General features: G+C 41.1%; 1 protein-coding gene across 4 annotated transcripts; it reads right to left on the reverse strand.

Annotated features, from left to right (window-relative positions):
• Positions 1 to 1,255: 1,255 nt before the first annotated feature.
• On the reverse strand, positions 1,256 to 60,498 carry slc51a-like.1 (organic solute transporter subunit alpha). Of its 4 annotated transcripts, none has more exons than XM_031895658.1 (15): positions 60,224 to 60,497; positions 47,243 to 47,394; positions 46,818 to 46,891; positions 45,547 to 45,705; positions 44,744 to 44,855; positions 42,415 to 42,561; positions 39,491 to 39,596; positions 37,816 to 37,962; positions 9,054 to 9,205; positions 8,261 to 8,334; positions 7,729 to 7,887; positions 7,057 to 7,168; positions 5,227 to 5,373; positions 4,208 to 4,313; positions 1,256 to 2,513 (listed from the first exon to the last, which is right to left on the reverse strand). In XM_031895658.1, exons 2-15 carry the CDS (start codon positions 47,360 to 47,362, stop codon positions 2,332 to 2,334), a joined length of 1,797 nt encoding a protein of 598 aa, XP_031751518.1. In that variant the 5' UTR covers positions 47,363 to 47,394; positions 60,224 to 60,497; the 3' UTR covers positions 1,256 to 2,331.
• Positions 60,499 to 72,089: the final 11,591 nt, after the last annotated feature.

The raw sequence follows: 72,089 nt of genomic DNA on the forward strand, positions 1-72,089 counted from the left end.
GGTAGTTTGGATTCCATTTAATTACTTGGGGGGGGGGGAATAACATTGATCCCCGCTTTCTCACCCTATGGTGGTCCTGGAAAAATCCCTCATACCAAACCAGTGTCTTTCAAATACAACAATCACTAGAATTCCTAAAAGGGTTACTATCATTTGTTAAAAAAAAAAAAAAAAAAACACTAAAATGTCCCAGGGACAGTGCATGGAAAGATTTTAAGCGCCTGGGGAGGCTGATCCTCCCAAAGAAACACCAATGAATTTTCTTACAACAAGCAGGATGGAGGAGTTATATTTGTGCCCCTCTGTGCTCTGCACTGAGCTGCATTAAAAGGTGCAGGTAGCCCTATCCATACTGCCTGCCAGAAGGTCAGGGCCCCAATGCAGTCTGTACCTGCCTGAATGACGCACAAGGTGTGAGGGGGGTGCATCCGCCTGGCGTTTGTTGGCAGATATCAGCTTGCGTACCTGCACCCAGGCAGGTTCAGTGCTTCCGGGTACAGCGCACAATTAGAAGAATGCACAAAATATCTTATATATGTTAATATATTGATACTGAGAGAGTGCAGGGGCCCTCTTGCCGCAAGACCCTTGTCTTACCTGTGTGAGGGGTCTGGGTAGTATGGGGGTAAGTCTTCTCACTTCTTCATGCAGCCATCTTGGGTTACAGCCCAGTGTCCTAGCTCTGGGACATTTGTTGAAAATGACCCTATGGGTGTGCCATAATATTGCTGTGTGCACTGGGAGACAACAGTAGAAACTGTTTCTACCTTTCTGGGGGAGAGATGCTTATAGAAAATTGCTTGATTTAGACATATCTACAGGCAGCTACAATAAAAAGAAAGGCACACCTTTGTGTACAACTGCTTAACAATCAAAAAAAAATAAACAGGGTCCATAGTACAAAGGAAATTCCTCTCCAAAATGACACCACTTAAGTGCAATCAAATGTAAAGCCATTACTCCTGATAAATAACCCAAGAAATGGCTGTAATACAGGCGGCAGGCTCGCTTCAGCCTCCAGTACTAGTATCTTTGCAGTACTGTGGCGATGAAATGATTAATCCCATGTTTATTTGTGGCTACTATATAGTCATAACCACATACAAGCTATTAAACTGCCTCTGCTGCTGAATCCCCCATGGGTGGGTATCTTAGAGGGGGTACAGCTCCAGCTGAGTATCCAGTGAGCAACATAACAGCAGCAAAGAAAAAAGGGGGGTTTGATGAATGCATTTTGATTAACTGGACAAAGATCTTACATATTAGGTTTATTGGTTTTATATGATTTCCTGTAGAATCACAGCATTTATTTAGGCATGACAGGAGCACTCAAACAGTAATAACACCACAATAAAAAGTCAGCGAGCTGCAGATATTGCCATTAATGTGCTCGGCATACATAACAACTATGATTATTTTGACAGCTCCTCTAACTGAACCATCATTCTTAATCCAGTTGGTAGTATGGCTTAATTATTCTGGAATCTTTGGCTCTGTAAGTAACAGTAGGGTTTCCCATAATACATAGTTATTTCACTGTGGCATCATAGCAAGCACAGCAAGCACAGCGAGTCTAAAAACATAATTTACACTCGTATAATCTGAAGCTGTTTGAGCAACTAAAAACAAGGTGCTTTCTAAGCAACTATACAATTGGTTGCTGTGAATGTTTAATTATTTGCCATTCTGTTCTGCATCTGTCTGTGACAATGATGTTTAACTGCCCCTTTGCTGAGGTGGAAGACAAAGGGAGTCCAAAGCAGACAGGAGGCCTCCGCTCAGAAGCACGTGTGTTTGGAAGTAAATAGATGGATTGAAACCCAGGCGAACAGTATTATGGCATAGGCATACTCACTCCCATACAATAACATTTATTAGCAATATAAATACATTATCATTTATCAAGAACTCATAAGGTTTCTCCAAATACTTAACAAGTATGCTCAAATTGTATACATACAAGATATATATGATAACTCTATAGCCCCCACCCAAAAAAAGTGAAATGTCCAAGTTCAATGCAGTGTTTGTTGTTGTTACCCAGCTACATATGTACAAAGTAGAGCGGCAGCCCACCCCCTTAGTGCGCCAGTATGGTTGCCACTGCTCCTGGAGGTCACTGTGCTTGAAGTTATCACTTCACTACTGTGACTACTCGGCAGTTTAGCATTAGAATGTCCAGCAGCTGCACTGTACATTCTGGTTGGGCATTGGCAGAGGCACAAGGTCACAATTTCACTGCACATTTTGTCAGACCAGGGGTAGCATTTCTGGAGATGCCACTACACCTTGCAGTTGGTACACTGAGATTATAATGTGTCTTGGTGCCCTTTAAACACTTTGGGGTCCATCTTCCAAAGCTTTGCCATTCAGATGCATCATGCTGTTTCGTAAATTATCATTGGTCTCTTGGTTTTCCAAAAGATTTTTATCATCATATCTCCTCCGGTACAGCACTCGGCAGATGACTGTGACCAGGAACATTTCCATAATGAGAAGCTGCTGGTTCATGTCTGGCAAACAAACAGAAGATATTTATATACAGAGAGTCAGTCAATGGGCAAGAATGCTCACTCATCCTCCTTTGTCTGTTCAGTGGGTTTGGGAGTTGCAGTTCAAGTACCCTAGCATCAAATAGTTGGGCTGCAGGCCAAATCAAATTGTTTATATATATTTACACCTAGTAAAACATGGCTCTTAGTCACACCTGATTTTGAAGTGATATTCTTATTTTGTTTCTCCTGTTCAGAAAACCTGCTGTTCATGTAACATGCAAACAACTTCTTAGTTGCTCGGCAATAATAATAGCAATATGTGGGTATAAACCAAGTTTAGGCTGTTGAAGCATTACAGGTATGGGATCCCTTATCCATAAAGCTCTGAATTACAGAAAGGCCATATCCCATAGACTCAACTTTGATTAAATAATTTCATTTTTTTTTAACTGATTTCCTTTTTTTCTGTAATAAAACAGTGCCTTGTACTTAATATGATGTAATCAATAATTATTGGAGGCAAAAAATCCTATTGGGTTTTAACATTTAAATAAATATTTTTGTAGTAGACAAAGTATGGAGATCCAAATTACAAAAAGATTCCTTATCCGGAAAACCCCCGGTCCCATGTATTCTTGTGAGCAAGTTACTGCTTTCAGATACCCTATTGTTTCTCCTACTCTATGTACTTTCAATACGACCCAAGTCCCATAATAGCAAATCAGGATTTCTCCTTGGTGCTATGCTCATGAGAGCATCTTTAGCAAAGCAAACAATTTCCTGACTTTGCTTTCATTTCTATAATGCAGAAATCTTCTCCAGCTTTCAGGATGCCTGCTTTTTGGAAGGGTAAAAAGTTCCCACTGCTTCTCAATGTATTTAATGTATTTTAGGTGCCACTACCCTCTGTTTCTCAATGTATTTAATGTATTTTAGGTGCCACTACCCTCTGTCTCTCAATGTATTTAATGTATTTTAGGTGCCACTACCCTCTATCTCTCAATGTATTTTAGGTGCCACTACCCTCTGTCTCTCAGTGTATAATGTATTTACAATCTGGAGTCATTGTTCATAGATGTCAGTGTACCATTATTTACATGTGCACACACAGACACTGAATCCACTATTTTAGGATCTGGCCAAACCCCAAATCCTTTGTGAAAGATTCAGACGAATACTAAATCAAATCCAACTAAACTAGAAAAACTTCTATAGTTTATATAAAAAGCTGCTGAGTAGCCACGGGGGCTGCCATTCAAGCTGGAAAAGAGGAGAAAAGGCACAGGTTACATAGCAGATAACAGATAAAACACCATTGTATTGTATAGAACTTATCTGTTATCTGCTATGTAACCTGTGCCTTTTCTCTTTTAAATGGCTGCCCCCATGGCTACACAGCAGCTTCATTTACTAAACTATAGTAATGTTTCTAAAGCAAATACACCAGTTGTACCAGTGCAGGGCAGCACATTATACTGTAGTTCCTTTTATACACTTTGATTTTTTGGTGTTACCGTTCCTTTAACAAATGCCTCCTTAAAGTGTAACTAGAAGAGTATTTTGTGACTGGAAGGTTTCAGGTTAAGTAACATATAAGAGTGAATTGAAGGGAATCTAAATTTGTTCAGTTTCCAATCTCACAATATCACATTACTATGCCATGGCAAACATAACATGAAATGATTTGATGTAGGAAAAAGGATAGTACTTACAGGAAGCCCGTGATGGCCCCGGGAGAGGAGGAACACAAGAGATGACACCGGTTGTACCAAGAATATTAATGATTGAGGTTTGCAGTTGGCTCAAAATGACTGTAAACTGTAATAAACAAAAAGCAGAATATACAGTTAAAAATAGCAAATAAAAATGGGTGACAGCAATAGCTGGGGGTCCATTCTTCTAAATTTGTAAATGGTGATCATCAGCCCAGGGGCGTATTTAGGTCCATTGCTGCCCTAGGCACCGCACCTAAACACGCACCAACGTTGTGGGACTGACTGCACTGCAGCGTGTGTGTGTGTGTGTGTCGGCACTTCCACTAAACCCGCAGCCCTCCCAAAATAATAAAGATAAAATACTCAATAGTTAAAATGGTAAGTAACAGTGTTCTGTCCAGATGCAGCGCAATTTTAAGTGCACATTGCTAAAAGGTGTGGATGTGCCAGCCCATGCTAAAGATTCATATTGGATGCAGTGATGTATATATACTAATGAGCGAATCAGGAAATAATCAGGAAAATAATTGCTCTTTTCATTTTTTTATGGGATTTTAGCAGCATATTAATCAATGGGTGAAAGCGAGAGTTTGGCCTTAAACAAACCCCTACAAATGAACAGAGCTAGGAGACTCCTGGGACTGTGCGCAGCTTTATTCCTCTCTTTAATAAATATGCCCCCAGCCGCCAAAATAGAATCTCAAAATTGCTGATGGTGCAGAGATTGTGCAGGCGTCAGGGCCACCGCTGTATAGAAAAATGAAAATTTCCTAATAACAATAATTTATTTTGTTACAGATCCTGAGGGATGGATATACATTTGTGCTCAAAATGTTGGATTTTTTGTAACTTTTTTCTGTATAGTAAATCGCGGTGAGTGCGGTACTGAGTGCGGTCTCTCTCTCTCTCTCTCTCTCTATCTCTCTCTCTATATATATATATATATGTATACTTGTAATGATCTGCACAGGGTATTTTAAATAGTCATTTACAGAGTGATGTAAATCTGAGCTCACCTGATAGACTGCAAATTTGCCAATGATATTTTTCTCCTTTAAGTTGTCCTTTACTAGATTAAACATAATTCCCACTGCCCAAAGGGCTGTTATTGTGGTAATACCAACTCCAATATTAATCCAGATAGTAGCTTTTTCTGCAGATGACTGGAAGAAAGGAAGATGGTACAACATTTTATCAGTCAGCTGTTGTTAAAGGGGATGTTTACCTTCAGATAATACTCGGAATTTAAAAAGCCCCTGTCAGAAAAAATGAAAATGTGTAGTTTTGAAGCTACATACAAGGATCAGTACTGCTCTCCTCTCTCTTTGGAAGGGATCACAGACACCAACTTGCATTCAGCCCTAACAGGAAGTTGACACTGAACTGGTTACCACACATGCCTTCTTGCCAGCCAATGGTATGAAAGGTATGCAAATAAAGCAGGAGAGGGCAGAACCAATGCAGAGTGAACTTTTTTTTTTGGTTGCCTGGTCTGGGAAATCCCCTACAGAGAGATCAGAGAGCAGTTCAGAGAGAATTTTAGCGGCGCTGATCCAAAGCTTATATGGTCTGTAGCTTCAAAACTAGACATTTAAAATAATAAAGATGATTTAAAAAAATGTTTTTCATCACAAGGGCCTCTCATATTACATTATGCTTACAGCAGTTTGGGACCCTAGTCCTCGAGAAGGAGATTAATGAGCTGGAGAAAGGGCAGAGACATACTAGTAAACTGGTAAGAGGGATGGAAGAACTAAACTATGATTGTAGACTGTCATGGTGTTTTTTAATTTTCTCTGGAGAAAAGGTGCTTCCATTAAAAGATCAAAACACCAGAGCCCCCTCCCTTTAGATTAGAGGAATGGAGCTTCAATTTGAAGCAGCGTAGGTGGTTTTTCACGGTGAGGGCAGTGAGGTTATGGGAATGCCCTTCCTAGTGATGTGGTAATGGCAGATTCTGTTAATGCCTTTAAGAGGGGCCTGGATGAATACAAGGATCTAGAAATCATCCAAGCCACATATCTAAGGCTACTGTGATCTTAAAAGTCACAGTTATTTTAGTGAAGGTATGTAGGTTTATATATATATCTAAATATACAGGTATGTACTGGGGTTCATATTAATGGGTTGATCCTCTATCTTTTCAACCCAAATTAACTATGTAACTATATTTAGATTATGAAATTCTGACCATTAACCTTCCATCTCAATGAAATAAATCCCTTTCAAGCAGCTTTTAAACTGAGTTCATTTTTTTATATTACACAGTAAAACACACTGCATAGAAACATATTCTAACTTCATTTATTTTTGTTTATGTGAGTAGCAGCCGCCATGATTATTATGACAAGATGACTTTTATATACTGTTAAGAACCCTATTTTTAAAACGTCTGACTAAAGTTGTTAACTACTTGATTGCTGCCTGTTTACTTTAAAAGTCAAAGTTGTTCTTGAAATGCTAAAATGATACAAGAATGCCATTAATTCAAGGTATTTTAGAGACTTTAAATGGGATTTAAGCCGCTCCTGGCAACTTTAAGAGCCAGTTATGGTATTTAAAAGAGAAATTTGGCTCTGCTAGTGCAGATAGTGCTTTCTACACTAGCGATGTGCCCCCCCTTCCGGACCCCCTCTGGTGCTGTAAAGGTAAGTGTAGAGGTCCGAGATGGGGCGGCATTGCTGCTGGAGGAGGGTGAGGGGTGGGGCGAGGGTTTCATTCTTTAAGGCTTCAGCACACAGGAACATCTACCTAGATCCAAGGGAAGCGCCAGGCAGTGCAGAATGTGGGTTATATTTTGGTATAAAACCCGTCATAATTACACAGTCACATACAGAAGTACTTACATTACCAATCATATAAGTTCCATTTGTCCAAAGAACCACAGCCAGAAACATAAGCACCGGCCGTAGGAAGGCAAACTGAAATGTACCCAGCTTCAGGATGAATAAAGTCTTTCTACAAATGGGACAGAGAGCACAGTTGTGTAAGGAAATGACTTTTTAATTATTTTATTCTACTTTTGTGCCTTTCCTCCATTATTCCATAATCATCCTCAATTATTGAACAAAGCATCAAGTTCCAATGTTTTGCTCTCAGGCCATTATTATTATTTTTCTGTGAGACTGAAGTAGAATCTCATGCCTGGGAAGGATATGCATGCGTGCTGTATGTGTACCAGGAAATCTCCATACACAAATAGGGGCTATAGCACTCAAAACTCAGATTTCCATTCAAATCAGGGCTCATTTACTAACATGTACTAGGTGTGTTCTTGGGTACACAATAGCATCCTTTAAAACGTTATTCACCTAGTTGTCTTCTAGCATGTTGGAAAGAATGATGCATTGTGGGTAAAAAAAAAAAATCTCATTTGTACCATATGTTTGCCTGCCTGTTTTTCATTTTCCATTCTTTAGTAAAAAAAAGTGACATGTTACTTAATTTCTTATAACACAAGATCATTATTTGGTGCGTAACTCCAGGTTTCTAAGCCGCTGAGATTCCTTAAAACTGACCTGTTGATGTCTTTGTGTGGCAGGCACAGGCAACAGCAGCAGAAGGGGCCAGTGCTAATCTTCAGCTTCGTATCACCAAATGTTGAGAGAAATTCTCTTCTTCCCCCACATTCATTTACCAGCATGAGCTGAAACTTGTGTATTAACACTGCAAGGAACCTTTAATAGAAAGCAGGTTAGAATGCATGAATCCATGCACATGATACTAATGGTACTATTACTCCCTTTAGCGTTTACCCGCTGCAAACTGGAAATGGCCACCCACATTACGTTAAATATTAAATGATATTGAATGATAATATGTGTCAGAGGAGAAGCACAGACAATGGGAGGATGACTACAAGTGGCTACAGTGTTATATATTTCCACATATGGTTGTCCATCTCCAACCTCCAAGCACCTGGTCTGAACTAGTTTCTTCATCACACAACCCATATATATACTATATGTAAATTATTAAAAAATATACTATATAAAATATTATTTTATATAGTATATAATATACTTATATATAATTATATAAAATACTTACACAGAAGCAGTGAAGTCAGTAAACATGGTGCTACGTGGAATCCACATTCCAAAGCAGGATGTTGTTGCAATCATCTAAAAAAACAAGAGTTTAAATAAGTAAAGCTGACCTTACAATGATAGTTTAAACATATGGGGTAATGTCTTGATGTTTGCACCAGGTCTAGTAGCTCATAGCAACCAATCAGACTATTTTACAAGCTGGTAACCAGGAAGTGCTACTTGTTGACTGATTGCTATGTGTTACACATTTGTGAAACTTGTTATTACATTACCCTGTGTTAATATGCAAGCTTTGTTATAGACTGTATTTAGTTCCTATAGATTACTACATCCTTTATTACATCAGCTAAGTCAGTGAACCCAATGACAAGCTTATCTGGCACATCACTATGTAGTCCTCAAGCAATGCAACCATTTGACTCTGGGTCAAGTGAGCAGTTCCAATGCAACGTGGCCACATATAAATAGCAATGTACTACCTTCTTTTGGCTGAAATGAGTGATAATCACCTGACTGACAAGTCCAATGATAGGGTCCTGCCATTGCATTCAAAGCAATAGAGGGGCAATTCCAAGCATTTTGCCAAAATGCCGATAATAGCCTTGTGTGCCATTGCCCTTAAAGTGGATTAAGAACGTTATAGACTTACATCTAAGCAAGTTTTCAGTTAGTCTCCATTATTTATTTTGTTTGTTTATTTTGCTATGTTTTGCATGTATGGGCTCCAACTGATTATATGGCTAAAACAATAAAGGCAACTTTTCATGGATGTAACTTGCTAATAGACTTACCATGGCTCCTGCATTTATCCAAATGATTATGGAATTTTTGGGGTTTGGAATTTTTCTGTACATATAGTAAGCTTCTTCCAAGAACACCAACAGTGATACCAGAGTCATAAATGTTAAAATAGCAAAGAGCAATATCCCAGTTATATCAAGATCTAGAAGAAGAAACAGAACAATTGTCATTTATAGTTTATTCACCCTTACGTACATATTTATAATCTGATAGACAAGTTGAAGACTACAGGACTTGTTTACATAGTTACATGCATAATTAATTTGGGTGGAAAACAAGCAATAGCCCATCAAGTTCAAACCCTCCAAAATACCCCCAGTGCATATTTATATCCATACAGACCTAGCGATACACTCATATATATATTAAGCTATATATATATATACAAATACCTATACTGAACTAGCTATACATCTTAAATAACTAAAGCCTTGGATACTATGCTTATCCAAAAAGTCAGTCAAGCCACTCTTAAAGGCATTATTAGAATTTGCAATCAGAATTTCTCCCTAAGGGGCCTATTTATTATGCTGCGTAAAACGAAACAGTGTAGAAATCTGTGTAAAATAAATGTCAATTTAAATTTACCATCTGAAACACCAGATCTTATGTCGTTATTTAGGTAAGTTCCAATTTAGTTGCAGTCTCTGCACTCCCTCCAGCTCATTAATATCCTTCTTAAGGACTGGAGCCCAAAACTGCACCGCATACTCAAGGTGAGGCCTTACCAGGGCTAGATGTATAGACAACATTATGCTTTGATCCCTTCAATAAACGCGCAGGGTAAGTGCGAGCACTTATATATTATCACCTATCATTGCATTCATGCTATTTAAACTGTCTCACAAGGTTAATTTAAGATTATCGCCAGAATTGTTGCCAATTTTTACTGCCACCTGGAGAGTTATGTGAAATAAAGCATATAGTGGGAGGGATATAAAGTCAATTTTGTTTTTTTTCAATATAATGTAAAAATAATTCCTGAAATTACTTTTTTGGTCAAATGTATTTATTAATACATTTATACATTGCTAATAAATACTATTTTATATAAACTATTAATTAATGTGGCCAATTGCAGTGGCGGAAAAAAAAATCTGCAAAATTTCTAGCAGAGTATGCAGATAACCTAAATAAGCGGCATAAAGTCCCACTAGAAATAACACAGAAACTAACTGCTACGCTTGCTTAAATATTGCCACTTACTGCGACACAACTCTGGATCATTGCACTTTGGTAAACATGGGAGTGGCTTTCATTTTGTCGCAAGAATATTCACAGCAACAATAGGCGTTAATTTATAGACAATTTTTACAAACTTTAGTAAACAGACGCATAAGTCAATTTTTGGCCAACTGCAGTTCCGGACACAAATAAGCCCTCATCAAAAGGACAAATATTTCAGTGAACGCATAAATAGAGGATATTTAGGAGGGGTTTACTAAAACTTGTTTTTTGTAGTTTTTGTAGTTTTTCGGTTTTACCACAAAAAAACTCATTATGAATCATGAATGGCAGTCAACTGAAAAGCACAAACAAAAGAAAAAGTTCCAGAAAAGTAATGAAAACAGACTTTTTCGACTTATTTTAGATATGTCCCTGTATCTTTATCAGAATTCCTGAAGTCTCTTGCTTTCCCCAGCAGTTTATTTTATAGAAAATACACTTATTTGACTATTTCCTGCTTTGGAGCAGCACAGAACCTTGTATGAAAATGGCCCAAATCACAGTCTAGCTTGACAAGTCGAGGTGATGAGAGAGTATAAGTAAACCAGTACAGGTATGAGATCCATTATCCTGAAACCCGTCATGCAGAAAGTTCCATATTATAGGAAGGCCGTCTCCCAAAGACCCCATTATTTGCGATTAATTAAACTTTTTATAAATAAGCAAACCCAAACACAGGTTAATACAAAGTGCAGGCCTGGCATTTCCATAATAGTCTCTGGCATTCCAAGTACACAGAAGCCCAAACAGCCCCTGTAGCCCAATAAATAGTGACTGCCTATGGCATCTAACAGCAGCCCCTCTGGCATTTGGCAGAATCCACAGATTGCCAATCTGGGCCTGAAAAATGGTCATGCTAAACCCACACTTGGGTTCTAAACAGATGAATGGCCAGGGACCCGGTGTAGGAAAGAGTGTGTGCACTTCAAGTATTTAATTATGACCTGAAGAAGCTGACGGAGCCTAAGGGACCTCATTTACTGCACATGGGAACATGAATGGGATTATTTATTATAGTGGATTTCTAATCTCGGCATGATACTGCTTGGTACAAATGACTGGATACGTAATCTTCTTATGGCTGTGCTCCAAAACTTGCATCACACTGAAATTTCCTCGTGTCACTAACCTTCTGTAATCACAAAGAACAACCATAAAGCTGTAAAAATGTGGGTGTGGCTTTCACTGGTACCGTACCTATAGGTTATTCACCTTGTACCCTAACTGCCCTTAAAATGCAGTAAAGGACCTGTGTGCCAATGGCCTTAAAGGACAAAAGCCATAAACAAGAAAGCTTTTATATAGGAGGAAGAAAAGTGAAATAGCAATTTTCAAGGCAAAACTAAATAGACCAATCAGAGCATCACCTGAGGCCTAATATCTATGAACTGATCTAAAAGAGGGTCATGCATAAAGATTCATTTGCAGATTAACTGAAGTGGCAGAAACTCAGTGGCATAAAATTGCAAAATCTAGGTGTGGTAAGTTGGTAGAGTCCTATTCAAACAGACATAGTGTTGTTATAAAAGCCAAAGCCAATACAATAAAATTGTAGCTTTTTAGCTGCTCCGGTCAGTGACCATAAAACAGATTGCTGTAAACAGGCTTAGGGCTGGATTCAAGTCTCTGGATCAATAGGCCTTTTGGAAAGGCCGAACATCATGGAGATATGACTCAATGAGTAGCAATATCATATACATTTCTGTTTGCTGTCAAACACCAACCTTCATTCCTATGAATTCATTTCACATTCTTAGCATTTCTTTTCCAGAACATTTTAACCCGTATCATTCTATATGGAGTCTAGGGGGTTTCTGATATGACTCTAGGACTGTGCGGTTAACATGAATCAGCACAGCAGCCTGTGCAACTGCAAGATAAATAATTTCTTTTTCATTTTCTGCAATATGGCTAGAAAAAATCTGGCTTGTTGGGTCGCCAAGACAGACATCAGCCTGAAGTACAATTTAGTCTTCTAGTTCCAGGTACCATGTCTATAGTATCAATCAAATTATGTGTCTTGACATATCTTAAAGGAGAACTTAACTAAAGCAGTAGGGTAGAAATGCGGCACCTTATGTTTAGAGCTTCTGTACCAGCCCAAGGCAACCTCAGCCCTTTAGCAGGGAAGATCTGTGCCTCCAAAATGCCCCCAGTAGCTCCCCATCTTCTTTTCTGCTGATTCCCTGCACATGCTCTGTGCTGCGGTCTCTTACCTGAGCTTAGTGACCCACTCACAATATACTGTATATATAGAATATAAAAGTCACAATATAAGGCTGATTAGTAAATAACTTCTCATTACATGAATCCAGTGCAATTAATACCAGAATTTATTAGCCCTGTAGCATCAACTTATATAACAGCCAAACCTCATTTTCTACTTGATGTTTTGCAATGGCCTGTAAGCTTAGCTTTTAAAAACAAGCCGGAGCACAATGAGCATGTGCAGTGCCACTGACACTTATAATTAACATACATAGTAACATAGTAAATTGGGTTGAAAAAAGACACATGTCCATCAAGTTCAACCTTTTATTTCTATCTAACCTGCCTAAATGCTATTTGATCCAGAGGAAGGCAAAAAAAACCCTTCTGAAATCTTTCCAATTTGGCACAGAGGGGGGAAAAATCCTTCCTTACCAAGATGGCAATCTTCCATAACCCTGTATTGCCTCACTTGCTAAAATGCCATCCAACCCCTTCATGAAGCTATATAATGTATCAGCCAGGGAGAGAATTCCACAACTTCACAGCTCTCACAGTAAAAAAAACCCTTTAGAATATTTAGATGGAACCTCCTTTCTTCTAACTGGAATGGGCGCCCTTTTGTCTGCTGGAAGGAGCTACTGGTAAATAAAGCATTAGAAAGATTGCCAGGTGATCCCCTTATATATTTATACATAGTTATCATATTACCTCTTGAGCGCCTCTCCAATGTAAACAACCCTAACTTGGCCAGTCTTTCCCCATAACTGAGACTTTCCATACCCTTTACCAGCTTAGTTGCCCTTCTCTGGACCCTCTCTAACTCAATAAATGTCCCGTTTGAGCACTGGAGACCAAAACTGAACAGCATATTCTACATAGGGCTTTACCAGCTCTCTGTAAAGTGGAAGAATCTATACCCCTTTTATTACAGCTCAAAACCTTGTTTGCCCTTGCAGCTGCTGCCTGGCATTACTTGCTACAGCCAAGTTTATTACCTACAAGGACTCCAAGGTCCTTCTCCATTATGGATTTGCCTAGTGCAGTCCCGTTAGGGGTATAAGTGGCTGCATATTTTTACATCCCAGGTGCATGACCTTATCATCATCCAAGATGGTGAGCCCTTGTCATAACTTTGAAGGCCTGGATCATTACTACTATAGAAATGATAAATCTTTGGGTTGGTGCAATAAGTTCAATATATAAAATATGTAATTTCTAGCCATATTCATTTTTAGGATTTAGGATTAGGGTTCTCCATTGAACATTGAGAGCGGTAGTCCATTCGCAAGAGCCTCTAATTCCTTACCTGGAAATTGCCCCTTCCAGATGCTTTATTTTTTTATTTTTTTTGAAAGGTGTATTTTATTAATTTTAATACAAACAAAAACATAAAATAACACATTTAACATTACAATAAAAAAAAAAGCTGGTCTTTCTTATTCAGGTCTATCTTTAAGGTTTGTTACAGACATTAAAGGGGTAGGTGCAACATTACAAAGTGTGAGCGTGAATCTGGCAGCAGTTACAGGATATTGGGTTCGTCAGCCTACTGAACTGAGTGTTCAGGATGTGATAGAGAAGAGTGGGGAGACACCGGGGGTTTTACAGTGTAAATGGGAGTGAAGTCCTTTAGTTTCCCTCTAGGTCGCACCAAGGGCCCCAAACTTTGTCAAATTTGTCGGGTGCGCCCCTATTCTCGTATGTGAGTTTATAGAGAGGAGCAACGGTATTCACTAGATTCTTCCAGGCTGTAACGGTGGGGAGGGTAGGGCCCATCCAGTGCATTGCAACAGTTTTTTTTAGCATAGAACAGTAATATTCTGTAGCGTATCCGGGAGCTATTTTGAGCAATTATACTGTCTAGGACTCCTAGCAAGCAGGTTTCAGGAGCAGTCACAGTAGGGAAGGCTAAGTTATTTGACAAATATTTAGTTACTGCTGACCAGAATTTAGCGATGTGGGGACATGACCAGATCATATGAAAGAAGTTAGCAGAGCTTGCTGCACATCTCGGGCAGTGATCTGTTGGGGTACGGCCCATCTGGTGCCACCTTAGTGGTGTGATATACAGGTGATGGAAGGTTTTATACTGTATTAACCTGTCTCTGGCAGATAAAAGATAGTTGTACATTGTGTCTGTTGCCTCTTCCCAATCGTCTTGGGTGAGTGCTGGTATTTGGGAAGTCCACCATATTTGTGCGGAGTGACAGGGTTTGGGGCCTGTTGAAAGTAGGTTTTGATATAGATTTGAGGTAACCTTTACTGGGTTGCTAGATTGTAGAGTAGCCTCCTAGATGCTTTATTTTTAAAGAGATAGGCCTAGGATGTGCCTCACTAACTTTTTTCAGCAAGCTTCACTGGGCCTCACAAACCAGTCAAACACCCCTGAGACACTCACTAAGAAATTGTGGATTCTCCGATATGCAGGAATAATTGATGGTTTTCCATGGTGGCAAACAGACTCCAAAGAAAACTCAACAGCTATACTAATAGCCAAAGTTATGGGAAGAAATAAGGGTCTTACTGGACTCGGATACAACCTGTAGTAACAGAGCTACTCACTGATTCCAGTAGTTGTTAAGGTCTGGAATGTAACACCACACCGCACAGAACACAAGTTCTCACCTTGTGTTACTATCTCTCCCTCATTCACATTTAGTTCTTGACCCACACCTTTAGACATCTTTTAAAATAAAACAACTGGGCCATGTCCATACTAATAATGCCCTTTTGTTTTATCTGATCCTGATTTAACTAACTTGCCACAGAGAAGATCACCAGAAAAGCAGATTGGACCAAACCTTTCACCAGATACCTGCACAGTGTGCCTCTTTCCAATAGGCTTCATTTCACATCAACTGAATTATTCCAGATATTTTCCCAAGATGCATCCCCTCCTTGGTAGACTGTTCCACTGGTGTCTCTGCACACCTCCTCTTGTGGCTCTATTGGGCTGCCTTCATTAACTATTTAGTAGTTAATGATCACTAATATACATTACATTTATTGTGCTGGCAGAGGCTACTGACCCCAAATTATCAAGTTTGGAAAGAAATTTAATGAGCATATTGCGATTAAGCACCAATATTCTGCAAGGGGGTGCAGTAAGCCAACTTCATAATTAGTGAGTTATACCCCACTCTCTCCTCTACCACAAACCAATTCCTAACCTGCAATATCCTATGTATTACAATGCCTAAATTGTCAGCGGTTTTTACAAAACAACATTGCAATACAGAATTGCTTCAGTATGAGCTTTAGTCTAATGGCATAATAAACTGCTGGTCTGGAGGAGGTGAGTTAGCAGCTTATACTGGTCTGTGTATGGCCAACTAAATCATAGCTATGCTTAGTAAATCAGTCCTAGAGATTATTAGAACAGTATAAATTAGTCCAGACTTAAGATATACACAGGTCACCAAATAAGTGGATCTTTGCCCTATTTGGTCACCTACATTTTTGGCCATATTTGGCTGATTCAAATGTTTGGCACCTAGGCCAATACCCTATGCAGGCCAGTCATGCTCTGGTGCACCCCCCCACCCAATGGGATTTTCAAATCTATCTAAAAGACATCCCATATATTTTTGCCCACTTATCTATTGTGGAGGCAATCAGAGAGGTGCCAGCTTTTCAGTTTACACCTGGTGTTTAAGAATTCCTAATCTGAAATAAAAAAATACTGTACTTTATCCTTCACTGCAAATTCACTAAAGCACAACAAAATGTTCTCTGTTTTCTTCTTTCCTATTCCTGAAACAATATCCCTTAGCGAGTGGGGAGTTACTGGAAACCAGAGAGTTGCATTTGTTGCTTCACAAAACTGTGCCAAAAAAGTTTTATTTGCACTTTCCATGCAGTAACAGGTTGGTAACAAGTGTTAGAAATGCTCTGCTTCTCTACAACGCACCATAGTGTACAATGTTTCAGGATTATTTACTAGGTGTATCATATTAATCGGTTTGGTGTCTGAGTAAAGGACAGATTCTTGCTACCCATTAGGGATAAGCCAGTCGGTCAGTGGTGGGGCCCCAGCATTCCTCATCCCACATTTCAGTGCAGACACATTTGGGCACTTCTGCCTGCATCCTGCTACTTGCAGCCGCTGGAAATAGGACTTATTGTTTTCTGAGAGGGTATAATAGACCACTTCCCCCAAAGGAAACTATTAAACCTATTTCTTACCACTTACAAGTAGCAGCTCCTAAGTCCTAGAGAGTTTGCCCAAGAATTGATAATTTTTCTGCTTAATAAAGAACCATAAATGCATGAGATCACCTCCTACTGCAAGTTATCAGCTGTGTAGTAATAGTAGGTGCAAAGTTTACTCCTGTTCTACAAACCCATAGCAACCAGGTAACATATACTTGACAGTAGTTTAAACACAAACATTTTATTGCATGTTATAAGTAATATTTCCTTGTTACAACATTAACCGTTATATAGTACTTGTACTTATAGTACAATAAGAACAACAAAATATTTATACATAAAGTTGTCATATGCTGGAGACCCACCTCTGAACCCCAAGCCATTAGCTAAAGATCAAAGATACATACATATATTAGGGAATTTATCCTAAGTTGTTTGTGAACTACAGTTTGTGCTGAAGTAGTGACCTATAAGGGGTTAATCATCAGTTAGCTTTTATCAATATGAAAAGGTTGCAACTCTTGGTTAATGTATGTTAATAGGCTGTGGTATACTGTTGTCTATATTTATGCAGACTGATAACTGACACATGATACCAGTCACTAACAGGTTGCAGTATATAATGCATATGTGCCAACTAAAGGTGCCACATTGAACACTGGACCTAGAGGCAGGTACTAAGAGACAATTCAATAGTGATTCCCAAAAAATCTATATAATATTTTTTTTAATATTTTTATTTTTAGAATATTTTCCAACATACATATAAATTGCTTATTATATGTGACAGTGTTATCAATGGTTACATCTTGTAAAGAATATTTTACCCATAACATATATTTTCTGCTTTTGTCGGTACATATATTCTCTGTTGGGGCGCCGCCCCTTATACATATATTTCCGGTTGCAACAAAGTTATCCCATTTATTAACAATAAAATCTGTAACTCTATTATCCGTAGTGAGTAATCTTTTTTTTTTTACGACAATAGTAAAGCTGTGACGTTCTGTTACTTGTGCATATATATATATGAACTAACTTAAACAACGATACAGAAAGTAAAAATAAACTAGTTAATGGAGATATAATATCAGGAGTGAACTTAATCAATGTCCCACTTGGGGAGCTGTTCACGTTCATAGTGTGAGGATGTGGGGGGGTAGTGAGTTGTTATACCTGTAACTGACCCAAAAAATCTATTTTAGATTAGAAAGGCTTAGGCACCCCAAAAAGATATTGACTGCTTAATTTCTTATATAGTCATACATTCTCCATCAGAAAGCTATTGGTAGCCTCAAACAAAATCTTTCCCTCCAATCTGGCCATACAAGCAGCAATATCCAGGGCAGCAAATAGAGTTCACCCCTAATTTCAGAACACTAGCAATCAGCATGGGTCCTTATCCACTCCTTTGAGCTACAGGGGGCAGACCCACAGTTAGGGACCCATGCACCACAGAACTATATCTGAGTCTGCAGCCACTTAGCAATGCTGGGAGCTGGAGTTCAGAAAGATTATATAATAAAATAATAGTAATGGAAATGCTGAATATCAGTGAAATAACCGAATCACATTACAAATAAATGGTCCAGGAAATACAATCTGTGGCCCTCCTGCTCTTATTGACTACAATGCACAAGAATTTCTTTTTTAGATATATGAGAGTTGTAGTTCAGCAACCAGGGTTTCAGATTGAATATCTCTGTTAAATAATCTGGAATGTGTTTGGGGAAAGGATTTTTCCTGCTGTAAGTAAGAGAAAGCCCAGCAGAAAATAAAGGCACAAGTGAGCTAAAATGCACTTCACAAAGTTGGAGCTGAGAGTTGCACTTACTTTCTAGGATTTCATGTGAGTAAGGAGCCTGCCTGGTGGCACAGATGGGGTTGAATGGTGGTTTGGTATCATTTTGCTCAGGATCCATTTAGTCAGTGGGCTTCAGGCTTGTTCTTGTTGAGTCTTCCTGCTGGTTGTCGCCTCTCTTGCGCTTTCCTTGTGCCCGGAAGCCCAGCTCCTGTATATGAATGGTTATGAGACACAGAACAAAACAGCCCCCCTCTCTCCTTGCCCGGCACTGAGGCTCTGGGACTAAAAAACACCTTTAGCAGGGAGGATAGTGCACACAGTACTGAGCGGGACTCCTTCTTTCCTATACACTACTTCTTATATAAGTGCAAGGGCACGTCCAGGTAAATATCAACCAAAAGATATAAAAGCAGGTTGTAAATCAGATTCCCACGTGTTTGAGACAAGTTTGCCAGTGACACAATAAACTTCCAGCTGAGAAGCGAACAGAGGCATTCCCCAAGGCTCCTGGGAGTCTCTACAAGGCTCACTATAACCTTTTCATTGTTTGCATAATATTAGCAGGAACTGCATTCACATTGTGATTCTTTAAAAGGGATCTCCACCCAAAAGCTGTTCTTTTTTTTTCGTCTAACAAAATGTACATTAAAAAATATTCCTCAGTTTAATGTTATTAATAAATGTAATTGCAATTGAAAACAGTACTTGTCTGTCCATTTCTGTTCTGGTTCTGACTTTTGAAGCAAAGAAGTCAGTTCTCTTCTAGACCTGTTAAAGGACAAGGAAAGCCAAAATCACCAGTATGTTAAGCATTCCCCCAGTGAACAAAACTGATCCCCCCCCCCCCCCCCAGGGCTGTCACAGTTCCCTAATGGAAGGAACGCCAAGTCAGTGCATTTTTTAAGAACAGCACCCATTGACTCAAGGGATGAGAACATAATTTTGCCCCTCTATACAGGTCACCTTGAGTATGAAGTGCAGTTTTGGGCTCCAGTCCTTAAGAAGGATATTAATGAGCTGGAGAGAGTGCAGAGACTGCAACTAAACTGGTAAAGGGGATGGAAGATATAAACGATGAGGTGAGACTGTCGAGGTTGGGGTTGTTTTCTCTGGAAAAAAGGAGCTTGCGAGGGGACATGATTACTCTGTACAAGTACATTAGAGGGGATTATAGGCAGTTGGGGGGTGTTCATTTTTCCCATAAAGACAATCAACGCACCAGGGGTCACCCCTTTAGATTAGAGGAACAGAGCTTCCATTTGAAGCAGCGTAGGGGGTTTTTCACGGTGAGGGCAGTGAGGTTGGGGAATGCCCTTCCTAGTGATGTTGTGATGTCAGATGCTGTTAATGCCTTTAAGAGGGGCCTGGATGAGTTCTTGAACAATCAGAATATCCAAGGCTATTGTGATACTAATATCTACAGTTAGTACTAGTGGTTGTATTTATAGTTTATGTATGTGAGTGTATAGATTGGTAAGTATAGGTTGTGGGTGCTGGGTTTACTTGGATGGGTTGAACTTGATGGACTCTGGTCTTTTTTCAACCCTATGTAACTATGTAACTATCCCAGAGAAAAAAATTAAGCGTTTTTTTAAAGTGATGAATTCTAGAAATTGATGTCCCTCTACTTTCTATAGTGGGTGGTGCATAGAAGGAATCCAAGTCCCAGAATTCATCTCTTCACAATGAAACAAGGTAAGGGAGGGTTGGAATGGTCCATGCGCGTCACAGTCAGACTATCATGGTCTTTTCTCAATCTGGACACATATTAAACCTGTCATAAATGATCTGCTTGTTTGGCAAGGTCACTAAATAAGCAGATCTTTCCCCCAGTATTCCCATCTTGAGGTGGGTGATATCAGATCACATGGGCGAGATGCAGACTGTCAGGGCGAGGGGCACATCAATAAACCGATGCACTCCTCGCCCCGGTGGGATCTTTAAACCTGGACTATTTTTGGCCAGATATTGGTTGAGCAGGCCTGTGTGAGGGCCCCATACATGGCTGATAAGCTGCTGACTCGGCAGGTTTTATCGGCCTGTGTATGGCCACCTTTAGTCTGTATAAACTTATATTAAAAAGGTAAAATACTGTTCTCTACTGTATCAAAAAAGTATCACACAATCAAGGCACCCAAATACCGGTAACTAAAAAAATAAAAATAGTAAAATGCTAACAGCCTTGCAAAGCAATAACATTTGACTTCAGCAATACAGAAATACACAATGATCCATAATTAGTATGCTGTATCTTTTAAAGCTTTTGTACATGAAATTTAGAAGCACAAAACTATTGCAGAATTTATTTATGAACGCATGGGGTGGAGGAGATGTAAGCGGGACAAATTGGAGAGCAGCTATCCTGAAAGTATATAGGGTTTTAGGCAGATTGGATTTGTAGCTGCTCGTGGCCAGGGTTGCTTGTTATGCTTTTTTAGTACAGGCGTGGGATCTCTTATCTGGAAACTATATATGCAGGAAGCATTTTAAGCAAATAATTTGACTTTGTTTTTATTAATCCCTTTTTCTCAGTAATAATAAAACAAGTGTAAATTATTCTAACAAAGCTGCATGAATTAATATTGGTACAATTATATTGGGTTTATTATGTAGGTTTAACAAACTCAAAATTCACAATTAAAAATAAAAGACTTTTAATTATCAATATGGGGGGATGGAAAAATGTGTGTGTTGCAGGTCCAGAACTGCCACTGGGGGGGATACAGGTGGTACCATAGGATACATAACAGATCAATGCAACTGGCCACATGTGTTTGAAAATACTATTTTGGGACAGGCTGATAGAAAGAAAGGGAGTGCAGCAGAAGGAATATGAGATGAGAAATAATACAGAAAATAGTAAAGTAGTGAATTAGAAGGGAAAATGAAAAAGAAGAGTAGCTCATGAAAGGGGATGAAGGAGTCAGCAAAAGAGAAAAGGGTGAAAAAGGAAGACATGAGGGTGAGAAAATATCAATGGGACAGGGGAGACAGAAGGGGGAGCAGATAAAAAAATAAAGTGTGAAAAGAAATGTGTTTTAAGAAAATGTTTATGGCAGAGAAATTATGAGTTGGAATGTGGGAGGCAATTCCAGAGAAAAGGGGCAGCCCTAGCGGTCTTAAATGCCAGCATGTCAATTGGTAATGAGTGAGTTGAGTAGTAGATAAGTAGAATAGTGCAGTAAGCAATTTGTTAAATACCTGGAGATAAGTTCAGAGATACAGGAAGGAGCAAAATTGTAAACTGCTTTGAATGTCAGGGTCATTAGTTTGAATTTTAGTCTAAATGGTAGTAGAAGCCAGTACTGAGACTGGTAGAGTGGCATGGCAAAGCAGGAGAGGTTGCCGAGGTATATGAACCTAGCAACAACATTTGTTAAGTACTGGAGACATATCAGTCTTTGGGGGAATAGGTCAATTAACAGGGAAGACCAATTAGTTGCCCAACTGTTGAGGGAACTGTTGAAATGTAAGCAGATTATTATCAGAAATGGGGGGAGGAGAAATGGAAATTAAGCAGAATCTAGAGAGTCTGAGCACAGAGATAAGATAAAAAGAGATGAAAGACAGGATTGTAAGGATTGTCAATGGGAATGTTAAAGTCACCTAGAATAATGAATGGGGTATCAGAGGAAAGGAAGTGTGAGAACCAAGCAGCAAAAAGTTTTGGGGTTGGTCCAGCTGGTCAGTATATGGCAGTAATGTGACATGATACAGGAGAAAAGAGCTTAAACAGAGAAGAAAAATGACAGAGAAGGAGCTGGGGAAATACTTCCCAGCAGAACAGAATGAGAGGGGACAGTAAGAGAGAGAAAGGGCATGAAAAGGATAAAATCTAAATGGGAGAAAAGGAGATGGCAGAAGGCGAACTAAGGAGAAAACAGTAATGTGTGATAGAATGAAAGCACAAAGTGCATCTGTTACACTATGTCAATAAAAATCATTGCTCTTCAGTTCATCCGATTTGTTTTATTAGCATAACAAATAATAATCAATTAAATCTAGTTGGATTACAATATTTGTAATATAAACTAAATTTTGTGCATGTTGAAAGCTTAAGCCTCAATTTTCTTTTTGTTACTAAGCAGTAAAGAAAGATTGCCATTCTAATACTCAAACTGGAAATATAATTTCATTATTCGTATTGTAAGGTTAAAGGAGAAGTAGCATTTTGGCATTTTACTGCCAGTAGATTAGCCACATTAGTGCCACCTAGAAAGCTATATTTATTCTGCAAAAAGCTTTACCACACCTGAGTAAACAGCCCTAGAAGCTCCCTCCCTCCATTTGTTTAAATTTGCAGCTGCCATTTTAGCTTGGTCTCATTAGCTTCAGTGCTGCAGCTCTATTTGCTGGCAGCTCAGAGCACACATTCTGATGGGAGGGGGGGTGAATTCTTATGGGAGGGGGGAGCAAAAGGGCGAGAGGAGACATCTGCTCAGGGCCAGATTTTTCTTTGAGAGGAAGTCAGATACCCAAGAACATGTTTACAAAGAAGACAAGAAATCCTGTGTTTGTGATAGAGGACTCATAGTTACATAGGGTTGAAAAAAGACCAGTGTCCATCAAGTTCAACCCATCCAAGTAAACCCAGCACACCTAACCCACACCTACCAATCTATACACTCACATACATAAACTATATATACAACCACTAGTACTAACTGTAGATCAGGGGTCTCAAACTCGCGGCCCTCGGTACAATATTTTGTGGCCCGCACCAACGCCTTCTCAAAAGCAATGAATGGATCGCGATTTTTATTGCGATTCAAGGGATAATGCAAGGCACAGTTATTATGGGAAGACGTTCTGTGTGCACAATTAGCTGCTTAGGAGCTAATTGTGCACACAGAACGTCTTCCCATAATAACTGTTATGATGGCATAACGTCATTTCCGCAATTAGCAGCTCCCGCCCGCCGTGCCTTGCATTATCCCTTGAAAGCCAATTTTTTGTGAAATCCCTTATGCGGCCCAGCCTCATCCTGACTTTGCCTCCTGCGGCCCCCAGGTAAATTGAGTTTGAGCCCCCTGCTGTAGATATTAGTATCACAATAGCCTTGGATATTCTGATTGATCAAGAACTCATCCAGGCCCCTCTTAAAGGCATTAACAGAGTCTGCCATTACCACATCACTAGGAAGGGCATTCCCCAACATCACTGCCCTCCCCGTGAAAAACCCCCTACGCTGCTTCAAATGGAAGCTCCGTTCCTCTAATCTAAAGGGGGGGGGGGCCTCTGGTGCGTTGATTGTTTTTATGGGAAAAAAGAACATCCCCCAACTGCCTATAATCCCCTCTAATGTACTTGTACAGAGTAATCATGTTCCCTCGCAAGCGCCTCTTTTCCAGAGAAAACAACCTCAACCTCGACAGTCTAACCTCATAGTTTAAATCTTCCATCCCCTTAACCAGTTTAGTTGCAGTCTCTGCACTCTCTCCAGCTCATTAATATCCTTCTTAAGGACTGGAGCCCAAAACTGCACCGCATACTCAAGGTGAGGCCTTACCAGGGACCTATAAAGGGGCAAAATTATGTTCTCATCCCTTGAGTCAATGCCCTTTTTTATACAAGACAGCACTTTATTTGCTTTAGTAGCCACAGAATGACACTGCCTGAAATTAGACAACTTGTTATCAACAAAAACCCCTAGATCCTTCTCCATTAAGGATACCCCCAACACACTACCATTCAGTAGATAGTTTGGGTTTATATTATTTCTACCAAAGTGCATAACTTTGCACTTATCAACATTGAACCTCATTTTCCAGTTTGCTGCCCAGTTATCTAATTTTGTCAAATCGCTCTGCAAAGCGGCAGCATCCTGCATGGAACTTATAGTTTTGCACAATTTAGTGTCATCAGCAAAAATAGAAACAGTACTCTCTATGCCCACCTCCAGGTCATTAATAAACAAGTTAAAAAGCAAAGGACCAAGGACTGACCCCTGCGGTACTCCACTAACCACACTGGTCCAATTAGAAAATGTTCCATTTTCAACCACTCTTTGTACTCTATCCTTCAGCCAGTTCTCTATCCAATTACAAATATTATGTTCTAGGCCAATATTCCTCAATTTGATCATTAACCTTCTGTGAGGTACTGTATCAAACGCTTTAGCAAAGTCCAAGTAGATGACATCAACTGTCATTCCAACATCAAGGTTCCTGCTCACCTCCTCATAAAAGGTGACTAAATTAGTCTGGCAAGATCTGTTACGCATAAAACCATGCTGGCACAAACTAATAGTATTGTGAACTGCAATGTATTCAAGTACCCTATCCCTTATTACCCCTTCCAAAAGTTTTCCTACTACTGATGTCAGACTAACAGGCCTATAGTTTTCAGGCTGAGAACGGGATCCCTTTTTAAATAATGGCACCACATTAGCAATCCGCCAGTCTCTCAGCACCATGCCAGACCTCAATGAATCCTGAAAAATTAAGTGAAGAGGCTTGGCAATCACAGCGCTCAGCTCATTTGATACCCTGGGATGAATCCCATCCGGCCCTGGACCTTTGTTTACCTTTACATGTTCAAGTCTCTTTTGAATTTCCTCCCGTATTACTGTAAGTGCTTATGGCTGTATTTACATAGACCTTTCTGATAAAGCTTACTTAGTTTTTACCTTTCCTTCTCCTTTAAAGTTATTTTCTAGATTATCTTTTATGTGATACCTTCGAGGACAATGAACAAGAGACAAAAGTGAGCAAGGTGCAATTTTTTGATGCAAATTGGCAAGTTTTTTCCTGCTCCATTGCTTAGGACAATTATCTGAGGTGTTTGGGTGATGTTTCTACCCATTTCAACAAAGCAAGTAAGTTAGGTGTAATTTTCTTACAGTGGGACTTGTTACTGCAGGTGACTGAGCGAGCGGGCCTAAGGGTGAAGATACACTGAGCTACTAGTAGCAGCTACTTTTTCATGGCTACTAAATGCCAGGAAATACCCTGCCATAGACAATGCTGTGGCAGCTCTGTGCGCCATATTAGTTGTTGGGGTGCCTGAGGCTGCCCCCATTCGCACCCACCCCTGCGCGTGCATGTACATTAGTGCTTCCATTTCAACTCACATACGGAGCGGTGGGGAGAAGTTCGCATCGCTCCGTATGTGAGCTAAATTGCTGTGGGCCATGTCGCCCCTACATTTACACTGTCCTAGGCCCAGGCCTTTGTGGCCTCGCCACAAATCCGGGCCTGGCTCTGTGTGTCTTCACCCTAAATCAAGGAGATTCTCAACAAGTATGGGGGAGGGGATATGCCTGTGTATGCCAGAATAGGTATCTCCTTGTATTAAGTACAAAGCTCCAGGGGAAACTGAGGGTATTGTGGCCCATGCATTACAGCAGGGTTTTAGTAGTCTTAATAGTTACAGGAAATAGACTTGCCACCATTAAATATCAGGCCATGCAAGAAATACGGCTGATTCACTACATTTACTGTTCATATAGTGATTCATCTTCCCTTATCTCATGTACAGAGCCGCCACTCGTGCCTAGGGCCAAGTTTTTGTGTTCTGAATGCACTTTGTGTTTTCTGCAACATGAATCAAATCAGGAAAGAGCAATGCTATCATTGTACTTACGGTGTCATGTAATTCCCCTCGTGGCTTATTTAGATCCATTGATAATGTATATTATTTTCTCAGAGTCATCCTGCAGAACCCCAGCTATGACACTTATGTTAATAATTAGATTTTATTACATAAGGTTCCAGTGGATAACCCTATATATTATTGCATGTTATGGCTCCTGCCCTTTACAAGCTTTAAGTCCTCTCATTTAATTCTGGTTTCATTTTGTATCCACTTATTATTTCCTGACATAGGCTGGTATTGATTTACACAGTGCGGTGCTCACCAGAGAGCATCTCAGCCTATGGTACAGGAGCCCTACAGTGTATAAATACTTAATGTTGTTTTAGGGACGATGCACACCAGTGAAGTGCCAAGCTGGAACCTTTATATTGTTGCAATATCTGTCACCCCTGGCTGTCTATTTAATTCTAATAAATCATTTATTACACTGCAGGGGGTGATTCAATTATGGCAAAATGTGGATGAACAGCTTTAGCGTCCTTATGGGTAAAGAAAAATAATCTTGTGAATTCAGGTAATTTCACATTAAGGTTTATTAGAACAGTAATATTGATGAATCAAGCAGGTACTGTTAAGCATTTCCTTCGGACACCTGGACTTCTTGTAGGCCAGGGTAATATGCAGTCTCCCCACTTTCACTTAAAGCCTATTCATAAATAGTTTGTATTTCATTTCCCCTTAATTACTTGGGTGGGGTATAACACTGATCCCCAATTTCTCACCCTATGGTGGTCCTATGAATATGCCTCTTACCAAACCAGAGTCTCACAAATACGACATATAAAATATATAAAGATCTCCACCCTTGGTTGTTAATAAACATTGAAAGGGTTTTCTATATGTATTTAAACTCTACAACATAGTCCTAGGCCTGTGGACTTTATTGAAGGCTTGGGGTGGCTGTCTTCCAAAACACAGGATGGAGGTGTTATACATAAGGATAGCATACATTGTTATTCATGAAATTAACACTATATTTATATTACCATGTTTCTGGAATTTACATTGTATTTATCCTGATGTATAAAATCCACACTGAAATAATTTTGTGATGTGTTCTATGGTAATATATATGTATATGACCTGGCATTAGGTTTCTCCTACAAGATGTTCTAGGATGTAATTTACATGAAATTGCTGCTGGATTTATCCTGGCATGTGTGCTGGGGCATTATGCATTGAATTGGTATCTGGTCTTGATTAAGGTCCCCATAAACGAGCAGATCCGCTCACTTGGCAATGTCGCCAAGCGAGCGGATCTTCCCCCGATATCCCCACCTATGGGTGGGCGATATCGGGGAGCATTTAGGTAAAAAAAAAAAATAATTAGATCAGATTATGTGGGCGGCAATGGGGCAGTCGGTTCGGGGACCGCATCAACGAGCTGATGTGGTCCCCGATCCGACTGGATTTTCTAACCTGGCCGATTGATATCTGGCCAATTTAAGGCCAGATATCGATCGGCCAGGCCCCTCGGTTCTGCCCCTACACGGGCCGATAAGCTGATGAATCGGTCCAAGGGATCGATATCGGCAGCTACTATCGGCCCGTGCATGGGGACCTTTAGCCTCACCAATAAGCCCCATTATGCCTTGTATGCCGATAACTTGGTCATTTTGTTTTTCTTTATGAGAACAAAGATGAGCAATGGAGAGAAGGTGTGATGATAACAGATAACATGATAAAGAGAAGAAGAGAATATAGATATTGAGAACAAAAGGAATAATAATGTGGAAACTTGGCTTTTGGCCTAAGGTTTTCTGGTGGGCCCCTGGCATTCTCAGTTGGATACTGGGCAATAGGCTACTTTGCACCCGTATGGACCCCAAGCCAAGGGGAAGAGATAAGGACCTTATTGTTGGTTAAGGGGGCCAATGGGAAGTGATGATAACTACTCTTGGGAGAGAGAATTGAATGACAATTTAATTATAACGATTTCCCCCAGTTAGGGTTGCCACCTTCTAACTGGGGAAACCAGGGCAGGGGGCGGGAAGGTGACATCACAGGGACAAGGCATGGCGTCGACATGGTCTATGACGTGGGGAGTGGGGCTATGATTTGGGGATTGGCTGATCGCCACTGTCAATCTGAAAGAGTCCTGCCCGGTTTCCTAAACAGAGCTCTCCGGATTGAAACTGGGCAGGTGGGAACCCAACTCCTGGTTTTAGCACTAACCTGATATCAGCCTTCCTTGAAGTAAGAACAAAATAACAAACAAACAACAGACATTGGCCACATAACACAGAAGGCCTTTTGGTATCAGAATTATAACTAGTCACACTTCAGTTAGCACTCTGTGTGCAGTACAACTTAATGCAATAATTTCCCTCTAGAGTTTGCTATGGCCTGGCCCTACCATAGCCTGCCCTACCATAGCCTGCCCTACCATAGCCTGCCATGTCCTAGTCACTTCCCTGTTATAGCTACCAGTATATCTTCCAGTTATAGGGGACGATTTTCCAATATTTTCCCTAAAAGTTCCTCATAGCACCATTTTTCCAAATCCCAAACCATTATTGTTATTACAATTACTGTATATATTAAAAACAGATATATGTTCAGTAAAAAATTATACCGAAGTACCCTCTGTCTGCAGTTGTGCTCTCAGGGATACACTTACCACAGAAACTAGGCTGCAATGCTAACTAAGGTGTTAACTCTCGCTTTACAGGGTGTTTCAAGGTGGATGTAAAGTACAGGGTTCCCTTGTGCCAAAAGTGCTATACACTGGTTCTTGCACATCAGTGACAAACAATAGGCAGTAAGACATTAGGTGCTACAATACTAACAAACAAACAAGATGTTAGCATAACTCAATGCCATGTGATGTCATATATCATATATAGGGCCTGATTCACTAAAGTGCGATAAAAATTATTGCACGCTTTTTTGCGGTAAAAAAGACACGATAATTAGCGCGCGATTCACCATAGTATTATCGCGTGCGATAAGTCGCCATTTTCGCATGCGGTATTTCTCGCGCTAGTTTTACCGCATGCGTTAATTTCCGCGCTGAAAAGAATACGATCGCATGATTCACTATAACTTTGGCGCGCTAAATATCGCATTCGGCTATGCGACAATTAACACCTACTACAGGCAGGCGAAAAATTATAGAAAAGTACAGTAAATGAGTTTGTGGCAACAAAATATGGACTTACAGTGTTATTTACTCAATTTTACTAAAGTCTTGGCATGTATGGAATTTCGCTACTAATATACAGTACTATAGAAGTGAATATGTTGTCGCCAAAATATACAGTACTATAGCGGTGAATATTTTGTCGCGATAATATACTGTACTGTAGCGGAGTATATTTTGTCGCGCAAAATACATTACTATGTATATTTTGGCGATTTCTTTTTATCGCGATTTTGTAATCTCGCGACTTGCGGACATTTTGTGGCGATTTTGTAATCTTGTGACATGTGCGACTTGGGACCATTTTGTGTCATTGAGCCTGCAGCCACCAAACTGAGAGGACATGCCTGGGGTTTCTGACTTGCTACCAGGGGAGAGGCGCTACATTATCAGCATGCTCCTGCGTGCAGGATATGACGACCCGCCCCTGGGGGACTTAGGGGTCCACGAAAGGAAGAGGGCAATCCTGCGCGACCTCCAAGCCGGGTTGCTGGGGGCTTCCAAATTGATGTGGACCCCCCCCAGCTCCAGCGGCTGTGGTCTGACCTGAAGCGCAGGAGCCCAGAACTGGTTGCTGAAATTGTGGAAGGTAATTATTGTACTTTATTATGCTTTTACAGTATACGTTCAGTAAAAGATTTAGCAAGTAATTTGAACTAAAGGTACAAATGTAAGAAATGTCAGGGATGATGAAAGTAACATAGTAACATAGTAAGTTGGGTTGAAAAAAGACATACGTCCATCACGTTCAACCATAATGCCAGTGAGGAACTGAAACGTTGGTCACAATAAACCTCTGAATATTATTTCACATCTTTGTGACTCCTTGTCAAAATCCTGTGTGTGCCGTCACCCCATGCCTGTCTAGATTTTGTTTTGCCACAGGCACCCAGGTATTATTGTTCCTTATGGTGTGCAGCTTCCCAGCACTTCCTATTGTATATATATTGTAGGGACTTAGCTGGTAGCAGCCGGTAGCGGATGAAAATCTGGGCTTCACAAATGAGACAGGCAACTCTGGTTTTCAACCAAAAAGGTCAGGCTCCTGCCTGTGCTTTATTTCCCATAGCAAACCATATCACCACATGGTATTTGAAAGTAACAAAAGTTCAACAAAACAAAGTCTCACCAGACAGTAGTTTCCACAAAGGGTATAACGAAAGTCTCTCTCTGCCAATGCCTGGCAGTCCTTTCCTGGAGTCCCAGAATCAGGGGAGATAGCCACCAGTCCAGCCCACCCCTCACAGACTCACACAGAAAACTGAACACTTGCTTCACACACAGGCTCCCCTTAATTGCTTCAGGTGTTGCCTAATTGGCTCCAGCATTCTTTAGCCATACTTCAGGGTCCTAGCCTCTCCTGCCCTGGAGATTTAAAGAAGCCAGTACCTCAGCCTGGGTGCTATATACCTGCCATCCAACAGGCAATTCTCCCTGAGACAAACCTTTTTGTCACATACCTCCCCCCTCTGTTCGAGCCTGTGGGTTCGGACACTGCCTACAACCATACAGTAGGACCTTGATAATGCATCTGCATTACCTTGCAGCCGGCCTGCTCGATGTTCCACCTTAAAGTTGAAGTTCTGCAAGGAAAGAAACCACCGTGTCACCCTTGCATTCTTTTCTTTTGCTTGTGACATCCAAGTTAGAGGAGAGTGGTCTGTAATGAGTACAAACTGACGGCCCAGTAAATAGTATCGCAAAGCTTCCAGTGCCCATTTAATTGCAAGGCACTCCCGCTCCACAATACTATAGTTCTTCTCAGCTGGATTCAACTTCCTGCTCAAGTAAACCACTGGGTGTTCTTCTCCCCTAACCAATTGGGACAAGACAGCGCCTACACCAACACCTGAAGCATCGGTTTGGACCATAAACTGCTTTGTGAAATCTGGAGCAACCAACACCGGTTGCTGACACAAAGCTGTTTTCAACTCTTGGAAGGCCTTCTCTGTCTCTGCACCCCACTTAACCATTGTGGACTCTTTCCCTTTTGTCAGGTCTGTTAAAGGGGCAGCCATTGTAGCAAAATTCGGAATAAACCTCCGATAATACCCGACCATACCAAGGAAGGTACGCACTTGCTTCTTGTTGACAGGTTGAGGCCAGTTTCTAATGGCCTCCACCTTGTTTACTTGAGGCTTTATGACACCCCGCCCTATAGTATACCCAAGATAACGGGCCTCTTCCAGGCCTATGGCACACTTCTTGGGGTTTGCTGTCAAGCCTGCATCTCTAATGGAATTTAACACAGCCTGTACTCTGGGGAGGTGACTTTGCCAATCCCTACTAAAAATCACTACATCATCCAAATAGGCGGAGGCATAGAGCTGATGAGGACTAAGAATATGGTCCATCATCCTCTGGAAAGTTGCTGGGGCCCCTTGGAGCCCAAAGGGCATTCGGACGTACTGAAACAGCCCCTGGGGAGTGGAAAAGGCTGTTTTCTCCTTAGCTGATTCTGTCAATGGCACCTGCCAATAGCCCCTAGTTAGGTCAAGAGTCGTTATGTACCTCGCAGGACCCAGTCGTTCAATTAATTCGTCCACCCTTGGCATGGGGTAGGCATCAAACTTTGATACTTCGTTTACCTTCCGGAAATCATTGCAAAACCGCAAAGACCCGTCTGGTTTAGGAACCAGTACTATGGGGCTACTCCATTCACTTTTGGACTTCTCAATTACCCCCAAATCCAGCATCCTTTGCACCTCCTCGGTTACTGCCTGTCTACGGGCTTCTGGGATCCGATAGGGCTTAAGACGGACCCGGACCTGGGGATCAGTAATCACATCATGCTTTATTACATTGGTACAACCTGGTAAGTCTGAAAACAGATCAGTGTTTCTTTGCAGAAACTCCCTGACGTCCTGCTTTTGGGCTACTGACAGGGTTTCTGCTATTTTTACTTTTTGAAAACCGTCCTGGTCATGGGGCAGGGGCTGAACTACGGCCGAGAGGACTTCTCTGTCCTTCCAGGGCTTTATTAAGTTTACATGGTAGATTTGTTCTTTTTTCCTTTTGTCGGGTTGATGAACTTTGTAGTTCACCTCTCCCACTTTTTCCACCACTTCATACGGGCCCTGCCACTTAGCCAGGAACTTGCTCTCCACGGTTGGGACAAGAACTAATACCCGGTCCCCAGGGTTGAAGGTTCGCACCTTGGCTGATCTGTTGTAAACCCGACTTTGGGCCTCCTGGGCTTGCTGCATGTGTTCCCTAACTAGGGGCATAATAGCAGCAATCCTGTCTTGCATAAGAGAGATATGCTCAATTACGCTTCTATGGGGGGTTGCCTCTTGTTCCCAGGTCTCCTTTGCCACATCAAGGAGACCTCTGGGGTGACGCCCATAAAGCAACTCAAAGGGCGAGAAACCAGTCGATGACTGGGGCACCTCTCTAACTGCAAACATAAGGTATGGTAAGAGACAGTCCCAGTCCCTTCCATCCTTATCTACAACCTTCTTTAACATGTTTTTCAAAGTTTTGTTAAAGCGCTCTACCAAACCATCTGTTTGGGGGTGGTACACAGAAGTTCTTAGTTGCTTAATTTTCAACAGTTTACACAATTCCTTCATAACCCTTGACATAAAGGGAGTACCCTGATCTGTGAGGATTTCCCTGGGAATGCCAGTACGTGTAAACATATTAAACAGCTCCTTAGCAATATTCTTAGAGGCAGTATTCCTTAAAGGTACCGCCTCTGGGTACCAGGTGGCATAATCCATTACTATGAGGATATACTGATGCCCCCGGGCTGATTTTAGTAGAGGCCCTACTAGGTCCATTGCAACCCTTTCAAACGGGACCTCAATGATAGGCAGTGGCACTAAAGGGCTACGAAAGTGGGGCCTTGGGGTAGAGAGCTGGCATTCTGGGCAAGAGTCACAGTACCGCTTTACCTCTGAAAAAATGCCAGGCCAATAGAACCTTTGAAGTATTCGTTGTTGGGTCTTTTCCTGTGCCAGGTGACCCCCCAGGGCATGAGCGTGGGCCAGATCCAACACCATTCTCCTATAGGGTTGGGGCACTATTAATTGCTCTACTCTTACACCTTGGACCCTGTCAACACGGTATAACAAATCCCGATTGACGGAAAAATGGGGAAAAATACTTTCAACACCCGGTTCCTGTGGTTCACCATTAATTACCTTAACATTTTCCCAAGCCTTGGACAAGGTAGGATCCCTCATCTGGGATGTGCCAAAGTTATCCCGAGAAACCTCCAAATCCGGCATAGCGGGCGGTTCGGAGGACTCTGAGGGAAACTCTGTATCCCCAGCTAACACCTCTAGGGGAAAATTTCCCTTTTCATCTTGGGTCACCCCTACAGCCTCAATGGGGGAACAAGACTCTAAAGGCTCAGGACACTCTGTGAGTATGGCCACTGAGGCCACCTCTTCCTCCTCTGGCTCTTGTTTAGGGCAGATGGGAGGAATGGAGAATGAAGGCACATCTTCCCCTGCAAGCCCCTTCACTTTGCCCCACAAGTCCCAAAAGACAGGGAAATCACGTCCCAATATAACATTATGCAACAAGTTTTTTACCACTGCTACTTCACGAATACAGATTCCGCTAGCAGTTTCAAATGACAGTATAGCAGTGGGATAACTTTTAACATCCCCATGAATGCAAATAACTCCCATCTGGTATGACTGTAACTTCCGAGCGTCTACCAGGCTGGCATGAACCAGTGTTACCAGACTTCCAGAGTCCAGTAGGGCAGACACTTCATGTCCCTCCACTTTCACAGTACACATTTGTCGCTCCAGTTCTAAACCAGGGTGGGCAAGGCACACAGTTTTAGCAAATAGAGACAGATGTGGTTGAGCAGCGCTGCAGTCCATAGGTTCCTGGATGATGGGACAACTGGCTGCCATATGCCCTGGCTCCTGGCAGCGAAAACAAATTACTTGTCCCTTATCCTTAACTTGCCAGTCTGTTTTAGGATTTTGCCATCTCTCAGGCCTTACCACATCCGGTCTGCCTTTTGGGGTATCTTTCCAGCCCTTAGTGGCCGGCGCTACTTTACCTGTGACCGGTGCCCTTTGACTCTTAGGGCCAGCACTTTTAGCCAATGGGCCTTGCAGCAAGCCCTCTGTGGACAGAAAGCGCTCCACCAAGGCCACCATTTGATTGGCATCCGCTGGATCAGCTTGGCCTGCAAAGCGTTGTAGCCGCACTGGTAAAGCACGCAAAAAACGATCAAGGACCACTATTTCCACCATCTGTGAAGGAGTTGACTCCTCTGGTTGCAGCCACTTTCTGACAAGATGTATTAGGTCATGCATCTGAGACCTTACCGGTTTGTCAGCATCAAATGCCCAGGCATGTACCCGCTGTGCCCTCATGGACATGGTTACTCCCAACCGGGCCAATATTTCTGCTTTCAGCTTTGGGTACTGTTTGGCATTGTCACTGTTCAAATCAAAATAAGCCTTTTGGGGCTCACCGGTTAGAAAAGGAGCAATTACCCCTGCCCACTGATCCGTTGGAAGACTTTCCTGCTCTGCCACTCTTTCAAATATAGTGAGGAGCCTCCACATCATCCTCTGACGTCATCTTTTGTAATGAGGCTTGCACCCTTTGTGGGGACTTAGCTGGTAGCAGCCGGTAGCGGATGAAAATCTGGGCTTCACAAATGAGACAGGCAACTCTGGTTTTCAACCAAAAAGGTCAGGCTCCTGCCTGTGCTTTATTTCCCATAGCAAACCATATCACCACATGGTATTTGAAAGTAACAAAAGTTCAACAAAACAAAGTCTCACCAGACAGTAGTTTCCACAAAGGGTATAACGAAAGTCTCTCTCTGCCAATGCCTGGCAGTCCTTTCCTGGAGTCCCAGAATCAGGGGAGATAGCCACCAGTCCAGCCCACCCCTCACAGACTCACACAGAAAACTGAACACTTGCTTCACACACAGGCTCCCCTTAATTGCTTCAGGTGTTGCCTAATTGGCTCCAGCATTCTTTAGCCATACTTCAGGGTCCTAGCCTCTCCTGCCCTGGAGATTTAAAGAAGCCAGTACCTCAGCCTGGGTGCTATATACCTGCCATCCAACAGGCAATTCTCCCTGAGACAAACCTTTTTGTCACAATATACACACATCTATTTTCAAATACATATGCATAAATAAGTTTAAAGCAGGGGGGAAGCAGCAGGGAGCAGCCCATAGTGTGAGTCATTTGGGGAAGGGCCACGAATGTTTTAGGGGGCCCTGGCTAACAATGTCTGTGTGTCCTTTGTATTGATGTGAGGGTTCACAGGGGGAGGGGCCATTGGGGGCGTGGGAGGCCCAAAAAATGTTGTTGTGAGGGACCCCGTTATTTATGATGGTGTATGAATATATATATATATATATAATATATTACACAAAATAACATCTTGCAATACTATTTCACAGAACTTCAGCTGGCGACTCCTCCCCAGGCCCAACCCCAGGCCCTCCAGGCTCTACCGACCCAGCCAGGCCCCAGGACTGACCCAGGCCCCCGAGGCTGAGGAGGCCGCCAAGGCCATGGAGGCCCCGGACACCTCCCCCCTTTACTCCTCCACCAGTTTGCCCCCATTTTCCCTGGCCCTTGAGTTCCCCCCCAGCCCCCCGGATGCCAGCCACCAGGTTCTCCTGGCCCAGCACATCGGTCCATGCAGGAGGACCTGGACAATGTGAGGGCCCAGCTCCGGGGGGAAGTGGCCGAACTGAGGAGGAACTTTGAGGAACTCAAGGGAAGCAAGCCCTAAGTTCCCCCCCCCCCTTTTTTTTCTAGTAAAATTTTATACTTTTATACTTTTAAACTGAGTAATGTGTCATTATTTATCCTTCCTTGATATGGTATTCTATACTTTCATGTAGTTTCCCCTACACTCTTACATTTATCAGTAACAGCATCAATATGCTATATGGGTTAAATGTTTGCAAATATTCTGCCAACAATTTTTTCTTTAGCCCATTTTGCTGAATAGTAAAACTTGCGTTAATTAGTACGTAGCGTATTTTCTGGCGAGTGGGATAACTGCCAATCCAATGTTTTTGAATAATTGCAATATTATATTTGTCCCCGTTTAATAAAGTGCCCATAACATATTTGCCATTTATTCTGTGTCTAAAATCTCCCACTTAATTTAAGCCACTTTAGCAAACGGACCCCTAAGTATTTGGCTAAATATTCTTAGATGCCCCCCCCCATTTTATTATCTCTAGCACTTCTTTTTTTTTTCTTACTTTTTTTTATTTTTATGGTTTTTTGGGGGTTTTTTTGCAAATAAACTTTTATACAGCACCTCTCTAGCACTCTGTGCTCTCCCAGGGCAAAATGTCGCCATTTTTATGCTGCCGATTGTCGCGTGCGTAATGTCGCGACAATTAGCGCATGCGATAAATAGCGTGCATGCGGAAAATACTGTGCACGCTATTTATCGCGACAAGAATATCGCATGAAATACCGCACGTAAAATAGCGCAAGTGTACTAATAGTGAATCGTGTGAAAAGTCGCCAAAATTAAGAAGCGGTAAAATTTTTAGCGCTCGTTAAAAATAGTGCACGTTATTTCGCACTTTAGTGAATCGGGCCCATAGTATTTAAACAAATAAAAATGTTCTGTTTTTTGAGTCTAGCACTTTATTTTTGGGGCTTCTTAAACAGAGAGGGGCCCTTGACTTTGGAGGGTCTGGATAGTATGGGGTAAGTGTTCTTAAGTGTTTCTTCAGGCAGCCATCTTGGTTTACAGCTATGCCAATATCCAACAAATCTCCTTGCTCAGTGACATTTGCTGAATAGGCCCCCCATCTCTGGGAGGTGACAGCAGCAGCTTCTAAGCAACTATACAATTGGTTGCTGTACTGTATGTGTGTTTAATTATTTGCCATTCTGTTCTGCATCTCTCTGTGGCTAATGGTACACAATGCCATTTGACTGCCCCTGTGCTCAAACAGAAGAGTCCAAAGCAGACAGGAGGCCTCCACTCAGAAGCAAATGAGTTTGGAAGTAAATAGAGGAAGAGGAAAAGAGGTGAACAGTATTAAGACATAGGCATACTCACTCCCATGAAATATTATTTTTTAGCCATATAAATACATTATTTTCAAGATCTCCCAAGGTACCTTCAAACACTTAACAAGTACACCCAAATTAAATACATACAAGATATATTTATACTTGGTATTCCTAGACCACCCGCCCAAAAAAGTGAAAAGGACAAGTACAAAAAGACACAGAAAGGGACCCAGCTACATATTTACAGAGGCAGCCCACCAACATTGTGTGCCAGTATAGTTGGCTATGCTCGTCGGGGACATTGTGTGTTTGGCAAGTTTAGAATTAGAATGTACATAAGCTGCACTGTACATAGTTGGGCAGTCAGTGCATTGCCAGAGGCACAAAACCATAAATGCACTGGATTTTCTGGCAGACCAGGGTTAGCATTTCCAGAGAAGCAGAGCCACATATGCACTATACATTGCAGTTGGTCAGGCACAGACACAGCTGCACTGTACGTTCCTATTGGTCAGGCAACATAGTTACTGCACTGATATTTGTACATATTTTTCAAAGGGTGAGATTTAAAGCTTGCACAGAATAATCCACTGAGAGTGTAATGTGTCTTGGTGCCATTTAAACTTAAACACCTTGGGGTCCATCTTCCAAAGCTTTGCAATTATCATTGGTCTCTTGGTTTTCCAAAAGATTTTTATCATCATATCTCCTCCGGTACAGCACTCGGCAGATGACTGTGACCAGGAACATTTCCATAATGAGAAGCTGCTGGTTCATGTCTGGCAAACAAAAAGAAGATATTTATATTTATATATATATATATATCAATGGGCAAGAATGCTCACTCATCCTCCTTTGTCTGTTCAGTGGGTTTGGGAGTTGCAGTTCAAGTACCCTAGCATCAAATAGATGGGCTACAGGCCAAAACATATATACTGTAGCTATTTGCACCCATTAGAACATTGCTCTTTGTATAAAGGTACCCTTTGTATTAAGTTTTAGCATGAACCGACATTTAACCACTTTTTTTATTTATTTTTCTGTTCAGGCAATCTCCTATTCATCTAGCATGGGAAAAATGTCTTATTTGCTTGGTGAAGGTGGCCCTAGCAACTGCATAATAGTAAACTGCTGTACTTAAAGGGGTTGTTCAACTTAAATTTAACTTTTAGTATGATTTAGAACTTGATATTCAGAGACAATTTGCAATTGCTCTTCATTTTTTATTTTCTGTGGATTTTCAAATTATTTAGCTTTCTATTCAGCAGCTCTCCAGTTGGAAATTTCAGCACATATGTAGTTGCTAGGGTCCAAAACCCAAGCAACCAGGCAGTGGTTTGAATAAGAGCTGCAATATGAATAGGAAAGGGGCGGAATAGAAAGATACATAATAAAAAGTAACAATAACAATAAACTGTAGCCTCATAGAGCAATAGTTGACCCTCATCTGACAGCTGAAAAAGGGAAGAAGAAAAAGGCAAATAATTAAAAGTCTGTAAGAAATAAAAAATAAAGACCAATTGGCCATTCTCTTACACACTAAAAACTTAAAGGTGAACCACCCCTTTAAAAGCTGCAGAAAAAAAGATGTAAGCATTCAAAAACCATAACAATTCCAACCTGCATCTAAAATATACTCATAGGTTGTGCATGACTCTTAATACTGTCAGCTTTCCACTCTTCTTTAAAACAAGGAAAGGCTTTCTATGATATGCTGCCTGAGGAGAGACATTCTATAGTTTTACAGATTACTTGAAAATTGGCTATATGTGATTTTGTGTGCATGTGGAGATACGCAGCAGTTCAGCAAATGAAATGAAGCCGTTTAGTTCAATTCAAATAGTAACTTTGGGATGTTGGAATAAACCAAGGTTAGGCTGGGGAGGCATTAGTAAAATTAAATCAATCACTACAAACAGAATAAAGGAAAAGTATTCAGCATAGAACATACACAGGACAGAGGCTGAAGGGCAGGGCAATTTTGATGCCTGCAAGATTTCTTATGGTGGCCCTGACCCTACTGATATAAGTATCTAATTGTTGGAGGGACATTTAACACTGGGAATGTTTGCAGGGCAAGTTTTAAAGTGTAACGTTGAGAGTTGGACGTTTTTTGGTCTATCTTTGTGGCAACCTTGTTTGTATAATGATTGTACCTGAGCCTGGAAGGATTCAGGTTGAGTGACGTGAAAGGAGAGGATTGTAGGAAATCTGAATGGGCAGTTTCCTTTCTCACAATATAATGTCACTATGCCATGGCAAACATAACATGAAATAATTACATTTGGGAACAGTGAAGGTACTTACATGAAGCCCTTGATGGACCAGGGAGAGGAGGTTCACAACCGATTATACCTATTGTACCAAGAACATTGATGACTGCGGTTTGCAGTTGGCTCAGAATGACTGTAAACTGTAATACACAAAACACAGAATATACAGTTATACATATTAGAGGGCAAATTGGAAATATGGTGATCAGCCTTTGTATGGTTTGTGCCTCTTTCAATGTAGCAGTAAATTAGAAATCGTGCTATTAGTTTTTACCTTTCCTTCTCCTTTAAAATAAATATAAGTAAGCGTTATCAGAAAGGTCTATGTACGTACAGCCATAAGCACTTAAAGTAATGCTGCACTGTGTCCTCTATCAAAAGAAACACAGGATTTCTTGTCTCTTTTTTGTAAACATGATGGTCCAGTGTCTGACTTCCTCTCTCAGAAACATCCTTAATTCCCGGGGCCAGAGTCTGAGCAGTTCTCTCCTCTCTCCTGCTCCACCTCCCACCAGAACGCTAAGAACCCTCCCCCCCAGAGCTGGAGCAGGAAGGAAGCTACTTAAAATGGCAGCTGCTATCTTAAACAAACAGAGAAAGTTTCTAAAACTGTTTATTCAGTAATGGAAATGGTTTCTGCAGAATAAATATTTCATTCTAGGCGGTACTAATGTGGCAAATCTATATATCTACATTATGGCAGTTGCAGGACTGCCAATACAACTAAGCTAAATGAGCAGTATATTTGCAGGGAACACCTTAGGATCACTGGAGGCAAGTGGATACCAATATTCAAATCAATACATGAAAAATAGCTGTAAGCTCAGACTGTTTCCTCCAAAGGGAATTAAACCAGGATCTCTAGCATGATATTCCACATCAAAGCCTGGTCCTTTAACCTCTCCAAATAGATAAGTACATCATAATACACAGATAGGAATAACATGGCCTAAATATTTGGCTATAAGGTGCTAGAGGGCCTTAACTGAATTATACAGTACAATATTTTGCTGTTCACAAAAAGGGTATTATACAATTTAGAGAGCGCAGAGAAGCTAAAATGAAAAGGGTATTGCTAAATATCAGTTATACTGGCTGCTCTTTTTCTGAATGATTAATACTCCATAATGGTTACTCACTATATTTACCTTAACAATATGTTCACAGTATGTTTGCAAAATAAGGGTGTCTCCATTATTAAAGTCGCTTGGCACCTAAGCTGTCAGCTCCCTATGAGGACTGAAGATGGAGGAAGCTAAAATAATCTGAGGAATTTAAAGTGGACCTGTCACCCAGGCATAAAAAGCTGTATAATAAAAGTCATTTTCAAATTAAACATGAAACCCAAATTCATTTTTATATTAACACATCCAAACCCATTATAAAGGCATTTAACAATCCCATCTGTCAATCATATATTGATTGCCCCACCTCTATGCCTTAGGCATAGAGGCAGGGCAGACAAGAACGTTAGCTCTCCATTCAGCACTACCTAGATGCAACTGCACATCTCACTTTCCCCCTCCCTCCTCATCATTTAATTATGTAGCCAGTGCATGGGCATCTGGTCCCCCATACTGGCACATACACAAGATTTTGGCATGATACAAGGTTTGCCTTCATAACAAAATGGTGCCTGCCTGCTTGCTTATTATTTATATAGCGTAGGTAACGTTTATTTTGCTTAACTAACAATATAGAAAATAATTTGGAGTTATGTCTTGGGGTGACAGGTCCCCTTTAACAGTGAAACCACATGAAGAGATGATGTGAGTTTTTGAATATAGAAAAGTGTTCTTTCTCCTTTATCGGAATAACTTCTAGGAGTTAGGTTTATGGTCGCCATTATTTTGAAACTACTTGTTAACTTTTAGCTAAATCACAGGATGTATAAGCACTGTACCATGTAACTAGACTGCAAAATGTTACTAGCAGCACTCTACTGTAGTTAATGTCTTTATGTGTTGTATTGTTTGTTATAAAAAAGAAAATAAACACCTTTAAAAAAAAAAAAAAAAAAAATCACAGGATGTATATAAAGTGACACATATTTGGCAAAAATTGCCTGTATCCCTGCTAGATGAAATACTTACTAAAGCCCTTATACAATGATAAAAACATTCTGTCCAGATGAACGGTATTTATGCTGGTTGCTCGTAGGTTATGAAATTTCTACGTAATTGCTAATGGTGTAAAGATTACCCCAGGGCGCCACTGTACATTTGTTATACATTAGATCCTGGAGAATAAATATATGCCCTTGCCTGTATGCAGTCCAAGAAGTCAGACCAAAATAAGCAACATCATCTTTTTGTCTTTTCTGCTGAGAAGCAGATGGTACCCTCTTATTTTGGATTTTTGAGAAGTAAATACAATATAAAATGCACTGGTAACCTGCAAAGCTCTGCTCATCTTTTTAGTGAATTATTACGAATGTCTGTAGCTGTCAAGGCTATTTTAAAGGGGAACTCCACTCAAACACAACTTGAGCTTTTTAAAAAGTAAACATAATTTCAAGCAACTTTGCAATATACATCAATTTCAAATAAGCAGCCATTTCATGATGAATGTAATAATATGGTTTGGAACAGTTACCTAAGCCTAGCCCCCCTGTACTCCTGCTGATCTGGCAGAATTTGACTGTCCTCAGCCTGCCTTCAGCCTGCATTCTCCCAATCCCACAATCCACTGCACATGCAATGTCAAAAAGGAAAGGCAAATCACAGTGCAATGCATTGTGGGTTATGTAGTCTGTAGTCATACTCTTTTATGCAAAAAGATACCTGTTTTGCAACTGGATTTCAGCATAAAAAATGGTATCTATTCATACTTTAAATGAACAGATTACAGTGATAGGTATACTAGGAGCCTCTGTGGGGCTCTTTAACAGATTTTGGTTCAGAAGCCAGTGTTCCCCTTTAAACATTCATTTACACAGTATGATGTTTCTTGTCTTACCTGATAGACTGCAAATTTGGGAACAATATTTTTGTCATTCAAGGTGTTCTTTACTAAATTAAACATAACTCCAACTGCCCAAAGAGCTGTTATTGTCATAATAGCAATTGCGACATTAATCCACATTGTAGCGCTATCCAGAGATGACTGGAAGAAAGCATCAAGTAAAAAAATGTTATCAGTCAACTGTTGTAGTTGTTAAACATCTCATATAACATTATAATTGCAATATAATTTGACTGTGGAAATCTGAGCATAAACCATCATTCATATCAATCAAATAAGTTACTTCATTAAAAAAAACTCCTGATCTGAACCTCTGCATGGAATATATTCGTCTATAATACACAAAAGCTGTGAATCTCCTGTAAATTATATCAGTTTTAGACTTATTTCTACTAGATACTGTGTATCAGTGCTACGGATGTCATCAGTTAGAATCTGTGCTTACTGATGTAATAATTCAGTAATTCTGTCACATAACACACTCATGAAACTTGGTTATTATAATATATAATGGGTCCCCTGTTGAAAAATATGAGGATATTAGAGGTCACCTCAGAGTTCCATGATCTGTATCAAAGCACTTGGCCTTTAATTTGGTCATGGAACTCCCATAACATACAGGAAGAACATGCTGTACCAGGTATAACATACTAGGATGCATTCACTTAGCTTGCCACAGTGTGCAAAGTGCAATTTTGTGCTCAATTGCCATGTTTGTTTCCTACAGTGCAGCAATTCTCTTGACACATTGACACAGTTGTGCTGTGCCTACTACAGTTGCAATTATTTTGCCCAAATAAACGTCTTTCTGGCCAAATAAAGTCTTTCGAGCATCATTTCCAGTGTTTGGCATGCGAATGACATGTGACCTATTCTTTTTGTGCAAGTTGTGCCTATTGAACCCTGGAGCTACTGAACCCTGCACTAAACGGTGCCAAGCAAACTATACAGATGTGCATGAGCGTATTTGGATTTAAGTACCTTTTAGAAAAATGGTTTTAAGTGCAACTCAATGCGGGGAAAAAATGCAAGTTTCTCTGGAGTTAATGATACAGGGAAAAGCCAGTTTCATAAACAGGCAGCACACTATCAGCTATTAGAGGGAATTATAGGCAGATAGGGGATGTTCTTTTCTCCCATAGAAATTATCAACCTAGCAGAGGCCCCCCCCTTTAGATTAGAGGAATGGAGCTTCCATTTGAAACAGCTTAGGGGTTTTTTTCTCGGTGAGGGCAGTGAGGTTGGGGAATGCCCTTCCTAGAGGTGTGATAATGGCAGATTCTGTTAATGCCTTTAAGAGGGGCCTGGATGAGTTCTTGAACAAGCATAGTATCCAAGGCTATTGTGATACTAATATCTCCAGTTAGTATTGATGTTGGTATATAGTTTGTGAGTGTATAGATAGGTCAGTATAGGTTGTGTGTGCTGGGTTAACTTGGAGGGGTTGAACTTGATGTGCTCTGGTCTTTTTTCAACCCTATGTAATTATGTAACTATCAACTTTTATATTTAAGTTTATATGCTATCCCAGAACACAATGTATAACTCGGTAACAATAGAGCGTCACTGCAGAACAGGTGCTAAAAGAAACTGTGGCAGAAATAGTACAGCAACCTTCATATTTCTACCAGTGGTAAAGACACAAATATATATTCTACACAATGTATCTCTCTCTCTAATCGTTTAGTTATATTTTTGCTTAAAATCCATTATTGCATGATATTCTGTTAAAGGAGTTCAAAACACAGAGGACAGGGTTATGAACCATGATACCTTGTTTTTGTTCTAAGAACTGAGCTGCACTGCCTACAGCAGGGGTCTCAAACTCGCGGCCCGCGGGCCATTTGCGGCCCTCGGTACAATATTTTGTGGCCCGCACCAACGCCTTCTCAAAAGCAATGAATGGATCGCGATTTTTATTGCGATTCAAGGGATAATGCAAGGCGGGCAGGCGGGAGCTGCTGATTGCGGAAATGACGTTATGCCATCATAAAAGTTATTATGGGAAGACGTTCTGTGTGCACTATTAGCTGCTAAGGAGCTAATTGTGCACACAGAACGTCTTCCCATAATAACTGTTATGATGGCATAACGTCATTTCCGCAATCAGCAGCTCCCGCCCACTGTTCCTTGCATTATCCCTTGAAAGCCAATTTTTTGTGAAATCCCTTATGCGGCCCAGCCTCATCCTGACTTTGCCTCCTGCGGCCCCCAGGTAAATTGAGTTTGAGCCCCCTGGCCTACAGCAACTGACAAATTGGTTGGAGACATTTTTTTCTAAGAAACATGTCATCATTACACAGTCACATACAGAAGTACTTACATTACCAATCATATAAGTTCCATTTGTCCAAAGAACCACAGCCAGAAACATAAGCACCGGCCGTAGGAAGGCAAACTGAAATGTACCCAGCTTCAGGATGAATAAAGTCTTTCTACAAATGGGACAGAGAGCACAGTTGTGTAAGGAAATGACACAAGGCAGCTTCATGTACATTTGCTCTTCTCAGATATTCAAAGGTCTGTAACTTTTTTAATGAATAATTTTTTAAATAATCATTTTTAGTATGGGTGAGAATAACACTGAATAAAAAGTTCAGCTAAGACATAATAGTTTCCCTTTCAGTTCTATGGTAACTCTACAAGGGCTCAAAAATGCACAAAAAAGCACAGAAGCTATTTAAATGGATTTGTATACTTGTGTCAATACATTCACCTCTAAACTTGTGCCTTGTTCCAAAATGCCAGTTGCTTTCCTTCCTCTGAATAAGGTGCAGGGTACACACAGGAGTTTATCTGGTGTACTAGTATTGTTTATTTAGTATCAATAGGGCGTGCTGGCTCTCCATATTGAGATAATGTGAGGCTATGCTGTGCTATTTCCACAATGCTGGAAATGATGCAATTTGCACCCCACTAATGGCATCAAAATGAATAGGCAATTGGCGCACAATAGCTGTGGTGCATGCTATACCCAATAGTGAAACCCTATATAAGTTGCTTTTTCTTTTGGCATTAGTATAAAAAATGTGCAAATAATATAAAGTATCTTATAACTTATAGTACAATATTATTTGGTGCCTAACTCTGTGTTGTTTTTATGCAGTGTGATTCCCTGAAACTGACCTGTTGATAGCTGTGTGTGGCAGGCACAGGCAACAGCAGCAGAAGGGACCAGTGCTAATCTGAAGCTTCCTATCACGAAATTTCCTAATAAATTCTCTTCTTCCCCCACATTCATTTACCAGCATGAGCTGAAACTTGTGTACTAGAATTGCAAGGAACCTTTAATAGAAAGCAGATTAAAATACATAAATACATGTACATGAATTTTATTACTTACTTTAGAGTCACCTAATGAAAACTGGAGATGGTTGCTAGCCTGATGTTAAAATAGTGAAGTAAAAGTGACATGGAAAGCAGATAAAACCAATATCAGATATAGGATCCCTTATGTGAAATGCTTAGGACCTGAGGTTTTCCCGAAGAGAGGACTTTTGGACCACCATACCTTAAGGCTACTTAAAAGCATTAAATAAACCCAATAGGGTGGTTTTTGCAGTTAAGTTTGGAATAAGTCAGTGTCAGACTGAGATATTAGGGGCTCACCAGAAAACCCTTAGATCATTTGGTCACTCTCCAGATTATTTGTACTCCTAACTTATTTTTTTTTAGGATATTTTTCCTAGTCTCTTTTCTTTACATACTTTGTTTACATATTTTGCATCTTTGTATTCATAGTGAAATAGGGAATGACCATGAGATAGGCCAAATGGTTAGGAGCAGAAGAGCCACTGACACCTGGGCCTACCAGATGTTTTCCAAGTATCCCGGTGGGTCTGTCTGACACTGGTCCAAGTACAAAGTACTTTCTTATTTTTACAGAGGAAAGGGGAAATCATTAAAAAATATGAATTATTAAAATAGGATTCTATGGAAAATGCTATTTCTTATATTTGTACCAAAGAAACATTAGGAAATGGCCCATGCCCATTACTGACTGGCTACTTCTACAATATAACATTCATTTCAAACTTCAAAAATGCCCCAGTTTACAACTCCAGGCTCTCTAGAATCTCAGCATTCCTCCAAGGAACTCAGACTTAACTGCCCCCATATGCCCTCTGTGCAAGCAGTCTGCCAAGACTTAACCAGAGCAGCAGTCTTTGTAAAACAACAGATAGATGTTGAGGAAGTAGCTGCACTCTAGCTGCAGGAAAATGACACATGAGAAGCACAAACAATGGGATGACCATAAATGGCCACAGTGTTATGTATCTACACTCCTGATTATCCATCCTCAGCGTCTAGGCATCTGGTCTGAACGTGTTGAATTCATCACAAAATTATAAATCCCAAAAATTCCAAATATGTCCTTAAAAAATCCTAATACTTACACAGAAGCAGTGAAGTCAGTAAACATGGTGCTACGTGGAATCCACATTCCAAAGCAGGATGTTGTTGCAATCATCTAAAAAATAAGATAATATGCTCATACAGGGGGCATGTAAACAAATGAAGTTATGCAATAGAAGTCACAAAATTTGCACTAGGTCATAGCAACCAATCAGATATTTTTTTACAAATAAGTAATTCTACCTGTTGATTGATTGCTGAACTTTGCACAGACTTGAAACTCTTAGTACATAGTATTTGACTGCTATAGAATGCTACATCCTTTACTAAATCAAATTCAAGCCAGTGAATGCTATTGCTGCTGAATTAATTTCATATATATACCCCTATGGGAAGTAATTATAAGACTAAAACAACAAAAAGCATTGTTTCACGGCATAACCACTGTAGCTGGTTGTAGACTTACCATGGCTCCCGAATTTATCCAAATGATTAAAGAACTTTTGATGCTTGGTAATTTTCTGTACATATAGTAAGCTTCTTCCAAAAACACCAACAGTGATATTAGAGTCATAAATGTTAACATAGCAAAGAGCAATATCCCAGTCGTATCAAGATCTAGAAGAAGAAACAGAAAAATGTAATTTTTCGTTTGTTCGCAGTATACTGCACATATTTAAAATCTAATTTAAAGACTACTGAGTTTATTTGTTTTTCAAAATGTACACAAGATATAAATATATACAGTATATATAAGAATATGGTCTTTCATAATGCTGTGACACTTTTGCTGTAAACTTCCCTGCATTAAAGGAGAAATTGGATAAATGGAAAAAACCCTAATTTTGTAGGCAATTATGAATAATATGGTGCTGGTTTCACTTTGGGCTAAAATTGAATACTGTCTGCACAAATGGCCCCTTTATTGGAGCTCCCTATAGATCCTATCAGTTGTTTCAAGTGAAAGGTGGACGTGTCCTAACGGCCCCTGCCAGAAGCACAGTAGGAGGGGGAGAGCCAATCACAGCCCTGCACTCACACAAGCAGACAGGCTTCAGTTCCCTATCAGGTCAGCCTAGCTGCTGATTGGTTCCTATCCTACAGTGCAGGGTACTGAGGGCCGGCAGCTCCCCAGCTCATCCAGAGAATTCAGCCAGCAGGAAGTGGAACAGATGGGCGGGGCTAGTGGGGTTTTGGGGGAATTTCTCAAAAAATCAGTCCAATACAACTTTTTTAAGCACAATCCTTGTATATCTAGAGTATAATTCATTGGTATATTCTTAATTTTTATATGATAGGTCTCCTTTAAGCCTAAGCATTTTTAGTAGTAGGCACTGTAATGGCAAAAGGCAGGTTACACTATGAACGTTCCTAATTTAATGCCTAATTAACTTTTCTAAACATAACCTTATAAAGCAGTCTTTAAATATTACTAGCTATAATAAAATGTCCATCCTTTTTAGAGTGTGCAGATATTTTTGATTTTGACATTATGGCAAATAAACTAACTTGAGATTTGCATGTCTGTGTATTTAATGTTGACATTTCTGTAGACAATTATTAAAATATACACGTGTGTCTGTGTGTATATATATATATATATATATAGTCACTAAATTTTTGTATCTGAACGATTGTTAACATCGGGAAAACCTTTCTGACTTTGATCATTCTGTGCAAGATTTTGGAAGCCTCCCATAGGGCTCAATGGCACTCTGCAGCTCCAACCCGGCCCAAGGAAAGTCTCCCATAGGGCTCAATGGCACTCTGCAGCTCCAACCCGGCCCAAGGAAAGTCTCCCATAGGGCTCAATGGCACTCTGCAGCTCCAACCCGGCCCAAGGAAAGTCTCCCATAGGGCTCAATGGCACTCTGCAGCTCCAACCCAGCCCAAGGAAAGTCTCCTATAGGGCTCAATGGCACTCTGCAGCTCCAACCCGGCCCAAGGAAAGTCTCCTATAGGGCTCAATGGCACTCTGCAGCTCCAACCCGGCCCAAGGAAAGTCTCCCATAGGGCTCAATGGCACTCTGCAGCTCCAACCCGGCCCAAGGAAAGTCTCCCATAGGGCTCAATGGCACTCTGCAGCTCCAACCCGGCCCAAGGAAAGTCTCCCATAGGGCTCAATGGCACTCTGCAGCTCCAACCCGGCCCAAGGAAAGTCTCCCATAGGGCTCAATGGCACTCTGCAGCTCCAACCCGGCCCAAGGAAAGTCTCCCATAGGGCTCAATGGCACTCTGCAGCTCCAACCCGGCCCAAGGAAAGTCTCCCATAGGGCTCAATGGCACTCTGCAGCTCCAACCCGGCCCAAGGAAAATCTCCCATAGGGCTCAATGGCACTCTGCAGCTCCAACCTGGCCCAAGGAAAGTCTCCCATAGGGCTCAATGGCACTCTGCAGCTCCAACCTGGCCCAAGGAAAGTCTCCCATAGGGCTCAATGGCACTCTGCAGCTCCAACCCGGCCCAAGGAAAGTCTCCCATAGGGCTCAATGGCACCCTGCAGCTCCAACCGGGCCCAAGGAAAGTCTCCCATAGGACTCAATGGCACTCTGCAGCTCCAACCCGGCCCAAGGAAAATCTCCCATAGGGCTCAATAGCACTCTGCAGCTCCAACCTGGCCCAAGGAAAGTCACGATAACAAAGCTTGAATGATTTCAAAAGTCGATGTGACAAATATGATTTTGACGCGTAAGTTTTGTCGCAAAGTACGAAAAAGTCGTGCAAATTAACTTGAAAAAACGCAGAAAATACACACAGATCTATAAATTAGAAAAAATATGAATTTTTTATAATCGGACTCAATCGTACTTTGATAAATGTGCCCCATAGGGTTGCTAAATTTTCCTGCACAGTGATACAGTGTTAGATTCTGGCTTGGTCTAAAAGTCCTGATTCCAGTATGTTGGGAGGTATGAGGAAATCCATAGCAGCCAATCAAAAGCTTGAATTAATTGTTAATTAATTGTTCTAATTTAATCAGGAAATAACTAGAAATAAATACTGTACTTTATTCTTCACAGCAAATTCACTAAAGCACAACAAAATGATGTCTGTTTTCTGATTTCCATTTCCTGAAACAACATCCCTTAGCGAGTGGGGAAACCAGAGAGTTGCATAGGTTGTTTCATAGCACTGTGCCAAAATAATCCTACCAGGGAAGATTCATCTGGCAGCAATTTATGTTGAGTAAAAGTTTGGTAAAAAAGTTTAATTGGCACTCCCCGGGCAGATTCTGGCTATCCTTTAGAGTCGTTTTACAGTAAGTCACTGGTGTGGCTCCTCAAACCAGACTCCTTTGTTTCTCAAAAGATTGTAGAATGCAGATGCACACTTCCCAGCACTTCACCACCTACTTGTTGACAGATGAAAGCTGAGCAATGGTTCAGGAACATATGGGGCACTGAAGCTTGAATATTCCTGTTTTGAGTTGTTTCCTTCATTTCCAATCATTGTGAATTTTTCGAGTTTCCACATATATCTTGAGATAGACTTCCTTCTATTTTTTCCTGGAAACATCTTTCGTGAAACTATTGTGACTACACCCCAATCTGCCCTCATCCTGCCCACTTAAGGCCAGGCACTGATTTTCCCAACACTGCACCCTCTTTCATGTAAGACCAGTTAGAGGCAGAAATAATAGACAATAATGTAAACGTGCATAAACATTCCTGCCACAGCATGGTATGCATGGTATAAGCCATTGCAATACAAATGCAGGTATGGGATCCCTTATCCGGAAACCCATTATTCAGAAAGCTCCAAATTACAGAAAGCCTTTCTCCCATAGACTCTATTTTAATCAAATAATTCAGATTTTTTAAATGGATTTCCTTTTTCTCTGTAGTAATAAAACAGTACCTTTTATTTGGTCCCAACTAAGATGTAATTAATCCTTATTGGAGGCAAAACAAACCTATTGGGTTTAATTAATGTTTTATTGATTTTGTAGTGTCAATAAGGTATGGGGATCCAAATTATGGAAAGACCCCTTATCCAGAATACCCTTGGTCCTGAGCATTCTGGATAACAGGTCCTATACCTGTACCAAACAATGCCTTGTAAGCACATGCCTAATTCCATCCATGTACATAATCCTCATTTAAAGATTGTTATGTCAGTCACACTTGTTGATCACTTCATTGCAAAGATTTTCAGAAAATTTCTTCTGTGGCCCTTTTTTCTTATACCAAGATAAAAAGTACACAAAATGGTTGCCTTAATATTCACACTGCCATTGGCATACTGTAGGTGTACAATAATGATGATTTAGAAAAGGCTTAGCCTCCCCCAAACCACTATGTATTTTATATTAAATTGCAGCCTCAAACAAAATATTACTCTTCTCCCCTGGCCATAAGGGTATCAATGTCCAGGGCAGGAAACAGGCATTCACCCCACATGTATCTAACCTGACAATCAGCCTGGGCCCTTATCAACTTCTTTGATCTATAGGGCAGCCCCAAAGTCAGAGAGCCATGCACTGCTGGAGATTATCAATACCGATTATGCAGCCACTGCTAAAATAAGATTGCTGGAAGCTCAGTTCAGAAAGATTATCTAATAAGATAGTACTAATGGAAATGCTCAATATTGGTGAAATAATCAAATTCCATTACAAATTAATGGAATCTTGCTCAGGAGGAACTGCTTTAGAATGTTAGAAATGCTTAAGGAATGCTTGAAGTAGAGGGGTTACAGGGGTTTAGACTGCATATATATGTTTAAGGATCAAAATCATCATTCCCACCATGTGGAATGTGGGGAATGGCAAATTTTTTCATGCTGTAAGTAAAAGAAAGCTCAGCAAAAAATAAAGGCACAAGTGAGCTAAAATGCACTTTTCCAACCCTGCTGTCCAAAGCTGGAGCTGAGAGTTGCACTTACTTTGCAGGATTTCATATGCGTAAGGAGCCTGCCTGGTGCGACAGATGGGGTCATATGGTGGTTCAGTAGCATTTTGCTCAGAATCCATTTAGTGGGTTTCAGGCTTGTTGTTGTTAACCTGAATCTCTGCTGGTTGCCGCCTCTCCCGAGCTTTCCTTGGACCTTGCAGCCCAGCTCCTGTATGTGAATACTACTCCCTTCTCTCCTTGCCCCTGTATTGAGGCCTGTAGTCTGGGACTGACAAATAACCTTCGGCAGGCTGATTACAGTGTGGGCTGTGCTGTGCAGGACTTCTCTCCTATACACTACTTCTTATATCCTATGGTACAAGTGCAAAGTGCATGCCCAGGTAAACATCAACCATACCATATAAAATAAGATGGTACATGAGATATACACATGTGTGAAGCAGTGACACGTTATGCTTCCAGCTGAGAAGAGAACAGAGGCATTCCCCAAGGCTCCTGTGTGTCTCAATAAGACTGCTGCCTTGTATATCCTTTGTTTTAGTCGCTCACTATAACCTAATACCTGTTTGCATATTATATGCAGAAAGTGCATTCACATTGTGTTTCTTTGATGGGGATCTCCACCCAAAAACTGTTTTTTTTTTTCTGCATCACAACAAAATATTATGAAATTTTAAGCAGCTTTCTTATTTACGTTTTACGTATGTATGGGTGATTGGGATTAAAAAGGGACATTCCCAAATCATGGAGCACAAAGGAGGTGCAGTTAACCTATGTTTAGGGTTTGGGGAAGATTGGACCTATACCTGGAAAAGAACAGCATCTTATCCTTTCTTTTGGCACAGCATTCTGGGTAATATGGTATATCCAATATTGTTATTCATGAATTGAGAAGTATGAAATAATACTGTAGTTGAAAAAATTCCCTCACCTACACTACTGAATGGTACTGAATGGTAGTGTGTTGGGGGTATCCTTAATGGAGAAGGATCTAGGGTTTTTTGTTGATAACAAGTTGTCTAATTCCAGGCAGTGTCATTCTGTGGCTACTAAAGCAAATAAAGTGCTGTCTTGTAGAAAAAAGGGCATTGACTCAAGGGATGAAAACATAATTTTACCTCTTTATAGGTCCCTGGTAAGGCCTCACCTTGAGTATGTATTGCAGTTTTGGGCTCCAGTCCTTAAGAAGGATATTAATGAGCTGGAGAGAGTGCAGAGACTGCAACTAAACTGGTTAAGGGGATGGAAGATTTAAACTATGAGGTTAGACTGTCGAGGTTGGGGTTGTTTGGGCGCTTGCGAGGGGACATGATTACTCTGTACAAATACATTAGAGGAGATTATAGGCAGTTGGGGGATGTTCTATTTTCCCATAAAAACGATCAACGCACCAGGGGTCACCCCTTTAGATTAGAGGAACAGAGCTTCCATTTGAAGCAGCGTAGGTGGTTTTTCACGGTGAGGGCAGTGAGGTTGGGGAATGCCCTTCCTAGTGATGGGGTAATGGCAGATTCTGTTAATGCCTTTAAGAGGGGCCTGGATGAGTTCTTAAACAAGCAGAATATCCAAGGCTATTGTGATACTAATATATACAGTTAGTATCAGTGGTTGTATATATTGTGTTTAGTTTATGTATGTGAGTGTGTAGATTGGTAGGCGTGGGTTGTGTGTGCTGGGTTTACTTGGATGGGTTGAACTTGATGGACTCTGGTCTCTTTTCAACCCTATGTAACTATGTAACTATATGTAACTTGCACAAGCAGAATCCCAACACCAAAGTTCTCCTTTCCTGCTGCTCGTCTCGCTCCCTCTTGCTTGCTCCCTGTGCCTGGCTCAAGTAAAAAAAATCCAAGATGGCCGTGCACTCCGCCCTGGAAAGCACGGCCATCTTGGAGAATGCCTCCTAGGTCATAGTTAGAAGGCCTAGTGAGACAGTTGGACTCAGTGATCCCTTCGCAATATAGCAATAGCAATATCCAAAGGGCGCCAGTTCAAGCCCGGCTCGTTGGTGATCCCATTCCCTTTTTGTTTTACCCCCAGCGTGTAAAATAATTCCTCCTAAAATCAATGCTTGATGCCAACATTATTAATAGGGCAGAAAGAAGAAAATATAGGAAGGCCGGCATTTCTTTCACAGAATTGCTGCCAAGCCGGGCCCTTACACATGTGTGCGCCTGCATTTGCCTTGCGCTGCTAAAAAAAAAAAAAAAAGGCATTTTGCGGGGCTGCACTTATTGCACGTAAAATAAAATTGCAACCAGGGCAGCATCACTAGCAGGATTTTCTAGACGTCTCCCTGAATTTACACGTGATCCCCATGGGCGTCCGCAGAAACATTTTCAAGGGAGAGGCAAATTCATCAAGCAAAAACAACCTGTATTTCTAACACTGAGCCTGCATACCAATAAGTAGGGGTCAAGTTTGCAGGAAATTAATTGGCAAAACCCATAACGTTGTGAAAATCTGTTGCCGCCTGCACTTTGTGAACACAACCCTAAATTCCACGCCCATTCTACCCCAACATACCCCAGACATGCCAGTATAATTACTACAGAACATGGATAAAACACAGAAGGGTCAGTATCATTACTGCAGGAAATGGATAATCAGCATATTAATACCAAATATAGCAGTATTATGAGTGCAGAAATGGCAAATGGGCGTTCCATTAACTCCAAATGCAGAAATGTGTGCGCCTGCATTTGCCTTGCGCTGCTAAAAATAAAAAAAAGGCATTTTGCGGGGCTGCACTTATTGCACGTAAAATAAATTAAATTCCACGCCCATTCTACCCCAACATACCCCAGACATGCCAGTATAATTGTAAGGTTTGATATAATATCATATAATCATATATTCATGTAATTATATATTCACATATGCATGTATTTTGATACTTTGATACACTTTGATACTTAGCATATCATACTCCATTTTAGAGATGTATCTCCATTTTGTAACAGCAACCAGCAAGGTTTGAACATCCCATAATAAGCTGTTTTTCCCAAATAGTACCCTTGCACAACTTGCACCTGACAAAACATAAGCCTTGAGAAACAATTTAATCTTATCTGTGCACTAACGCCTTTCTACTCCTTGTATCCTCCTTTAAATTCCTGTCCCGCATTAGCCATCCTTGAAGGCCATCCTTGTAGATAATGAGGTTCTACTCCATCTTTATTTTATAATGATTCCTTTGTCTTTGCATGTACACGAGTGGTATAAATACTATGATCACGTAAGAATAAACTGGACAAGTTTGAACTTCCCTTGGAGCTGTGTCTTTCTTGTCCCCGTATACGCCTTTGTCCTGGTAGGAGGGCTCACACGGATTACTAAATCTAAGATCGGCGGTCAGGGACCTTACAGTTATGGTACCAGGAGTGGGGTGTCGTCAGCTGGAAGGGTGAGTATAACTCTATTAATTTTGAGTTTTACTCTGTCTGGCTACGGCACCGCCATGTCCGTATTTTTTGGCAGCATCATGGGAGTCTGCCTATAAGTGATTTATTGCGCTGCTGAGAGCGCAAGGTGATTTATTGCGCTGCTGAGAGCGCAAGGTTTTTTGTGTGCACTGTAGGAGCGCAGGATTTACAGAGGTAAATTTATAGTCTGTTGTGGTAGCAGGAGTTTGGCCGCTCAAAGTTGTTCATATTTGACTGGGAGCCTCCTGAAGGGATTTTCTTATTTTTCTCTATCTGCCAATATTGTACTGTAATATATATAAATGTTCACATAAACGCGCAGGGCATTAAGACTGATCGCATATCGTTGTGGGTATTGTTGGGACCTTGATCTCAGTTCAGCCCCGACGACTTTGCTTTGCCAAGCGTGCTTATATTTTTTGATCTTTGGAAGTTAACGGCATTAAGAGTTAATTGTGCGAAGTAGCCAGAGGTAATAAGGAGTTTTTTGGTAAACTTAAAGATAAGCCTCTAAAGGTAGGCACAGGTCTCTTGTTGCTATACTGTTGGATGAATTACTGTTTGTCTGTGTTGTGTCTTTGTTATTGTCTTTAGAAGTAAATGTTATATTTTAAACCGGTTATCTAAAATTTATTGCAACATTAAGGAATACCTCTGACTGAGCTAATAAGGTTTTTGCTTTTACGGAATTGTTGCAATTCAGTTTCATTATAAGGAGTTGAAAATAAATTAAATAAAATTTCTAAGAAATTATCACTACACATTCATGATAAACTTGCAAGGAATACTGAACCTGGTGTCAGTATGATTCTATTTGAACAGGAATAAATACCGTGAGGACTGATTATGTCTTTAAAAAATTTAAGCCCAATGTGAGACTGCAGGTTTTGTCTGTCTTTAAGCCAAATATAAGGGTTCCGGACACTTGACACGGAAGGGACGGAGACTGATCACTTCCGGGACACGGTGGGAACTTAGATTTTAGTTTCTTTACCGTGTCATCCCCATATCCTATTGTGAATTAGTCCGTTGTCCCCAGTGGCTTCCTGGCAGCCAGCAAAGACAGGTTCCTCTTGCCTGCAGCCTATTAACTGAACCTGGACATTGGTATTTATGGCCTGATTTATGTTTCTTGTTTCTATGTATTCTTGTGTCTCCCTGTAATTGGTCTCTGTTAACCGTCTGAAGTTGTGCCTGTGAAGGTCAGTGACAGGATTCTTATGTGCAGGCATAAGAGGGGTTAATAGCTACATTCCAGCTGAGCGCTGTGCATGCTGGAGTGGGGGTAATTACACTGGATTGTGTGTGGAATATCTTAGCTTTGGTGGGTTAACCTAGTACAGTGTACAGGGAAGATATGTCGTGTAATAATTGCGTATGTGGACTTCTGTTTGGTATTACAGAAGGGGGGTGGCGACTAGCTAATATCACGGAAGGGGGGTATCCTGAAGTTTACCTGGGTAGGAAACGTGTAATGCCCAGTGTTCCGGACATTCTGTGTTACTGGCTTAATGTCCATTTCCCTGTGGGACAAGAAAAATTTAGGGAAAAGTATAATACAGATTTGGGAAAATGCTATTTCAACCGGATACTCACCCGTGGAGTGTGCTTGCCACCCCATGGAAGGGATGTTAGAGTGTGAGCAAGACGAACAAAACCGAGTCAGAAATTTATTGGCAAATTGCCTGTAGCTCTGTTCTGTGTTAGACATCGACTAAGAAGGGGCTGTAAACTGTCGCCTTCAAAATTTTGTTTCAGTCAGCTCCCAGATTAAGGTGTTACTTTCCCCAACAGCTGCAATTACACTCTGTTTTAACTAATTTTGTATCTCAATTAATTTGTGAACTAACTAAAGTACATGGTTAGGTGTTCTCTTTTGTTCCAGATCCAACCTTCACTGAGGGAACTGCAGCTCGAGGACTAAATGATACTAAAGAAATTAGTTTGGAACCACACCTCCCACTACAAATGATCCCAGTTCTGGAAGGAACACTTGCATCCGTGCAACAATAACTTATATCCTTTTCTGTATTACACAGTTCTGATACAACTCCTCTAATACATAGCCTCATGCCTTATTTATCTTAGACATATGTGTCAGGGTTAATGCATGTAGAAATGGAAGGATTATGGTTTAATAGACAGTCTATGGCAGTTGTATTAGCCTGTAAACAAGAAGGTTTCAGAGAATATTAGAGGTCATATGGCACAATTATATTAGTACGGACATTTGTCCATTAGATCAAATTAACCTGCCGTGTGGGCTATTTCCCAAAATTAATGTAGGATGTGTGTCTTGTACCCCCTACAAAGCATTCTTAAAGACCCACACACCTGCTTATCAAAAACAGTATCCCTGGTATCAAGAGAAGATATACGGGCCATCAACAGACTCATGCCCCCGATGGTACACGTTGTAACAGACATTAACCCCTTATTTACCGCTACACCTTCAGACTCAACATACTACAGTGTCATAAATTTAGGGAATGCCTACCATTCTATATCAGTAAGTGAGAAGACAAGGCCCTTGTTTGCCTTCACGTGCGATCGGCGTCAATCACCTTTGCGCAATTAGCAATGAAGTACGCCGCTAGCAGCGTGATTTATGGGTATGTACTCCGCGAATCTCTAAAGGGCTGGGGATATCAGTCAGGGTCAACTCCCCTGCAATATGTTGATGATTTATTGTTGTGTAGTGCAGACCGAGAAAGTTGTGAAAGAGACACTATTTCACTGCTGAATTACTTGTGTGAGGAGGGGCACAAGGTATCATTAAAAAGGTGCAGTATTGCAAACCATCTGTACAGTACTTGGGTTTATTGCTATCACAGGGGCATAGACTAATAAACCCACAGAGAATCCAGGCAATCTCAGCCATAGAAAGCCACAAACTAAGGAACAATTGCTCACATTCTTGGGCACGGTTGGTTTTTGCAGACAATGGATTCCAGACTGCTCATATTTTGAAAGCGTCTTAAGGAGCATACTTAAAGACTCTGAATCTGACAATTTGCAATGGACTGAAACTGGCACAAATGCATTTAAAGCTTTACTGGGGGTATTGGCATCTGCACCTATACTCAGTCTGCCTAACTATAATCTGCCTTTGTGTTGTACTGCAGGAAATTGTAAGACCATGGTTGCAGGCTTAGCCCAGATTTACGGAAACAGTTAAAGACCCATAGCATACTTCTTTAAGGTGCTACCGCTCATTGCGCAAGGCATATCTGCCTACCTGTGGGTGCTAGCAGCTTGCGCGGTAGCTGTTGAGTCTTCTATTGCTAATACCTTATTCTATCCTACAACTTTCTATACTTTACAAGTGTTGATGGTAAGCCTATGGCGCATGCTATTTATATAGAAGAATTGTGACAAGCCCTTATGCTTCCACACACCCTAGTGGTAGTTAAGTGCCGTGGGCACTCTACCACCGGTGGCTGCCCACCCAATTGACCCCCCTGCGCAGCCCCCACCTGATATTACTGCATTATGTGTGCCACATCTCTGCCACATGATTTGCTCTTATATGAGCTACAGTTATATGATAATATGTTGACCATCGACAATAATGGTCTCTGGTCAAAAGGAGGGATGATAGGTCTCCAGAAATATGCAGCACCACTGTCCATTATGTAGTTCACGGTGCATATAAACAGGAAAGTCATAGCAAGTAAAATACTGAAATGTGTCATGTAAAAAAAAGGAAAGTCATAGCAAGTGAAACATTGAAACTGGAGGGTATCAATACCCCTTTGTCATAGTAGACAGGTTCAGTAGGTAAATGGGAGCACAAAAATTCCATTTGAAATCTTAATGGGTAAGTCTTTTCCCACTCCGTGGACAAGGACTCCCTTAGATCACTATACCAGGCGATTTGGATCAGATACGGGAACAATATGTAACTGAATTGATAAAGGTTTTGAATAGTCACAACAAAACCTCTTTTCACAGAAACCTACACATCCATATTAACCAGGAGACATTGTGCGAGACTCCATCCAAAGAAAGGGGGAACCACCCCATACGTAGATCTCACGACCGTGATAGACATCACCAGAACCGCAGTCCTGACATCTGACAGCAATCAAGGGATACACGCAATGCACTTTGTGAACACAACCCTAAATTCCATGCCCATTCTACCCCAATATACCCCAGACATGCCAGTATAATTACTACAGAACACGGATAAAACACAGAAGGGTCAGTATCATTACTGCAGGAAATGGATAATCAGCATATTAATACCAAATATAGCAGTATTATGAGTGCAGAAATGGCAAATGGGCGTTCCATTAACTCCAAATGCAGAAATGTGTGCGCCTGCATTTGCCTTGCGCTGCTAAAAATAAAAAAAGGCATTTTGCGGGGCTGCGCTTATTGCACGTAAAATAAAATTTCAACCAGGGCAGCATCACTAGCTGGATTTTCTAGACATCTCCCTGAATTTACACGTGATCTGATCCCCATGGGCGTCCACAGAAACATTTTCAAGGGAGAGGCAAATTCATCAAGCAAAAACAACCTGTATTTCTAACACTGAGCCTGCATACCAATAAGTAGGGGTCAAGTTTGCAGGAAATTAATTGGCAAAACCCATAACGTTGTGAAAATCTGTTGCCGCCTGCACTTTGTGAACACAACCCTAAATTCCACGCCCATTTTACCCCAACATACCCCAGACATGCCAGTATAATTACTACAGAACACGGATAAAACACATATTAACCACAGAAGGGTCAGTATCATTACTGCAGGAAATGGATAATCAGCATATTAATACCAAATATAGCAGTATTATGAGTGCAGAAATGGCAAATGGGCGTTCCATTAACTCCAAATGCAGAAATGTGTGCGCCTGCATTTGCCTTGCGCTGCTAAAAATAAAAAAGGCATTTTGCGGGGCTGCACTTATTGCACGTAAAATAAATTAAATTCCACGCCCATTCTACCCCAACATACCCCAGACATGCCAGTATAATTACTACAGAACACGGATTAAACACATATTAACCACAGAAGGGTCAGTATCATTACTGCAGGAAATGGATAATCAGCATATTAATACCAAATATAGCAGTATTATGAGTGCAGAAATGGCAAATGGGCGTTCCATTAACTCCAGTAAGATGAATGCAGAAATGGGTAGATTAAGCGCATTCCCTCACCTACACTTGCACAAGCAGAATCCCAACACCAAAGTTCTCCTTTCCTGCTGCTCGTCTCGCTCCCTCTTGCTTGCTCCCTGTGCCTGGCTCAAGTAAAAAAAATCCAAGATGGCCGTGCACTCCGCCCTGGAAAGCACGGCCATCTTGGAGAGTGCCTCTTAGGTCATAGTTAGAAGGCCTAGTGAGACAGTTACACTCAGTGATCCCTTCGTGGCTCATAGGCAGAGCAACGGACTATTAAGGATAGCAATATCCAAAGGGCGCCGGTTCAAGCCCGGTTCGTTGGTGATCCCAATCCCTTTTTGTTTTACCCCCAGCGTGTAAAATAATTCCTCCCAAAATCAATGCTTGATGCCAACATTATTAATAGGGCAGAAAGAAGAAAATATAGGAAGGCCGGCATTTCTTTCATAGAATTGCTGCCAAGCCGGGCCCTTACACATGTGTGCGCCTGCATTTGCCTTGCGCTGCTAAAAAAAAAAAAAAAAAAAGGCATTTTGCGGGGCTGCACTTATTGCACGTAAAATAAAATTGCAACCAGGGCAGCATCACTAGCTGGATTTTCTAGACGTCTCCCTGAATTTACACGTGATCACCATGGGCGTCCGCAGAAACATTTTCAGAGGGAGAGGCAAATTCATCAAGCAAAAACAACCTGTATTTCTAACACTGAGCCTGCATACCAATAAGTAGGGGTCAAGTTTGAAGGAAATTAATTGGCAAAACCCATAGCGTTGTGAAAATCTGTTGCCGCCTGCACTTTGTGAACACAACCCTAAATTCCACGCCCATTCTACCCCAACATACCCCAGACATGCCAGTATAATTACTACAGAACACGGATTAAACACATATTAACAACAGAAGGGTCAGTATCATTACTGCAGGAAATGGATAATCAGCATATTAATACCAAATATAGCAGTATTATGAGTGCAGAAATGGAAAATGGGTGTTCCATTAACTCCAAATGCAGAAATGTGTGCGCCTGCTTTTGCCTTGCGCTGCTAAAAATAAAAAAAGGCATTTTGCGGGGCTGCACTTATTGCACGTAAAATAAATTAAATTCCACGCCCATTCTACCCCAACATACCCCAGACATGCCAGTATAATTACTACAAAACACGGATAAAACACATATTAACCACAGAAGGGTCAGTATCATTACTGCAGGAAATGGATAATCAGCATATTAATACCAAATATAGCAGTATTATGAGTGCAGAAATGGCAAATGGGCGTTCCATTAACTCCAAATGCAGAAATGTGTGCGCCTGCATTTGCCTTGCGCTGCTAAAAATAAAAAAAAAGGCATTTTGCGGGGCTGCACTTATTGCACGTAAAATAAATTCAATTCTACGCCCATTCTACCCCAGACATGCCAGTATAATTACTACAGAACACAGATAAAACACAGAAGGGTCAGTATCATTACTGCAGGAAATGGATAATCAGCATATTAATACCAAATATAGCAGTATTATGAGTGCAGAAATGGCAAATGGGCGTTCCATTAACTCCAAATGCAGAAATGTGTGCGCCTGCATTTGCCTTGCGCTGCTAAAAATAAAAAAAGGCATTTTGCGGGGCTGCACTTATTGCACGTAAAATAAAATTGCAACCAGGGCAGCATCACTAGCTGGATTTTCTAGACATCTCCCTGAATTTACACGTGATCACCATGGGCGTCCGCAGAAACATTTTCAGAGGGAGAGGCAAATTCATCAAGCAAAAACAACCTGTATTTCTAACACTGAGCCTGCATACCAATAAGTAGGGGTCAAGTTTGAAGTTAATTAATTGGCAAAACCCATAGCGTTGTGAAAATCTGTTGACGCCTGCACTTTGTGAACACAACCCTAAATTCCACGCCCATTCTACCCCAACATACCCCAGACATGCCAGTATAATTACTACAGAACACGGATTAAACACATATTAACCACAGAAGGGTCAGTATCATTACTGCAGGAAATGGATAATCAGCATATTAATACCAAATATAGCAGTATTATGAGTGCAGAAATGGCAAATGGGCGTTCCATTAACTCCAAATGCAGAAATGTGTGCGCCTGCATTTGCCTTGCGCTGCTAAAAATAAAAAAAGGCATTTTGCGGGGCTGCACTTATTGCACGTAAAATAAAATTGCAACCAGGGCAGCATCACTAGCTGGATTTTCTAGACGTCTCCCTGAATTTACACGTGATCTGATCCCCATGGGCGTCCGCAAAAACATTTTCAAGGAAGAGGCAAATTCATCAAGCAAAAACAACCTGTATTTCTAACACTGAGCCTGCATACCAATAAGTAGGGGTCAAGTTTGCAGGAAATTAATTGGCAAAACCCATAGCGTTGTGAAAATCTGTTGCCGCCTGCACTTTGTGAACACAACCCTAAATTCCACGCCCATTCTACCCCAACATACCCCAGACATGCCAGTATAATTACTACAGAACACGGATAAAACACAGAAGGGTCAGTATCATTACTGCAGGAAATGGATAATCAGCATATTAATACCAAATATAGCAGTATTATGAGTGCAGAAATGGAAAATGGGCGTTCCATTAACTCCAAATGCAGAAATGTTTGCGCCTGCATTTGCCTTGCGCTGCTAAAAATAAAAAAAAGGCATTTTGCGGGGCTGCACTTATTGCACGTAAAATAAATTAAATTCCACGCCCATTCTACCCCAACATACCCCAGACATGCCAGTATAATTACTACAGAACACGGATAAAACACATATTAACCACAGAAGGGTCAGTATCATTACTGCAGGAAATGGATAATCAGCATATTAATACCAAATATAGCAGTATTATGAGTGCAGAAATGGCAAATGGGCGTTCCATTAACTCCAGTAAGATGAATGCAGAAATGGGTAGATTGAGCGCATTCCCTCACCTACACTTGCACAAGCAGAATCCCAACACCAAAGTTCTCCTTTCCTGCTGCTCGTCTCGCTCCCTCTTGCTTGCTCCCTGTGCCTGGCTAAAGTAAAAAAAATCCAAGATGGCCGTGCACTCCGCCCTGGAAAGCGCGGCCATCTTGGAGAGTGCTCTTAGGTCATAGTTAGAAGGCCTAGTGAGACAGTTACACTCAGTGATCCCTTCGTGGCTCATAGGCAGAGCAACGGACTATTAAGGATAGCAATATCCAAAGGGCGCCGGTTCAAGCCCGGTTCGTTGGTGATCCCAATCCCTTTTTGTTTTACCCCCAGCGTGTAAAATAATTCCTCCCAAAATCAATGCTTGATGCCAACATTATTAATAGGGCAGAAAGAAGAAAATATAGGAAGGCCGGCATTTCTTTCACAGAATTGCTGCCAAGCCGGGCCCTTACACATGTGTGCGCCTGCATTTGCCTTGCGCTGCTAAAAAAAAAAAAAAAAAAGGCATTTTGCGGGGCTGCACTTATTGCACGTAAAATAAAATTGCAACCAGGGCAGCATCACTAGCTGGATTTTCTAGACATCTCCCTGAATTTACACGTGATCACCATGGGCGTCCGCAGAAACATTTTCAGAGGGAGAGGCAAATTCATCAAGCAAAAACAACCTGTATTTCTAATACTGAGCCTGCATACCAATAAGTAGGGGTCAAGTTTGAAGGAAATTAATTGGCAAAACCCATAGCGTTGTGAAAATCTGTTGCCGCCTGCACTTTGTGAACACAACCCTAAATTCCACGCCCATTCTACCCCAACATACCCCAGACATGCCAGTATAATTACTACAGAACACGGATTAAACACATATTAACCACAGAAGGGTCAGTATCATTACTGCAGGAAATGGATAATCAGCATATTAATACCAAATATAGCAGTATTATGAGTGCAGAAATGGCAAATGGGCGTTCCATTAACTCCAAATGCAGAAATGTGTGCGCCTGCATTTGCCTTGCGCTGCTAAAAATAAAAAAAGGCATTTTGCGGGGCTGCACTTATTGCACGTAAAATAAAATTGCAACCAGGGCAGCATCACTAGCTGGATTTTCTAGACGTCTCCCTGAATTTACACGTGATCTGATCCCCATGGGCGTCCGCAGAAACATTTTCAAGTGAGAGGCAAATTCATCAAGCAAAAACAACCTGTATTTCTAACACTGAGCCTGCATACCAATAAGTAGGGGTCAAGTTTGCAGGAAATTAATTGGCAAAACCCATAGCGTTGTGAAAATCTGTTGCCGCCTGCACTTTGTGAACACAACCCTAAATTCCACGCCCATTCTACCCCAACATACCCCAGACATGCCAGTATAATTACTACAGAACACGGATAAAACACAGAAGGGTCAGTATCATTACTGCAGGAAATGGATAATCAGCATATTAATACCAAATATAGCAGTATTATGAGTGCAGAAATGGCAAATGGGCGTTCCATTAACTCCAAATGCAAAAATGTGTGCGCCTGCATTTGCCTTGCGCTGCTAAAAATAAAAAAAGGCATTTTGCGGGGCTGCACTTATTGCACGAAAAATAAATTAAATTCCACGCCCATTCTACCCCAACATACCCCAGACATGCCAGTATAATTACTACAGAACACGGATAAAACACATATTAACCACAGAAGGGTCAGTATCATTACTGCAGGAAATGGATAATCAGCATATTAATACCAAATATAGCAGTATTATGAGTGCAGAAATGGCAAATGGGCGTTCCATTAACTCCAGTAAGATGAATGCAGAAATGGGTAGATTGAGCGCATTCCCTCACCTACACTTGCACAAGCAGAATCCCAACACCAAAGTTCTCCTTTCCTGCTGCTCGTCTCGCTCCCTCTTGCTTGCTCCCTGTGCCTGGCTCAAGTAAAAAAAATCCAAGATGGCCGTGCACTCCGCCCTGGAAAGCGTGGCCATCTTGGAGAGTGCCTCTTAGGTCATAGTTAGAAGGCCTAGTGAGACAGTTACACTCAGTGATCCCTTCGTGGCTCATAGGCAGAGCAACGGACTATTAAGGATAGCAATATCCAAAGGGCGCCGGTTCAAGCCCGGTTCGTTGGTGATCCCAATCCCTTTTTGTTTTACCCCCAGCGTGTAAAATAATTCCTCCCAAAATCAATGCTTGATGCCAACATTATTAATAGGGCAGAAAGAAGAAAATATAGGAAGGCCGGCATTTCTTTCATAGAATTGCTGCCAAGCCGGGCCCTTACACATGTGTGCGCCTGCATTTGCCTTGCGCTGCTAAAAAAAAAAAAAAAAAGGCATTTTGCGGGGCTGCACTTATTGCACGTAAAATAAAATTGCAACCAGGGCAGCATCACTAGCTGGATTTTCTAGACATCTCCCTGAATTTACACGTGATCACCATGGGCGTCCGCAGAAACATTTTCAGAGGGAGAGGCAAATTCATCAAGCAAAAACAACCTGTATTTCTAACACTGAGCCTGCATACCAATAAGTAGGGGTCAAGTTTGAAGGAAATTAATTGGCAAAACCCATAGCGTTGTGAAAATCTGTTGCCGCCTGCACTTTGTGAACACAACCCTAAATTCCACGCCTATTCTACCCCAACATACCCCAGACATGCCAGTATAATTACTACAGAACACGGATTAAACACATATTAACCACAGAAGGGTCAGTATCATTACTGCAGGAAATGGATAATCAGCATATTAATACCAAATATAGCAGTATTATGAGTGCAGAAATGGCAAATGGGCGTTCCATTAACTCCAAATGCAGAAATGTGTGCGCCTGCATTTGCCTTGCGCTGCTAAAAATAAAAAAGGCATTTTGCGGGGCTGCACTTATTGCACGTAAAATAAATTAAATTCCACGCCCATTCTACCCCAACATACCCCAGACATGCCAGTATAATTACTACAGAACACGGATTAAACACATATTAACCACAGAAGGGTCAGTATCATTACTGCAGGAAATGGATAATCAGCATATTAATACCAAATATAGCAGTATTATGAGTGCAGAAATGGCAAATGGGCGTTCCATTAACTCCAAATGCAGAAATGTGTGCGCCTGCATTTGCCTTGCGCTGCTAAAAATAAAAAAAGGCATTTTGCGGGGCTGCACTTATTGCACGTAAAATAAAATTGCAACCAGGGCAGCATCACTAGCTGGATTTTCTAGACGTCTCCCTGAATTTACACGTGATCTGATCCCCATGGGCGTCCGCAGAAACATTTTCAAGGGAGAGGCAAATTCATCAAGCAAAAACAACCTGTATTTCTAACACTGAGCCTGCATACCAATAAGAAGGGGTCAAGTTTGCAGGAAATTAATTGGCAAAACCCATAGCGTTGTGAAAATCTGTTGCCGCCTACACTTTGTGAACACAACCCTAAATTCCACGCCCATTCTACCCCAACATACCCCAGACATGCCAGTATAATTACTACAGAACACGGATAAAACACATATTAACCACAGAAGGGTCAGTATCATTACTGCAGGAAATGGATAATCAGCATATTAATACCAAATATAGCAGTATTATGAGTGCAGAAATGGCAAATGGGCGTTCCATTAACTCCAGTAAGATGAATGCAGAAATGGGTAGATTGAGCGCATTCCCTCACCTACACTTGCACAAGCAGAATCCCAACACCAAAGTTCTCCTTTCCTGCTGCTCGTCTCGCTCCCTCTTGCTTGCTCCCTGTGCCTGGCTCAAGTAAAAAAAATCCAAGATGGCCGTGCACTCCGCCCTGGAAAGCGCGGCCATCTTGGAGAGTGCTCTTAGGTCATAGTTAGAAGGCCTAGTGAGACAGTTACACTCAGTGATCCCTTCGTGGCTCATGGGCAGAGCAACGGACTATTAAGGATAGCAATATCCAAAGGGCGCCGGTTCAAGCCCGGTTCGTTGGTGATCCCAATCCCTTTTTGTTTTATCCCCAGCGTGTAAAATAATTCCTTCCAAAATCAATGCTTGATGCCAACATTATTAATAGGGCAGAAAGAAGAAAATATAGGAAGGCCGGCATTTCTTTCACAGAATTGCTGCCAAGCCGGGCCCTTACACATGTGTGCGCCTGCATTTGCCTTGCGCTGCTAAAAAAAAAAAAAAAAAGGCATTTTGCGGGGCTGCACTTATTGCACGTAAAATAAAATTGCAACCAGGGCAGCATCACTAGCTGGATTTTCTAGACATCTCCCTGAATTTACACGTGATCACCATGGGCGTCCGCAGAAACATTTTCAGAGGGAGAGGCAAATTCATCAAGCAAAAACAACCTGTATTTCTAACACTGAGCCTACATACCAATAAGTAGGGGTCAAGTTTGAAGGAAATTAATTGGCAAAACCCATAGCGTTGTGAAAATCTGTTGACGCCTGCACTTTGTGAACACAACCCTAAATTCCACGCCCATTCTACCCCAACATACCCCAGACATGCCAGTATAATTACTACAGAACACGGATAAAACACAGAAGGGTCAGTATCATTACTGCAGGAAATGGATAATCAGCATATTAATACCAAATATAGCAGTATTATGAGTGCAGAAATGGCAAATGGGCGTTCCATTAACTCCAAATGCAGAAATGTGTGCGCCTGCATTTGCCTTGCGCTGCTAAAAATAAAAAAGGCATTTTGCGGGGCTGCACTTATTGCACGTAAAATAAATTAAATTCCACGCCCATTCTACCCCAACATACCCCAGACATGCCAGTATAATTACTACAGAACACGGATTAAACACATATTAACCACAGAAGGGTCAGTATCATTACTGCAGGAAATGGATAATCAGCATATTAATACCAAATATAGCAGTATTATGAGTGCAGAAATGGAAAATGGGCGTTCCATTAACTCCAAATGCAGAAATGTGTGCGCCTGCATTTGCCTTGCGCTGCTAAAAATAAAAAAAGGCATTTTGCGGGGCTGCACTTATTGCACGTAAAATAAAATTGCAACCAGGGCAGCATCACTAGCTGGATTTTCTAGACGTCTCCCTGAATTTACACGTGATCTGATCCCCATGGGCGTCCGCAGAAACATTTTCAAGGGAGAGGCAAATTCATCAAGCAAAAACAACCTGTATTTCTAACACTGAGCCTGCATACCAATAAGTAGGGGTCAAGTTTGCAGGAAATTAATTGGCAAAACCCATAGCGTTGTGAAAATCTGTTGCCGCCTGCACTTTGTGAACACAACCCTAAATTCCACGCCCATTCTACCCCAACATACCCCAGACATGCCAGTATAATTACTACAGAACACGGATAAAACACAGAAGGGTCAGTATCATTACTGCAGGAAATGGATAATCAGCATATTAATACCAAAAATAGCAGTATTATGAGTGCAGAAATGGCAAATGGGCGTTCCATTAACTCCAAATGCAGAAATGTGTGCGCCTGCATTTGCCTTGCGCTGCTAAAAATAAAAAAGGCATTTTGCGGGGCTGCACTTATTGCACGTAAAATAAATTAAATTCTACGCCCATTCTACCCCAACATACCCCAGACATGCCAGTATAATTACTACAGAACACGGATTAAACACATATTAACCACAGAAGGGTCAGTATCATTACTGCAGGAAATGGATAATCAGCATATTAATACCAAATATAGCAGTATTATGAGTGCAGAAATGGCAAATGGGCGTTCCATTAACTCCAAATGCAGAAATGTGTGAACCTGCATTTGCCTTGCGCTGCTAAAAATAAAAAAGGCATTTTGCGGGGCTGCTCTTATTGCACGTAAAATAAATTAAATTCCACGCCCATTCTACCCCAACATACCCCAGACATGCCAGTATAATTACTACAGAACACGGATAAAACACATATTAACCACAGAAGGGTCAGTATCATTACTGCAGGAAATGGATAATCAGCATATTAATACCAAATATAGCAGTATTATGAGTGCAGAAATGGAAAATGGGCGTTCCATTAACTCCAAATGCAGAAATGTGTGCGCCTGCATTTGCCTTGCGCTGCTAAAAATAAAAAAAAGGCATTTTGCGGGGCTGCACTTATTGCACGTAAAATAAATTAAATTCCACGCCCATTCTACCCCAACATACCCCAGACATGCCAGTATAATTACTACAGAACACGGATTAAACACATATTAACCACAGAAGGGTCAGTATCATTACTGCAGGAAATGGATAATCAGCATATTAATACCAAATATAGCAGTATTATGAGTGCAGAAATGGAAAATGGGCGTTCCATTAACTCCAAATGCAGAAATGTGTGCGCCTGCATTTGCCTTGCGCTGCTAAAAATAAAAAAAGGCATTTTGCGGGGCTGCACTTATTGCACGTAAAATAAATTAAATTCCATGCCCATTCTACCCCAACATACCCCAGACATGCCAGTATAATTACTACAGAACACGGATAAAACCCAGAAGGGTCAGTATCATTACTGCAGGAAATGGATAATCAGCATATTAATACCAAATATAGCAGTATTATGAGTGCAGAAATGGCAAATGGGCGTTCCATTAACTCCAAATGCAGAAATGTTTGCGCCTGCATTTGCCTTGCGCTGCTAAAAATAAAAAAAAGGCATTTTGCGGGGCTGCACTTATTGCACGTAAAATAAATTAAATTCCACGCCCATTCTACCCCAACATACCCCAGACATGCCAGTATAATTACTACAAAACACGGATAAAACACAGAAGGGTCAGTATCATTACTGCAGGAAATGGATAATCAGCATATTAATACCAAATATAGCAGTATTATGAGTGCAGAAATGGCAAATGGGCGTTCCATTAACTCCAAATGCAAAAATGTGTGCACCTGCATTTGCCTTGCGCTGCTAAAAATAAAAAAGGCATTTTGCGGGGCTGCTCTTATTGCACGTAAAATAAATTAAATTCCACGCCCATTCTACCTCAACATACCCCAGACATGCCAGTATAATTACTACAGAACACGGATAAAACACATATTAACCACAGAAGGGTCAGTATCATTACTGCAGGAAATGGATAATCAGCATATTAATACCAAATATAGCAGTATTATGAGTGCAGAAATGGCAAATGGGCGTTCCATTAACTCCAGTAAGATGAATGCAGAAATGGGTAGATTGAGCGCATTCCCTCACCTACACTTGCACAAGCAGAATCCCAACACCAAAGTTCTCCTTTCCTGCTGCTCGTCTCGCTCCCTCTTGCTTGCTCCCTGTGCCTGGCTCAAGTAAAAAAAATACAAGATGGCCGTGCACTCCGCCCTGGAAAGCCCGGCCATCTTGGAGAGTGCCTCTTAGGTCAGAGTTAGAAGGCCTAGTGAGACAGTTACACTCAGTGATCCCTTCGTGGCTCATAGGCAGAGCAACGGACTATTAAGGATAGCAATATCCAAAGGGCGCCGGTTCAAGCCCGTTCGTTGGTGATCCCAATCCCTTTTTGTTTTACCCCCAGCGTGTAAAATAATTCCTCCCAAAATCAATGCTTGATGCCAACATTATTAATAGGGCAGAAAGAAGAAAATATAGGAAGGCCGGCATTTCTTTCACAGAATTGCTGCCAAGCCGGGCCCTTACACATGTGTGCGCCTGCATTTGCCTTGCGCTGCTAAAAAAAAAAAAAAAAGGCATTTTGCGGGGCTGCACTTATTGCACGTAAAATAAAATTGCAACCAGGGCAGCATCACTAGCTGGATTTTCTAGACATCTCCCTGAATTTACACGTGATCACCATGGGCGTCCGCAGAAACATTTTCAGAGGGAGAGGCAAATTCATCAAGCAAAAACAACCTGTATTTCTAACACTGAGCCTGCATACCAATAAGTAGGGGTCAAGTTTGAAGGAAATTAATTGGCAAAACCCATAGCGTTGTGAAAATCTGTTGCCGCCTGCACTTTGTGAACACAACCCTAAATTCCACGCCCATTCTACCCCAACATACCCCAGACATGCCAGTATAATTACTACAGAACACGGATAAACACATATTAACCACAGAAGGGTCAGTATCATTACTGCAGGAAATGGATAATCAGCATATTAATACCAAATATAGCAGTATTATGAGTGCAGAAATGGCAAATGGGCGTTCCATTAACTCCAAATGCAGAAATGTGTGCGCCTGCATTTGCCTTGCGCTGCTAAAAATAAAAAAGGCATTTTGCGGGGCTGCACTTATTGCACGTAAAATAAATTAAATTCCACGCCCATTCTACCCCAACATACCCCAGACATGCCAGTATAATTACTACAGAACACGGATTAAACACATATTAACCACAGAAGGGTCAGTATCATTACTGCAGGAAATGGATAATCAGCATATTAATACCAAATATAGCAGTATTATGAGTGCAGAAATGGCAAATGGGCGTTCCATTAACTCCAAATGCAGAAATGTGTGCGCCTGCATTTGCCTTGCGCTGCTAAAAATAAAAAAAGGCATTTTGCGGGGCTGCACTTATTGCACGTAAAATAAAATTGCAACCAGGGCAGCATCACTAGCTGGATTTTCTAGACGTCTCCCTGAATTTACACGTGATCTGATCCCCATGGGCGTCCGCAGAAACATTTCAAGGGAGAGGCAAATTCATCAAGCAAAAACAACCTGTATTTCTAACACTGAGCCTGCATACCAATAAGAAGGGGTCAAGTTTGCAGGAAATTAATTGGCAAAACCCATAGCGTTGTGAAAATCTGTTGCCGCCTACACTTTGTGAACACAACCCTAAATTCCACGCCCATTCTACCCCAACATACCCCAGACATGCCAGTATAATTACTACAGAACACGGATAAAACACAGAAGGGTCAGTATCATTACTGCAGGAAATGGATAATCAGCATATTAATACCAAATATAGCAGTATTATGAGTGCAGAAATGGCAAATGGGCGTTCCATTAACTCCAAATGCAAAAATGTGTGCGCCTGCATTTGCCGTG

Source organism: Xenopus tropicalis, chromosome 2 (genome assembly GCF_000004195.4).
Source record: "Xenopus tropicalis strain Nigerian chromosome 2, UCB_Xtro_10.0, whole genome shotgun sequence".
Lineage (NCBI taxonomy): Eukaryota > Metazoa > Chordata > Amphibia > Anura > Pipidae > Xenopus > Xenopus tropicalis.

Bases quoted from the DNA above. Each gene is read 5' to 3' on its own strand.
- slc51a-like.1 (XM_031895657.1), bottom strand. From the start codon at position 51,746: ATGGATTCTGAGCAAAATGCTACTGAACCACCATATGACCCCATCTGT. The intron at 7,888-8,260 runs GTAAGTATTTTA...TTTCTATTAAAG, and splicing joins ACTGACTTCACTGCTTCTGT to GTTCCTTGCAGTGTTAATAC. The intron at 5,374-7,056 runs GTAAGTACTTCT...CCTTTCTTCCAG, and splicing joins GAACTTATATGATTGGTAAT to TCATCTGCAGAAAAAGCTAC.